Genomic DNA, 72,089 nt, shown 5'->3' on the forward strand with positions numbered 1-72,089 from the left:
ATTTCGGTGCTTCGGTTGTCGCGTGTATGTTTGATTCGTGGTGTCGGTGCCTGGGTGCGTGGCACAGTGGCACTGCACATGAAAGAGAGGGAGACAAGGAGTGTGTGTGTGTGTGTGTGTGTGTGTGTGTGTGTGTGTGTGTGTGTGTGTGTGTGTGTGTGTGTGTGTGTGTGAGAGAGAGAGAGAGAGAGAGAGAGAGAGAGAGAGAGAGAGAGAGAGGAGTCACTTTAAAGCAGTGATATGGAAAGGGAGAGAGATGGAGAGATTATTTTATTTTGTATCATACTGTATGTAATGCTTTGGCAATATAAGAATGCTTGTCATGCCAATCACTCATGGTTGATTCTTCTGCTTCACCTTTTTGGCTTGTTGGCTCCTTCTATTGTCTAAAATTAAATAATATAGACGAATGCACAGAACTCTGCCATGTAGTTGTTCATTAGGCTATTCACAGCAGTTATTGTTAGCCTATGATTTCCACTCTGAATTAATCATTGTAGTGTATGGCTGTCAATCTGTGCTAGACAAGACCCGACAATTGTGGGTCTTAGCCGTCGGACTGACCCGCTCACATTGGTCCCTGGGCCCCTGAGCCCAGGGCCCCTTTGATCTGAAAACCCATGGGGAATAAGGTCTAATTTCGCCACTGCCAAGCAACCAAACCTTACATGAGAATCTAAGCCTGCGCAGAGGCTCATAACATAAGGCATCAGCATATCTGTAATGCTGTACCAGTTGGACAATCTGAATGTAAAGAGGTAAAAGCATTAATAGATTCAGCTCACCTCTTTACGTTTCAGCAACAGGAGCTCCAGCTTTTCGTTGGCCCTCTTTCCAATGACCTTGTTCCTCTCTGCCTCATATTGTCTTTGTGTGTTGTCCATGCTAATGCTTAGGTTGAGAGCAACATTCACCAAGGCCGTCATTAACTTCATGGCTTTAAAAACAGAAAAAGGCAGTATAGCTCTTGTTATACACTTAAAAAAGACAAGCAATCAAAAAGGTAAACACTAAACAGTATACAAAAGTATCCACTGTTTTATCAATCCACAGTGACAGAAATACATAAGAAAGAAAGGAGTGTGCTTCCAAAAAACCTTCAAGTATAGACCAAAACTGACCTGCAAGTGTGCTTGTGTGTCTAAAAGCCCGGACTTGAGAGTCAGACAGGCCAGTGAGCAGTGAGATGACCGTGTCCATCATGTATTCATCGTAGATGATGCTGTATTGACACTGCCGGACCAGGACCCCAATGAAATCACTGAAGCTTGACCTGAATTTCTTCCACTGTGGCCCTGCTAGGGTTAACGGATAGTCACCGCTGTCCTATTCCAAAATTGAGGAAGGACATAAATGATTTAGATGACAATGACACATTTCAAGCAAAATTAATTCAAATTGGATCATTTTCCTAATTTCCTCAAACTAGCATTAAGTTAGTTAATTACAAACATTAGGACTATTTCACGTTTAATTTGTGCTCATACATTTCAGTCCTATTTTTATTTTTAGAATCATCTCAAGACGACATTACCTCATCAAATTCCTCTGTCATTTTCCTGATGATCTCGGAGTTCTGCATATGCCTGAACATCTCTGGACTCACAGCACCTGTGACAAGAGCATATTTTCAACCAAGTTTACTTTCGTAATTTTGCTTGGATAACATCCCACTTTTAACTGTGCCCCATGGAAGTCAATAACAATCATACCCTGAGGAAGGCTCAAAGAGCCGAAACGCGTGGGTGATCCCATTTTTAACCTTTTTTCCGATTATGATTTAGCCAATACTTATTAAAGGCTTTTTAATATTTAGAAGAGTGCCTTGGTTTTCTTTTTTCAACAATCAGATAATTACCTTTACATCCAGAGCACTGAATGAAGAAGTTGATTAAGTCCAAGACAGCAATGTCTCTCTCTTGTTTGTATGCCTCTATCCAGTCATCAACAACAGACTGGAAAACAAAACAATAGCGGGATGTTTTAAATTCAAGCTTGAAACCATCACACAGCTCTCAGTCAAATCTTATTTTGCATTAGAGAGTTATTGCAACACCCATGCTGTTCCGCTGTCAAAAACAGCAATACATATCTTTTCATACGCCAACAACCGTGCACGTACCTGTGTGGCACTCTTTCCCATTTTAACCACTTCAAACAGGGTCATGTTCTCCACCCCATTATGCTGATGATGCCCATTCACCCACCCAAGGCCAGGAACCTTTTCCCCTGCTCCACCCCTGGCCTTGTCTCCAAGGGGCTTCTTTCCCTTCTTAGCAGCCTAGTGGGGAAAAGTGACATCACTTTTATTAGTTTATTCTGTAATTAATGTAATTATCGAATCTGAAGCCGGTGGGACGAACGGTTCTCGAGATACGCGGATTACATACACATACAGTACATACACGTACACTCACAGAGATTTCTCGCATTTGTTTTAAGATTACAGAATAACTGTGAACATTTGTGAACAATATATAACTACCCCAATAATGGAAAATTTGAGGTGGAGGTTAACTATTGCGCTGGGAACAAAAGCAATTGATTAGGGATGCACTATTAGTATCGTCAGATATCAGTATCTGCAAATAAAGCTGACATTAATTGCCAGTGGTGATGTCACTGGCATCTCCAGTGGTGATGTCAGTGGTCTGCTGGCGCACAAGGCCCAAGTTGGTAACTCAACAGAGTGCAGTTCTAGCCTACCAAGCTCTAGATTTTGAACATTTATTTCTTATAATGAAGATGTATTTGTTTCCCTTCTAGATTCTGAACATTTATTTCTTATAATGAAGATGTATTTGTTTCCCTAGCAAAAAGGGGAAATAAATATAGAATTTCCATATCGGTGCATCCCTACATGATACCACAGTGTCAAATTGTTTCTTAACATGCATGAAAAGCAACACATACGAATGCTTTCCCCGTCTTTGCATTCCTTCCATCAGGATCTTCAAGGTCTGCGTCTGAAGATAAAGGTGTATCACCTTCTCTGTACATACAGTAGCACAAAAACAAGACAAGCATTCATTTTTTAATAATTTGTAGTGACATTTTCAAATACAATTCTAGCATTTGCAAGTCAATACTTGATAACAGACTATTGCTTACGGATAATGCGGATTATCTGTTTGCAAGTCCTGCGCTGCTATCATTTCTTTAACATTTTCTGGATCAGCTTCAGAAAGTGATTTGGTTGCTCTGGACTCCAAACAAGTGTTTTCCCTTCAAATAAATCTGGAATGAGAAACAAATCAAATGATGATGTTAATTGATTGTGTCCATCAGTGACATCACATGTAATAAAAAAAGATTAAATCTTATATAACTAGACCAGGTCAACCTGGTTGTGCCAGACCCCGGTTCTGCCAACCCCCTGTCTGTCATCATCATTTATGACATCATGCCTTTTGTAGGCATGTCATCATCATGTCATCATCATATATACCCTTTATATAGAAAACCCGGACAGACCGACATTTGCTTATGTAGGCCTACCCATTTCATGGGTCTGGCAAAAATCTTATATACATACATCTAACATATAATTTAGCGAATGTCTGTCTGAGTGTCTGAGTGTCTGAGTGTCTGTCTGTCTGTCTGTCACAGCGTTTCTCCTCAGTGGCTGGAGCAATTGATCTGAAATCGCATCACCATTAGCATATGAACACACCTGACACAACTGTGAAGCCCTTTTTTCACTTTCACAAATCGTTTAATTGATATTAATTTATTAGTGAATTAATTTTTCCCATTGACTTATAATGGGAATCGCAAAAACTCACATTCAATATTTTTTTTCTCGCAAACCATAGGGGCTACAGTTACAAAACTCTGAGAGGAGATTTATAATGATATCAAGGATTAAATAAAAAATAACTTTGTCAGTTGGCCTCATGGTGGCGCTATAACAGTCCACTTTACGTTTCGGCCTGTAACTCTTGAACCGTAGGTCGGAAAATTAAAATTATTTTTTCCCTGGATTCCGTGGGTCGAGACGCATCTCCCGATATAGGCCACGCCCATTTGCGCCAGGCTAGATTTTCCGCCATCTTGAATTTTCTCCAAAACACACTTTTTGCTCCTTTTCCTACATATTTTCTTCAAATGTCGCAAAAAGCGGTATACATGATCTATGAACCCATGCAATGAATATACTCAAGGGATATGTCGATAGTCTGTACCGTTCGTTCGTAACAGGCTTCCAAAGTTATTAGCAGGATGGGACCGCAAACAATAGCCGTAAAGCACAAACAAATTGTCGAGTCAACACTGAATTTTAACCAAGGGTCGCGGGTGGCATACTCAACGAATCCCCAAAAGCATTTCCACTCTGCCTCATGGTGGCGCTATAACGGCCTACTTGCCTTGTAACTCTTGAACCGTAGGTCGAAAAATTAAAATTCTTTTTTCCCTGGATTCCTTGGGTCAATACGCATCTCCCCATATAGGCCCCGCCCATTTGCGTCAGGATAGATTTTCCGCCATTTTGAATTTTCTCCAAAACACACTTTTTGCTCCTTTTCCTACATATTTTCTTCAAATGTCACGAAAATGGGTACACATGATCTCTGAACCCATGCAATGAACATAGTCAAGGGATATTTTGATAGTCCATACCGTTCGTTCGTAACGGGCTTCCAAAGTTAGCGGGAGGGGCCCGTTTTGCAAACAATAGCCATAAATCACAAACAAAACGTCGAGTCAACACTGAATTTCTGCCACAGGTTGCGGGTGGCTTACTCAACGAATCCCCAGAAGCATTTCCAATTCCACCCGTAGAGGGCGTCACAAACGCGCAAAACGTAACCGTTTCGTTCCAAAACGCGTTTTTCAGGCAGACCGACCCTCTCAAAAAGAAACACAGACTACTCTGCGGATGGTCTCACGGTCCAAACCGCTGCACACACACACACACACACACACACACACACACACACACACACACACACACACACACATAGCCATTAAACGAAACGGGTATTTCTTACATTGATGCTCCTACATATTATCATGCAAGAACCAGTTAAAGTTACTTTCCATCCCTCATATACCGTGTGCACAGTGCACATCCCATAACCCACACACTGCACATCATTTCGGAGCTCATATCTTTGAACGGGTAAGGACTAGTCTATACTATAATTTTGCGAATGTCTGAGTGAGTGTCTGTCTGTCTGTCACAGCGTTTCTCCTCAGTGGCTGGAGCAATTGATCTGAAATCGCATCACCATTAGCATATGAACACACCTGACATAACTGTGAAGCCCGTTTGTCACTTTCACAAATCATATGCTGTATATTAGCATTTTTATGGTGTAACTACTATCTATTATGCATCTAGCATGAGGCATGTCTATTCTGCATCTAGCATGGGGCAACATGTTTAACCAGCTCTGTGTGTGTGTGTGTGTGTGTGCGTGCGTGTGTGCGTGTGCGTGTGTGTGTGTGTGTGTGTGGGTGGGCGGGGGGGGGGGGGGGGGGGGGGGGTGTTGGCTGGCCCTCTTTCAGATGTTGTCATGCAGATCGGTACACAGTATCTCTGTATAACGAAACGGGTATTTCTTACATTGATGCTCCTACATATTATCATGCAAGCACCAGAAAGTTACTTTCCATCCCTCATATACTGTGTGCACAGTGCACACCCCATAACCCACACACTGCACATCATTTCGGAGCTCATATCTTTGAACGGGTAAGGATTAGTAAACATAAATCTCAGTTCTACCTCATCTACTGTAACGCTGTTAGGAACACTTGACACTAATATTAGTTGGTAGGTAGGCCCAGGGAAATACATGCTATTTGAAAGCACCAGAAACTGAATCTAGGGCTGCAACTATCGATATTCTTTTAAGTTATTAATACTCTATGATTCCTTTTTTTTCCGGCAGTCAATCGGAAGACTGCCGGAAGTAGTAGATTTGGCCTAAGGATTTAGGCCAATTTAGCGGAAGTGTTGAGCACTGCGAGGCACCGAGCAGGCGCACTAGGGTACGCAGTAGCATTAGCATACGCGTCGCACGCGCAGTAGCATTTAACTGCACTCACAGGTTTGACCACCAGGCTAAGGCTGCTTGGTGTGAGGCTCTGTGGTGACACGGCAGCTACATGGCAGCGCTCTGGAAAAAGGTCTATACACACGCCATGTCAATCGGTCAGATCATGGTTCTCAAGATATGTGGGGGACATACTATCACAAAGACATGCACTCTCTCACACACACACACACACACACACACACACACACACACACACACACACACACACACACACACACACACACACACACACACACACACACACACACACACACACTTGATGCATTTAGGACAGACTTCAGCCAATTCTCATAACAATGCCCATTGTGATCACAAGCTCCTCCGGTTATACAGTACCCACTGTACCCATCATCAGAACAGCCATTCTACTTGTCTGTCATGTGTGTCTCTTTTATGCCCATATATGCAGATCTCTGTATCTGTCTGTTCCTTTTATAGCCATAAGTGGAGATCTCTTTCTGTCTGTGTCCCTTTTATACCCATTATGTCTTTCTGTGTTAGCCATGCCCAAATATAGTACCAAAGTCATGATGTCACTTCCACTACCTGTGGGCCATTTGATAATGTCTGTGTTTGGAGAAAAGAAGATACATATAGGCTATTTTCTTTGTTTAAATAAGTATTTTTTGCTGGACTTTGTTTTCAATGCGGAAGTTTGCAGCTGCTTCTGTGTTGATTTGATGACACAAAAACAAGACAACCATATTATTTATAATTAGCCATCATCGTAATTAGCCAATCGTTTGTTTTGTTGCCGTGTTTGGTAGGTTTCAACCACTTGATACAGAATCAGACCTTATGGCTGCCAGCAACAATTTGCAGAAAGCCATTGATCTTGCCAGCGTGGCAGACCAAGAGTATAAAGCTAAGAATTATAAGGAGGCTTTGCATCTGTACAAACATACTGCTCAGTACCTCCTCCATGTGTTAAAATACGAAACCCAGGGAGACAAAGCTAAGCAGAGCATCCGGGCAAAATGTGCAGAGTACCTGAAAAGAGCAGAAATGCTGGATGAGTACCTGAAGAAGAAGGAGAAAGCTCCACCTGCCAAGCCAGTGAAAGAGTCTGGTTCTGACGACAAAGGGAATGATAGTGATGAAGGAGATGAACCAGAGAAAAAGAAGCTCCAGAATCAACTGTCAGGTGCAATTCTAATGGAAAAGCCAAACATTCAATGGAGTGATGTTGCTGGGTTAGAGGGAGCCAAAGAAGCCCTGAAAGAAGCTGTCATTCTACCCATCAAATTCCCACACCTATTCACTGGTAAGAGAACGCCATGGAGAGGGATCCTGCTATTTGGACCTCCGGGTACAGGAAAATCATATCTTGCCAAAGCTGTGGCCACAGAGGCCAACAACTCTACCTTTTTCTCCATCTCTTCTTCTGACCTTGTCTCCAAGTGGCTGGGAGAGAGCGAAAAGCTTGTGAAGAATCTCTTCACCCTGGCGAGGGAGCACAAACCCTCCATCATATTCATTGATGAGATTGACTCCCTCTGCGGTTCAAGGAGTGAGAATGACAGTGAGGCAGCTCGGCGCATCAAGACTGAGTTCCTTGTTCAGATGCAGGGAGTGGGGAACGACAACGAGGGAGTCCTGGTACTGGGAGCGACCAACGTCCCATGGACTTTGGACTCTGCCATCAGAAGACGATTTGAGAAGAGGATCTACATCCCTCTGCCAGAAGGGCATGCCCGCTCCTTCATGTTCAAACTCCACCTGGGCGCCACCCCGACCTGCCTCACTGAATCTGACTTTGTTACGCTTGGAAAGAAGACAGACGGATACTCGGGAGCAGATGTCAGCATCATTGTCAGAGATGCCCTCATGCAACCTGTCAGGAAGGTTGTGTCAGCTACCCACTTTAAACGGGTACGAGGGCCGTCAAGAGATGACCCCAATGTTCTTGTAGATGACCTCCTGACCCCGTGCTCACCTGGCGATCCCAGTGCTATTGAGATGACATGGATGGATGTTCCTAGTGAGAAGCTACTGGAACCTGTTGTTTCCATGTCCGACATGCTGAGGTCCCTGACCGACACAAAGCCGACAGTTAATGAACAAGATCTGGAAAAACTGAGAAGATTCACAGAGGACTTTGGTCAGGAAGGTTAACCAAAGTAATAATTGTAATAATGTTCTTATTCTCCTCCCTCTAACCCTCCACCGGTCCTAGGGCTCGATTGGTACTGTATATCACACGGGCATATCTCCTTGTATGGGCCGTTCGGTCTGTGACGTCAGTTACTTTATGCACGGATCTCATACATGGAGAGCCGTAATACATTTGGCTAATACATTCTGTACTAAAACACACAAAGTGAAATTTAGGACCGGTTTGCACCGCTCAAGAATTATTATTATTTATTATAATTTATATGATAAGCAGTCCACTTCCTTCTTTTGGTATAGATGCCTTCACATTGCAGTGTACCGTTCCCGAGTACGCATCAAACAAACCCCAGACTACCTCCCCAGGTACACAGCGTTCATACTATCACATCTGCCAAGTGGTCCTGGGTACGCATCTGGGACCATAGTCTGAATGAATCCGCCCCAAGTTGTGTTGGCCACACAACAAAGGGATGGAATAAATACTACATTGTTTTCTTTGATATCGTCTGTTGTTCAGGGGTTTCTCTGCAGCAATTCTGCAGTTGAACTGCTAAAATGTGGATTGATTGCTACTTACAATGGATTATTTTGGTTACTTACAGTATAATTATACTAAGGTCTAAATGCATAGCTGCTGTGCAGAATTCCCAAGCAATTTGGGACAATTCTGATGAGAAATATAAACATTGATATAAATCAATATATACCAATATATACAGCCCTTAACTAATCACAGCTAACGAGATGGCTCACCTAAACAACATCAGCTGGGGAGAAATTGGAAGTAAAGTGTCACTGCGAGAACATCTGCAGGAACACAAAAGGTAAAAATACATCAAGCCAGGACCAAGTGTGGAGAAGAGGGGTCACAGGTGCAGCGCACAACTTGGTTGGTGAGTTGGTGAGACGAAGGAGAACTCCAGGCAGGAATAACCCCACAGTACTGGAGAACTCTACGCACCTGTGTCACCTCAAGACCTCAGGAGGGACCCACCCAATACCTCCCCAGAGAAGCCCCTTGTTGGGAAAAAACAAATAGAGCATGAGAGGGGAGTTTAGCCTTGGTCAGGAGGAGGAGATGGGCAGTGATTTGGCCACCACTGCCGACCCGGCCATCAGGAGGGTGTTGTGGTTTGCGGGTCGAAACACCACCTATGATCGATGGTTACCACCTGAAGACATCAAATTTTCCTGGCCAAGGCTACATTCACCAAACGTGAATGGAGGAGAAGCATCGTTAGATGTAATTATAACTAGACCAGGTCAACCTGGTTGTGCCAGACCCCCTGTCTGTCATCATCATTTATGACATCATGCCTTTTGTAGGCATGTCATCATCATGTCATCATCATATATACCCTTTATATAGAAAACCCGGACAGACATTTGCTTATGTAGGCCTACCCATTTCATGGGTCTGGCAATCATAGAACTCTGGGCAACCAGTGACTTCCAGGAAAGTCTGGATGGAAACCGAGGAAGATTGGTGACGCTGGAGAGACAGATGACCAGGAAGAGCCTGGCGTGGGTGTATGAGGTTAGCAACCTCATGCACAGCACTCGCGAGAGGGCACCAACTCAAGCTACAGACATTTATTCAGATACCCTCAGAGTCTCCCGAGAGGGGGGGAGTATGTGAGACTCAACAATACAAACATAACGGTAACAGCCCTTAACTAATCACAGCTAACGAGATGGCTCACCTAAACAACATCAGCTGGGGAGAAATTGGAAGTAAAGTGTCACTGCGAGAACATCTGCAGGAACACAAAAGGTAAAAATACATCAAGCCAGGACCAAGTGTGGAGAAGAGGGGTCACAGGTGCAGCGCACAACTTGGTTGGTGAGTTGGTGAGACGAAGGAGAACTCCAGGCAGGAATAACCCCACAGTACTGGAGAACTCTACGCACCTGTGTCACCTCAAGACCTCAGGAGGGACCCACCCAATACCTCCCCAGAGAAGCCCCTTGTTGGGAAAAAACAAATAGAGCATGAGAGGGGAGTTTAGCCTTGGTCAGGAGGAGGAGATGGGCAGTGATTTGGCCACCACTGCCGACCCGGCCATCAGGAGGGTGTTGTGGTTTGCGGGTCGAAACACCACCTATGATCGATGGTTACCACCTGAAGACATCAAATTTTCCTGGCCAAGGCTACATTCACCAAACGTGAATGGAGGAGAAGCATCGTTAGATGTAATTATAATCAATCTGGATATACAGTATGAGATTACTGTATGTTATTTCACATCAGGATTATCCCATTGCCTTATATCGCGTTCTAAGATTTGAATACGGGAATAGTGAGTCAATTTTTTTGGACAAACGCTGATCCAACTGACTTCCCACATTACTTGGGCATGTTTTTCCGGTTTGTTATATATCTGTTTTTCTCCACTACACCAGTCATAATACTAGACAGGTGTGCAACTTTGACCCTTCTTTCAAATCATTAGTAGAACTAAGTAAACTGCATTGAAACACAAGTGGTGCAACACTTGAGTATCATCATGGCTCAATGTAAACATCACTGTGTTAAAGATGTGTACCCCTTCATGGCAGCAGTATTCTTTGTTTGATGCAGCTCAATGTGTTATTTTGTTATTTTATACAGTTATTTTTAACTGAAGATGGAGAGTATTTTAGCATCCTCAATTCCTCATACACATGTACACAGTATATGCTTTGATGGACTGCAGTTTGTAGAGTGTAGAGTCTGCACAAACCACAAAAGCCCATTCATTCCATAGCAATTCAGCTGGCATGTTGTTTATGTCATTGGTTCTCAAAGTGGGGTCCGGGGACCCACAGGGGTCCTTGAGGGAGTTCCAAGTGGTCCCCAACTAAATGATAGTTTGGAACCAAATAAACTAATTAGGGTCCTGCTTATCCTTCCCTATCAGACTCACCTCACCGCTACTCACCAATTAAGAGTGGGGTGGCTCAAAGTAGATGACAGAGTACAGCAACTTGCAATGGGCCTGGTGTACAAGATACACTACACCACTATGATACCCAAGTACCTTTCAAAATACTTTATAAACATTAAGGATGTCCATAATTACAACACCAGAGGCAGCGCCACAGATCACTTTCAACCCAGAGTCAAAACCAACAAAGGGTCAAACTCTTTTTTCTGCTATACCACCAAAATGTGGAAAGCTTTACCGAAGGCCATAAAGGAGTGTGGATCACTAGCATCCTTTAAAATTGCCCTGAAAAACCACTTACAGGCAGCAGCCGTTCGCAACTGGTAAAAAATGAACCTAGCCCAACCCTACCCTCCCCTGCCCCTTCTCTGTATATACTGTTTGTTTTAGACTTACTGTCTTTTTTTGTTTTTCTTTACATCTACTGCATAGTACTGTGTTCTATTTGTCTGTCATTCAATGTTATATGAGATACTTCAATGGTTTCCAGTGGAAATAAGCTTAGTCTTTTCATGGATCTCCTTTTAGTAGACCTTGTACCAGTGAACTGTACCGTCATGAAACTGTACCTTTTCCTATGCAAACTTCTAATAAAGTCTTCAATCAATCAATCAATCAATCAATGGACCCTTATGGGTCTGTAACTCAGAGTTGCACTCTCTCTAACATTGATTTTACAATATAAATTGGGGTCCCAGAGATAGAAATACCATTAAATGGGTGTTCGTAGACCGTAGCCTAATGCAAGTCAAAAAAGGGTTGAGAATCACTGCTTGAGCTGTACAAATCTTCTCTTATGTGAGTCCCTTGCATCATGTCTTTTCAAATGGGGGTCCGCGGGCTAATAAGTGTCAATGTGGGGGTCCTGGACATGATAAAGTTTGAGAACCACTGGTTTATGTACCCTCTTTGCTATTTACAGTGAAGTGGCTTTCTAGCTAGCTAGCTAGTTAACCCCTTAATTGTTATAGCAAGTTAACTTTAGGCTACTAATAACACTGGTCTGTTACGAACAATGTTTTCTCTTCAGATCATGATATTCAACACAACCATTTAACATGGTTATACGCATAGTATCAAGTAGTATGTCACTTCAAGGTACTTGGCTCGCGAGATGTAAAACGAGCTGTCAAGAAGATCGAGCTACCTACTGTACTTATAGCATTAGTAACAGCTTGTTAATAACAAAGTGACGCATGGTCATGGATATACAGACACAGTACATAATCTCTTAGATATTGTTGATGGAATCATGGAAGGCTCCAATTAACATGAAAATAATACCATCGACTAATAATGTTTAATTTACCACACGACCGTATTATCACTTCTCAAAAAGACGTGTTTAAAGTGAGGAAAGGGTGTTGGCGCTCCTCGCGTCGACACTTTTCCCATTTGAAAACAACGTCATTTTCAGACGAGCGGAGCGGAAAGCTCGTGCAAGTACACAACAGTCTTTTAGCCCCAACAGCGACATCAATGACAAACTCGCCGCCATTTTAGCTACAACTTACCTCGTTTAGAAAACAAATGCAGGGCTGAAACCATTCATAAATAATAAAGACGTCGTTGGCTTTGCGATGGCAACGCGCTCCTTAATTATTTTTTAATATATGAATATAAAAATACATTTAGCAGACCCACATTTTTGGTCTTCACCTAGTTGTAATTCCAAGCTAACGTTGTGAAGCATATGATTGCTAACATAGCATGGCACAATTTTTTGGTTTCGTTGCAATCTATGTATGCTGCACATGCGCCACCTATTGGTAGCATGTTGCAGTGCCGCGGGTTTGGCCCACCTCTGGTTCATGGATGCTATCTCCGCCAGGCCGAAGACAATTATGTTTTTGAAATCATGCATTGCCCATAGATAGTAGGGCAGTGGTTCTCAATCCTTTTCATGTCAATGACCCCTAAATTGACAATTACTAGCCAGGGAACCCCCATTTGAAAAGATATGCCAGACCCCGGCCCTCACCACAGAAATAGCAGTGATTCTCAACCATTAAAATGGTTGGACCCCCATATTGACATGCATATGATGCATTAGGCTAGTACGGACCCCCATTTAATGGCATTTCTATCTCTGGGAATGCAATTTATATTATAGGCTAAAATCAATGTGTAAAATCCAAAAGGACCCATTACAGACCCATAAGGGTCCATTTGGTTCCTAATTATAATTTAGCTGGTGACCCCCTGGAACTCCCTCAAGGACCCCTGGGGGACCCTATCTGGAGTGGACCCCACTTTGAGAACCAATACCATGGGATGCAGGGAAGACTAGGCTAGCTGATGAAAAAGAAATGCTGCTGGGTGATAATTATTTGATTATTTATTTTATTCAACGCATTACATGGGGGTATCAGCATGACTGTTAGACGTTCTCTGTTTCTGTTTTATTAAACAAGTTGTGTTACACTTATTATGTCAAACATCAAACATATAGAAATGCAGTCACAGTGAAATCCTCAGTGTTCTTTTTGGTTGTGTGCAAATGTTACTGTGGAATTTGGGCTCTCGCCACAGGCAAGAATTGTATTTACTGTGGGATTCCTTCTAGGAGAAAAATTGGAAGAAACTGTTGACCGTCCCTTCAGGTGTCTCCTCCAAAGGCTCACCCTCACAGAAAGAAGGCAGGGTAAGGTAGTCGGGGTCCGTAATCTCCACCTCTACATTGATGTTGCTGTGGAAAAAGTGACAGAAATATTACATTGGCCTACTGACATTGCCCCTTACAGTCCAAACAGTTTAGGCTACTAATCAACCTTTTTAATTGCAGGGATCTGAGTGTGTACAAATGGAACCAAATGGATACTTATGGGTTCACTTTGTTCCATTTGTATGCGCTCTCATGGTAACATACCTGCAAGGGGGGTCCCTTTGGAACCCCCTCAAGGAACCCTGACCCACTTTGAGAACCACATGGTTTCAGAAAACCACAAACCTGATCAAGAGTAAAGTTGAGTCTGTGCTGTATACAATACTCAGAGGCAAACATCCCATGCTTGCAGACATGATATATGGTTCTGAAATTAAATGAGAGAAAAAAAGGGGATAAAAATTCATGAATTCGTAACGCTCTCAGTGTGTCCTCAACATTAGGCTATCAAAGAGACTGAGAAATTCAGATTTGAGCCTGTCTTGCCTTTCAATCCTGGGACTGGCACAGACCATATATTGAATTGTAGACCTTCCTCTGGAACGGATGCACGTCCGAGGTGAAGTTTAGAAAGGAACAGAGCATTGGACGGAAGTTGCAGTGGATTTGAGGCTACATGCACAGATTTCTTCTTGCAGCTCTGGTTTTTGGCATCAATTTCATAGAGCACGCCCTGCCAGACACAGTCATGAGAAAAGATAATCACTCTCACACACACACACACACACAAAAATACATATACCGTAGCAATAATATTTGTCACAGAAAAATGTTTTCCTTCTCATGGTTCTCAGTTACCTCTTTGAAAAGCATCAGCACGTCCATATCCTTAGTAGAGTTATACCCGTAGTTGAAAGTCTCATTTTGAATGACTTTGAAACGTAGCCTCTTGGCCCCGCTATCATAAACATATGCTGCATCAGTGTATGTCTTCTCATTCATGTTAGACTGCAATTGAAAAAAACACAAAGCAGATCATTTATTTTGATAAAAAAAAATATATAAAAAAAAACGTAATGCATAGAAAATATTAGTGCCAACATTGGTTTTGGTTGGTTGGTTTTCACAAATATTGGTAAACTCACCACTGACAGGACCCCTGTCATATTGGGTGACTCTAAAAGAAAATCATATGAAAGAATATCAAGAGCCCTGCCAATTCTGTAAGTTAGCTATTTTAATTTAAAATAGGAAAACATATCATTAAGAGGACAATTTAAACAAAACTAACAGACAGATAGGTACTATGTTATTACATATATTATATAAATAATAAACCAAACATTCTTACGGCACGGCTGGTGATGGTCTGCTACGGCAGTGGCACACATGAATAGGAGTGTGAAAGCTGCAAACATCTTCCTTGCCCTGAGAGTACCAAGCAGAGAATTCAAAGCAGAGAGAAAAAAACGCAACTGTTACTGCATCTAGCAGTGTTGAAGTTAGCCCCCCCTTTTATAAGGCTGAATAGTGTACATTTGTGTTGTCAGGTGGTATTGCGTAAAGATTTCTATGATGGTAGACATGGACCCATGCCATGATGCCGATCCTTTAACCCCCAAAGACACTCTGACGCCCCTCGACTACAACCACCTGTACAAATATACTTCAGATTTACAAGCAAGGGATAATACATACACAATATTATTATTATTATTATTATAAACGTGCCTTTCTGTGGTTGGGTAATTGTCTTGAAACACCTAATTGGAATGTACATCTTATTGCTGTTGGGGCTGCTGTAACTTGCAACTTTTATACCATAACAGAGATTAGAATATGGTGTAGAGAGCATTTCCTCATTTTACCTTTATTTAAACTCAGTTTAGGTCATCTGGAAACTATAGTGGGTCGTAGACCACCTAAGAAAGAGTATAGCAGGACATTTGCACTAGATTTGATTTGAAGTGGACTCTGCCCTGTGTCTGTTGCCTTAACCACCCACACAACATTTTTCCCCCATGAACAACTTAACCACTTAGACCAATATGTTGTCGACCAGAGTCCCTCAGGGCTCTATACTAGTGTATTTTATGTTTGCTCTTCATCAAATGTCTTCACTGAAAATGCCGATCGATCTACAAGCTTACACTCGACGGCATGTTGTAGATAAGCTTGTAGATCTGCTACATTTCTGCCAAAGTTTCCCCCAGAATACGCATGCTAGGGTTTAAGTGGTTAAAGAGTTTCTGATAGTCTATATTTTGTTTCCCAAGGAGAGAAAATTATTGGGTTCCGGCTTGTTATGGGGGATATGTTTATGTAATATAAATCATATGTAGTGTGTGTGTGTGTGTGTGTGTGTGTGTGTGTGTGTGTGTGTGTGTGTGTGTGTGTGTGTGTGTGCGTGTGCGTGTGCGTGTTGCCAGGTGGTATAGGAGCTGAAGCAGCCGGTGGAGGGCAGTGCAGTTCCCATCATGCCAGGCGGTGATGCAGCCCATTAGATCTTGGGCCCCATGCTAAAACCTTTCAGCTGCGTAAACTGAAAGAGGCGTTGCTGTGCCTTTTTCACCCTGGGGCTTCCTGTGCTGAGGGTCAGAGGTGTTGGAGCCCGTCCTCACCACCTGGGGTCGACTCCATCCAGGATCCAGTTGCACAGGCTTGGGTGAGTCTGGGTTGGTGTCAGAGTTACTGATCTTCTCAAAAGTGTGCCTGTTTTGTTGAATTGATTTATCTGTCACTTATTCATACCCATAGGTAGAAGCAGCGAAATGTTGGTGGGACATGTTCCGCAGAGACTAAGTGCTAACACAATACAATGTAACAACAAGATAATAATAATTAAAATAAATAAAATTAAAGTAATACTGGATGTGATAGAAATAAAGTTAAAGTACAGGTATAATGATAGTATGATAAACATACAGTGCTACACTGTATAAAGTTTATTATCTATTTATCATAAAACCTTTATTTATTTTCATGTTCTAACCTAATATAGACTAAAGGCCTATCCATAGCCTACTTTGACCGAGACTGAATGAGAGTTCTTTTTTTCACCGTAATTATTATTATTATTATTATTATTTTTATTTTTCACTGTCTTTTTTTTTCTTGGCCAATGTGACCCTGGGCAACAAACGTTGAGCGCTTTGTGCCAGGATGTAGGCCAGATGTAGGCCACGGTCCAGAGCCCGGACATTTAGTGGCCGTACAACAAACTTGGGGACTGCCCCATAGGTCGTTGGGTCGGACAGCGTCGGCAAGTTAGATAATCACCCGCGACCGTCGGCAGGTTAGATAATCATCCGCGTCACGGTTACTGAGGTTAGGTTTAGGGTTAGGGTTAGAGTTAGGCATAGTTTTACTGAGGTTATGATTAGGGTTTGGGTTAGAGTTTGGTAGTCGATCCAAAGGGTGTTCGACCTAATGACATGTTATCCAAACTTTGAGTGCTTTGTGCCAAGATGTAGGCCAGATGTAGGCCAGATGTAGGCCATGCTTCACAGCCCAGACAAACCAGATGTTGGAGCTTAGCTCCTTCCAGGACCACTGCTCAAAAACTGAAAGACTTGCTTGAAACCGTGAGTCTGTGACGTCTCAATGAGATGAAACCGCGTGAGTCTGAGTGAGATGAAACCGTGATTCTGATTGTGACTGAAAATGCAATGACAGCTAGTGTCAGAGGGAAGTTTGATGTGCATGTGCAGAGGTCAGTGGAGAACGAGACTCAGAGGGAAGCCCTGTGTGTGTAGACGTCTTAGGGGTATATTGTCTGACTCATCACCCTATGTGGGCCTACGTTATAGATTGAGAGTAAAATATATATAGTATTTTAGAGAAGGAAGTATCATTCTCTATAAACCTTCTTTGACTCCCCCGCTGACCAACAGTTTACTAGCCACTTCCTTTCTCCAGTCGGTAAATTGGGATTTTCTGTATTTCAAATAAACTGACATAAAAGTTGCAAAAAGCCAATGTCTTTGTGAGAGCTTTGTGAGAGAATTGTAATTAACAATAGCAATTTGTGAGAATCTGCCATTTTACTTTGGAAGTTAAAGCAATTTATGGTGACATATCAAACATATAATTTTGCGAATGTCTGAGTGTCTTTCTGTCTGTCTGTCTGTCTGTCTGAAACAGCGTTTCTCCTCAGTGGCTGGAGCAATTGATCTGAAATCGCATCACCATTAGCATATGAACACACCTGACATAACTGTGAAGCCCGTTTGTCACTTTCACAAATCGTATGCTGTATATTAGCATTTTTATGGTGTATCTACTATCTATTCTGCATCTAGCATGAGGCATATCTATTCTGCATCTAGCTTGAGGCAACATGTTTAACCAGCTCTGTGTGTGTGTGTGTGTGTGTGTGTGTGTGTGTGTGTGTGTGTGTGTGTGTGTGTGTGTGTGTGTGTGTGTGTGTGTGTAGGCGGGGGGGGGGGGGGGGGGGGGGTTGTCTGGCCCTGTTACAGATGTTGTCCAAAAATCATGCAGATCGGTACACAGTATCTCTGTAGCCAATAGCCATTAAACGAAACGGGTATTTCTTACATTTATGGTCCTACATATTATCATGCAAGCACCAGTTAAAGTTACTTTCCATCCCTCATATACTGTGTGCAGTATATGAACGGGTAAGGACTAGTCTATATTAATTCACATAATCCCTGTATGTCTTTGTGCGCGGGCATATCTCGGGCGCTGTCTGACCGAACAGCCTCAAACTTGGTTTGTGTGTCCCATATGGCCGGGGGGGGGGGGGGGTTACTCAAAATACACTTGAAAATACACTTTGAAAAGTTTAGTTACTAGTTACATTTTAGATTCGAATTTATACTAAACATACACTAACGGACTAACCACTTAAGCTCTAAATATATTTTGGCAATTTGAAAATAGCTCTCACAATGTTTTTTCAAAAGATTTCCATACATTTTGAAAACTTGAAATGGTACATTCAACATGATGAGTACTTTTACATTTGGTACTTTAAGTACATTTTGATGCAATTACTTTTGTACTTTTACTTGTAACGGAATGTGTCTCCTTTGTGATATTGATACTTTTACTCAAGTAAAACATGTGAGTATACTTCCACCACTGGCAGTGCCGAGTGGAAATTTGGTCGGACCAATGGTTTCTGAGAACTGAAAAACCATGGAAGTCTGTATCAATCCGTCCACTTCCATGAATGGCTAACCCAACTTCACTGATTGGGCTCTGCGTCAAGTTTGCACCGCTTTGCCAAGTGGTGTGTGATGTGAGATATGATTGAGACGTCTCCAACATGTCAGACAACATGTGCAACGTCTACATCAGCTAAAGAAGTGGGTATGTATCAGAACAGGTGGGTATGTATTCCTGACTTGCATTGTTCTAGAATTACGTGGCACCCGTCTAGTAGCTGTACATTTCAATATTAATCTCCAGAAAGAGTGAAGAAATGTAACTTAGTCTGCACAACCTACTGTATGTGGGATGTATGCATGCATAACATTATTGGATTAATTGCTGTACACTCACAAGTGTATTCAGAATATTGAGGTCAGATAATTCAAGGGTCAAAATTAATATATAGTTCCCAATAGCATTCTATGTCGCTGCAATTTAGTGTACACACATCTGCAGTGCATGTGTTATAAGAACAGACTAGTAATAAACAGAATAACCTGTCATGCCCACATAGCCCTACACAGGTGTAAAAACCTCACTGAGTACCTTTGTACCCTGCTTTTTGATCACTAGTGTACTGTATGCTTAGCAACCTATGTCCCACAGAAGTACAGTAGCCTGTAACAAGGAACTTAGGACGCAAAAACAACATCAAAAGTTTGACTGAAACTGATAAGACTCCAAGCGAGGTAGGCTGAAACAGTGACACTTCTAATTGTGATGTTTTCTCGTCCAAAGGGATTTTCTCTAATGTTCCATTGTCTTGAAATGGATAGTGAATAATCCAGGCCACAATCTGATAGGCTACTATTGCTCTTTTTGGGAAGTCCCACCTTTGAATGGACAATTAGGCTACCATCAGAAATGTAGTGATTGACCTAAAGCTACATTAGAATGTAAAAAATCATTCTTTTTCTAACTCACAATAAGGATATTTTTATATGTTGTCCAAAACAAAACATGCTATGGTCAGAGTTTTGCACAAAAGGGTAATTTCATCCCAAGAGTGATCAGACTATTTCTTCTGGGGGAGCCCGGGATTGAACTAGAAACCTTGCGGTTGCCATCTGGCTGCTCTAACGGCCACTCTACCTCTGAGCCACTGCCACCCAATGCCCATATTATAATGTTTGCATGGGACACTAGGGGTAGGTATTAAGAGTGTAGCACGATGGATCTACTGTAATGACGTCCTCTAATTGGAGGACTCCAACATTAGGACCGTATTTTGATGAAGTGTGGTAAGTATTAACCCCGATGTTCCTATTTTGGACATGGCATTATAAGCAAACATTCCACTGGATCAATTTGTTTTATTTCCCATACAAATGTGCAGTGAATATTTCATGATATTGTATACTCAACTGTATACTGTATAATGTATACTGTATACTGTATGAAATGTATGACGTGAATTAACAAATGTTTGGGAATTCACCTTCAAAATCTTAACAACCACCTTCACATTCAATTAATTGGTATTTTACATATCATTCTTTATAGTCATGTCGTCAGTGCATTCTGAGGTGTGCGTCTATATTTTTACTGTCTACTACAGTGACTGTCCATGAATCATCGCTAACCACAAGAGAGAGAAAACGTGAAGAAAAACTCCAGAAACCCATATCAGAAACTGAAAGTGAGAACAAGCCCATATAAATACCGTTAGTGCCATTCTTACAACATGCAAACATCTCAGTCAGAGAGGCACACCAATTTTACAAGGTAAGACATTCAATGGCTAGAGCACCTATATACCTAACTTGCTGTAATATTGAATTGAATTAAAATAACAGGATTTTAAGACTCACAGTCCAGATGAGCAGTTGAGTTACAAAAGTGAAAATTATATTTGTATCTTATCTTTTTGAAAATCTTGCTGCATGCCCATTATTGTTGGGTGATTTGTAAACAATGAATTTGTACTGGACTGAGCCTTTCATTCTGGTGTCACTTAAAACTGTTTTAATAATTGGCAACAGACTACAACTGGTAGTAACATTTGTTAGGTAGGTGATTTATACTTAAGGGTGATTTATATTTAGTTGCACACTGGTGTTGTGCACCAAAAATACCCTTTCAACAAGCTCACAACTTTTAGCAACTGTAACTGAAAATATAGCCCATAATACCCTACTGTACTTGGCTCCAGGTCTGTATTGATACTGCATAGATATTATTTATAGGTGACCCTTCAACTAAAGGGACCAATAAGACATCATCACAATAAAACTCTCTCCCCATTTCCTTCCTGTCAGCCTACTATCCTGTCAAATAAAGCCATTAAAAAAGACCCCCCCCCCCCCAAAAAAAAAACAAAAAAAAAACAAAAAAAAAACAGTAGTGTGTTAAAGTAAAAAAGAAATTATAACAAAATGTAAGTACAGAATCTTACTTTAAAGTGATAGTTCACCTATTTTTGACATGAAGCTGTGTGAAATACTTGCCATTAAAATAGTGGTTACAAATGTATTAATCCATTACCAGAGTCCCGTGGTCAGAGTTCTGGTCAGTTTTAGATGAATATAAAGTAGTTCCGGTGATTTGGCAGGGGCTCATGGCCCAATCATTAAAAATAGATGAATCCACAAAACTAGCATCATTTGTATTGTTGACCTATTTCTACCAAATAGACCAACTTTCGTTCAACTTTGACCCCTCTGTCACATGGTACTATTTCTTGTGTCCAGTATCACTACGCCGCTGCAACGTATTTCCCCAAAACAAGGTGCTTTGCAGTCAGCTGATCAGAAACCTCGCTCTATATGGTAGAAATAGGCCAACAATACAAATGACGCTAGTTTTGTGGATTCATCTATTTTCAATGATTGGGCCACGCCAAATGGCCCCCACCCCATTGGAACTACTTAATATTCATCTAAAACTGACCAGAACTCTGACCACGGGACTCTGGTAATCAATTAATACATTTTTAACCACTGTTTTAATGGCAAATATTTCACACAGCTTTATGTCAAAATAGGTGAACTATCACTTTAACTAATGATGAATGATGAAAAGAAAAGGTGGGAACATGTTATATGGAGTGAATGGCGGCAGGTCAGCAGGATTAAATAAATGCATTACATACAGAATACTACTTAATGTCTACATTGGAATACGATTTAACCCATATGTAATGCCTGTATTTAAAAATAAATCATCAATAAAGTATTCAGTCAATCAAACTGTAAGCAGACAATATTACCAGCAGCAGAAGTGTCACTTTCTCCTGCATCCGACTCTTTCAGATGGACCCAGCAGCATGGCGTGGTGCCTTTTCTCTTTGTCTCCTCTGTCTCATCCTGAGCTGCGTGGACCTGTGTTGTTCTTCTCGTTCAGTCATCCAGAGGGCCAACTACAACACCTCCCTGAGTCTGACCAGGTTCACACGTAGCCGTGTGCAACAGCTGCTGCTGAGATATGTGAGTGAGCTCCTTCTCTATAACAGGGATCCTCAACGTGTTTCAGGCCAAGGACCCCTTAGTTGAGATTCTATATAGTTTCATTGTTTGACGGCACGATCGTCAGCGTATTTTGGATTCATGTCAATTTGTGTTTTCAGATATTTAACCACTTGAACTTAATAAACATTCACTCTGTACTTAGTCTGCTCTTTTTCTCCTCTACATCAAACCTCTTTGCCGAAAATAGCCGATCTACAAGTTCACGTTGTGAGCTTGTAGATCTGCTATTTTTGGCTAAAGTTCTCAGAATAAGGACACTAGGGTTCAAATTGTTAATAGAAAAAGGATTGGAAGATTTGGAGGACCCCCTGTAGTAACTCTGAGGACCCCCTAGGGGTCCCGGACCCCCTGTTGAAGACCCTTGCTCTATAATATTAAATAATGGGGTTATTAGTCTGAAAACACAGAAGCCATTGCTAGCCTTCCATTCTTACCACCCTACCTTTGCTCTCTCAGAAGGAGCAGCATTTGGGGGACAAACATTTTGAAGACAGGAACCTGCGATTGGAGGCCCTGCCAGTACTTTCAACAGACCTGTACATCTGGCTAAATATGAAGGTTTGTATCTGCTCTCTATATCACCAGAGAATTTGAATAAAAAACATCCTTACATTTTAATTGTTTGACGTGGGTTTTACTTGAGTCGTTAACTCAAGTTAAATACGATTCAATAACATGCCTACTTTTGTTTTTAGAGTAATAATTCGGTGAATATGAATGAAATCCCCAGTTTTAACAGCTTGAAGACTGACACGTCATCTTGTAGTTTCATCCAAATGTTTCCTCTTGGAACAACAAAGTCAATCTGGAGTCTAAATGTCAGTGCAAGGGTTGTGTGCTGTGTTATTAACCACATGGTGGCGTGGTTTTAAACGTCTGTTGTGCTGTGTTCAGGATTGGGAGCGGTTACACGCTGCGTCAAGGGACCTGCGTGCCTACTGGGAGGTCCTGGAGCAGAAGAGACGACAGCTGGAGAGAGAAGACAGACTCAGTCGTCTCACGTCTCAGCGTGGCAGGCACAGGTCCGAGCCCACTATCACAACCAGCATAAAAGACATTGAGTTAGACCTGATGGACCTCATGGTGCAAGTCAACAGTCAGGTACCGTTTAGATTTTATTCGATTTTTATTTGTGGGGGTTAAGTGTCATGCTAAGAGACACTTCGACTGGGCCTAGGGAGGTAACCTTTGGATTAACATACAGCCTCTTAACCCACTAAGCTAGGGCTGTAACCGAACACTGATATGCCATGCAGATAAGCGTGCATGTTTCCATGCACGTTTACTTATAGTATGTCAACATAGCACCCATTGTTTTGTGCCCTTATTTTGCTGACTCCAGGACAGTATAAGCGCGTGGGGGGAGTTGTAATTTTTACCTCATCCTACAAAGTATGAATTAGGTCTATGTTGAGATGAGGACAGTGTGCTGATGTTTGTTTTATTTCACTCTGCAGCTGAAGCACGTGAACAAGCCAACGAGCCAACTGTTTCCCACGGTGCCAACAGCCCCAAGTGGCCGTTCCTCGAGCCGACAGCTCCCGGCCCAGACACTGTGGGACAGCCGCCGGGAGGGCTATGTCATTCTGAGGGACTTAAACCTCTACCTCACCAAGATGGCCAGGGACTTCCTCCTGTTGGCCTCCAAACACAGGAACACCCGCAACTAAAAACTCACTGGACACTAGGACCAATGCACAGTAAAACCCACACTGTTAATTTTACTCTTGCCCCACTTAGACCCTTAAGGGTCCATACGGGTTCAGAGTTAATTTAACAGAATATTGGGATCTTATTGTGCACGCACATAAGCAGATTCAACCATGAATTAATTGGGGAAATCTTGCTATTTCTACGTCCCATTATTTTGACTACGGACATCGGCAGGTTAGCTACTCACCAGCGTCAGAGTTACTGAGGTTAGGGTTATGGGTTGGGTTAGGTTTAGGCAGAGGTTAACATTCACAAGTGTCGTCAGGTTAGCATTTCACCAGGTTAACATTCACCCGTGTCTAAATAATGGGACGTAGAACAATGTTATGTTGAAATATCGACACGCTCCCTTAATTTACATACTACTGGTAGAATATAACACAGCAGTTACTGTACATACAGTACAGTGAGATAACAGCATGCTATAAACCAGCAGGTTTGTTGTATTTAAAGCCAAACACCTTGTCTTTACCAGTGTTGCCCACATTTCACATGGTCTGTGGGGTTTTCATTGTAGTGAGATTTTGTATTTTAATTTTATCTGACAATCACCTTCTGGGTATTTCCCGGAGTTTCTATCTCTTCTTTTAATGTAACAGAAACAATATGCTACTAGACCCAGGAAAATACTTTGCAACATCCCCTTTCAACCAGGCCTAAAACTACTGGACTTTCCAAAGATACTGTACATATATACACGTATACTATTTATTTATTCATTTATTTATTTATGTATTTATTTATTTATTTATTACAAGTATGTGCTGTTCATTTCAAAGTGCTCAATGTTCGTTTTTGTTATACAGAGATATTTTATGATACAGAAATTGTTTTATATGTCATTGCATGGAAATATACTTGCATTCATTATTAAATATGAAGTGTGAGATTTGGAATTGTGCGATTCTCTGTAGTGATTTCTTGTTTATGTTGGCTAAGAATTGCAGTACAGAAAAGGATCTTGAATGAGTGTTGAAGTAGTGAATCTTCTTGTCGTTCAGTGCTGTTCAATAGACTGCGTTTGTTTGTGCTTTGATACTATCTTATGGAGAAAAAGAAATAACACTTCTGAGCTGCATACATCTGGTTAGTCAAAGCTTCAGTGGTTCCCAGAAAGACACTTCGTCATTTGCAGGTCCAGCGATCATGTGTTGCAGAGCGGGGGGGCAGTCTGCAAAGTCATTGGACACTGTCAGATTGCAGAAACCCAAGTAGAAGCTTAATATGCTGACATAACTCATGATGCATATTGTAGCGATCTACACTATTCGTTGTCACTACACGTTGTCGGGTGGAAACCTTGTATGTCCAAAACCTTCCTATTTTGTTATAATTTAAAAAATCACACCCGTGTGAAGTGGAGCTGTGTGTGTGTGTGTGTGTGTGTGTGTGTGTGTGTGTGTGTGTGTGTGTGTGTGTGTGTGTAGATCATGTGTACCGATTTTTGTGACATTTGAAGAAAATATGTAGGAAAAGGAGCAAAAAGTGTGTTTTGGAGAAAATTCAAGATGGCGGAAAATCTATCCTGGCGCAAATGGGCGTGGCCTATATGGGGAGATGCGTCTTGAGCCAAGGAATCCAGGGAAAAAAGAATTTTAATTTTCCGATCTACGGTTCAAGAGTTACGGGGCAAAACGTAAAGTGGGCCGTTATAGCGCCACCATGAGGCCGAGTGATGTAATTATTTTTCGATTCATTCTTAAAATCATTATGAATCTCCTCTCCGAGGTTTGAAACTGTAGCTCCTATGGTTTACGAGAGAAAAATACTTGAAAGTGATTTCTTGCATTGTCCCATTATAAGTCAATGGGGACAATTAAGCGTCGTTTTTTGCCGATTACGTCGGCATGGTAAGGCGGATCGGAACGAAAGGTAATAGAACACCATTCCCGGCCGAGCCGCACATTTTGATGTATATATTGCGCGAGTGGCGTAAATGGTGCGGCACTAGTTACGCGCCGAAGTCAGGCTACATACACACAGACACACAGACAGACAGACAGACAGACACACACACACACACACACACACAGACCCACACAGCCATGTATAGGGAGCTGCACACAGCTCCAAAAACGATTTAAAACTAGTGAAGATAGCCGATCTAGTTGTGTGCTTTGCGATTGTCTTTCTGCTTCGTGACTGTTTTGTGCTACAAGCTTGTATGATGAAGCTGGGCTTTACTTTATGAAAATGTGAAAATTGGAAATGTGAGGTTTCTGCCCGACAGTGGCGATATTCAGTGAACAAACTTCTCTTCTCCTCTCTAGCTGTAACTCCTACAGTTCATCCCCTTCCGTTGCATCATCACATCAAAACAGTCAATCCCAGACTCACCACTAGCAGATGTCCTTTTTTGCCTTTGGCCACCTTCAACTCGGGGCCTCCGATGAAATCAACGATCCCCTGCTTGCCTCGAGCCACAGCAAACGTAATACTGTAGACCAAAACCAGAAGAGAAAAAGGGAGCTGTGAGTTAAAAAATGATAATTACATAAAAAATATAATAATAATTAAGGCTGGGACTTTAACTGATTAATTGCGATTAATTAATTACAGAAAATTAACGCGATTAAAAAAATTAACGCATTTTAATCGCACTTAGTTTTTGCACCACAGAACCTTCAGTTTCGGGCATACCGATCAAAATGCTTCTCAGGTCAAATATCGATGTGCGATTAAAATGCGATTAATTGCGATTAATTAATCACAGAGCCTGTAATTAATTAGATTAAAAATTTTAATCGCATCCCAGCCCTAATAATAATATAATTTAGCAAACAAATCTTAAAAGGGATTTGGCTCCAAATTACACAGACAATGAAACAAGCATCACAATACACAACAGAAACATTAAAACATGGATGACACTAAAAGACACTATTAAGACATGCTGTATTCCACACTTCAGTGCGTCTCATTTAAAACTGAGGTTCAGGCTGGGATACAATATTTTAAAAGTGTGCTTTCCTGTGGGACCTTGTACTTTCTACCTAGTGGCAGCTGTTTAAGAGCCCTGGAGTGTGTGACTTTTGTTCACATCCTGTCTGACTGCTTGGAGGTAGAGGTCTGACTGCGAGTAGCATCTGTGTACTCCAAGGGATTTTGCTTGCTTTACTGTCCTGGACAGCTTTGTTTTGCTTTTCAAATTAAACACAATGTTATGAATAAGCACACTCTCAATTGGTGCCTTGTTAACTTGGGAGAGTGCCTAGCTTCGCGTGTCACAACGCCTGAGAAATTGTCTGTGTTGCACTCTTTTGTAGGCATAGTTTGCATAGAAAGACAGGTTCACCCACCTGCCCGGGCTGATGTTGACATGGTTGACCTTACCGGCCATCATGACTAGCTTTGTCACCACTTCAATGACATGTTCACACTGGAGCACCACGTCACCCTGGTGGGAGAAATAGGGGGAGGGAGGGGGTTTTAGACCACGTGGATGGACGCATGCTTGCAGTATGCAGCAGTGGGGTGCATAATCTTGTGACCCGGTGTGACCTACCTTCTGTTTGTTGTCCTCGTTGGGTATGTGCAGGACGAATATGCCATCAGTACGAGAACTCACAGAGATACCTGTGAAAACAGAAGAGTTGCCATGGTCCACCTGCAATCAACATGTCATGCTTGGTCCTATATCATCAGAGTCAGTCACTAGAAGGAACTAATGTTCTCCCTAAATCACTGGTTCTCAAAAGGGGTCCCCAGCTAAATAAGTTACTATTGCATCAGAATCAGTTAAATCACTTTAACTCTATATACGTACGTACATTGAAATAGTTTTAAATTAGCAGATCTACAAGCTTGTGCCACATTTTTGAAACATTTTAGCAATATAAATCTTGCATGGAGGTCCCCTGGCACAAAATATTTTCAAATGGGGGTCTGCTGCCAAGTACAGTACATATTCATTTTTGGGGTTAACAAGAAAATGTTTGAGAACCAGTGGCTTATATGACTCAAACAAGCCATTTTATGCGCTCCTGGTTTATACTATGACACATGTAATATACTCAGACCCTCACTTCTCAGTGTCATGTAGTCGATCCTCTGCTTAATCTTGGTCCTATCCACCAACGCAGCGAACGAGGCCGTGAGGAGGAGCTGACGAGGGCGTGGCTTGAAACCCCTCCTGTCATACTTTGTGACCAAAACGCCATACTGCAGAGAGGAGAGACAATGATGACATACAGTACAACAGTGATTTGCTGACTGTCTGTTTCAGTTTTGCTTTTTCATGCAGGGTAGTGTGGTTATGATCATTTGAACCCCACCTGGACCTTTTCTTTGCCAAGAGTCTGAACGGCTTTGAGGTTGATCTGTTCACTTTCTAGATACAGAAGAGAAACCATTGGTTATGTCTGTGCATGACTTGCTTCTTGATACACCTGCTGTAGAGCAGAGGCTGAGTGTGTGTCATATGAGTGTGAACGTGCTTATATGGGCAGTGAGCACGTGTGAATGCCTACCAAGCCTGGTGCCCAAAAACAGCTTGGCAACGCTCTGAGGGTAACTTTCTTTCTGCTCCTTGAAGATCTCACTTGCTACAACCTTCTGCTCTAACTGGAAGGAAGAGACACATTGAATCCAAGGTTAAAACAAAAGGACTCAGGAGTTCACAGCTGTATTAAACAAGAACAAAATATAGGAACACATTTAAAGGACCGCTTCACCCATTTTCAACCTTCTTCAACCTCCTCCTCATATATTTGGCCCTTAATACTGCTCATTCTAAGATGGCACAATGTAGGTCTACACCACTGGTTCCCAAAAACCGGGTCACACACAAAAGATACACTATCAATAATGAACAATAGTATACCATACAACAGTATACACTGTCAACAAAGCTAGCATTATGCAGGACAAACAAATCATAAGAATACACACAGTAAACATGTCAGATAGTGTCCTAACAGTAATGAACTGTTGTTACTTCAGAGATAATAAGTCTATTGGCCGAGCAGAGCTCAGTAAAAGGTAGAATCCTGAGAAGGAAGTGGTTGGGTTGTGTTGGCAAAACTGACACAGTTTTCTGGCCACACACATTTTATGAATTTTTTGTTTCATACATTTTGTTCTTAATTATGTGAGTAAACAGAAAATGTGGCATTTCATAATGAGCACTTGTGAGTTACCAAATATATTGTCAGTGTCGGGCAGAAACCTTGTATCTCCAAGTTTTTTTTTTTTTTTAATGTTTTTTCGTAAAGTAGGCCTAAAGCTCTGCTTCATCATGCAAAACTGTCGCACAAAACTAATGAAAATAGCAGATCTACAAGCACACAACGCCTCATGGTGCGAGGCGTTATGTGCTTGTAGATCAGCTATTTTCACTAGTTTTAAAATTATAAATACAAAGCGAACGGTTTTGGACATACAAGGTTTCCACCCGAAAACAACAATATGAAGGTAGGTTGAAAATGGGTGAAGTGGTCCTTTAGGTTTGTTATGGATGAGATCAGAGCATCGGTGGTCCAACCTGCTTTCTCCACTCTGGCTGGATCCTCTTGCAGTACTTCAATACCATGTTCTTCATGTTCAACCTCCAAAGGTGCTCAGACGCCTGTACAAGTACATCCTCACTGGGTTATTTTATTCTATTAATTGTTAAATTAGTTATGATGACTGAAGGAGCGATGATAACACGTGGGTCAGCAAAGCTTATGTCATTTGTTTCATATTAATAATTAAATAATTTTCGAGCAAATATATTTGGACTAAATATGAAATATATTATCAAAAATCTACATTGTCTGTACCTCAGTGACAGAAGGAGGGGGCGTGGGCCAGCTTTTGTCCAGCACACTGTTGGGCAGTGTTTTGCGCAAGTTCTTGAGGAAGGAGAAACGTACATGGTCCAGGAAGTAATCATTTTCTGAACAGTACTCCTGGTGACGATAGATGAAGCCTTTTATGAACCTGAGAAATGGTGAACGGAGAATGGTGAACGAAATGTAAAATTATATATAAAAAAAAAAAGATGCACAAACGCACACATACAGTACACACACACTAACAAAGTAATATAGGCCAGCACCTGCGTATTAAGTCTGCCGCCTCTCTGCGCCTCTTGGCTCTTCTACGTGCTCTGGTCCCTCGCCACGCGGATTGGATCACTATCACTACCATATGCACATGAACACAGCAGTTCAACAAACATTCACCATCATCACACTAGAACAGGGGTCTTCAACGTTTTTAGGCCAAGGACCCCTTAGCTGAGAGAGAGAGGAAGCAGGCACCCCCTCTACATATTGCCCTCTACATATTGTATAAATGTGTGATGGAGATTTTCATCGATTTCATAGATCGATTCATAGACTTGTTTGACAGCACTGTCATCTGTTTATGTTGGATCCTTTTTTTTTTTCAACTTAAGTCGTCGATACTTAGTAAACTTGACCTTTCACTCTGTGCTTGGTCTGCTCTTTCTTACCTCTACACCAAACCTATTTGCCCAAAATAGCTGATCTACAACCTCTCAATGCCTCGCGCTGCGAGTCTTTGAGAGCTTGTAGATCTGCTATTTTTTGCTAAAGTTCTCAGAATAGGGATGCAAGGATTCAAGTTGTTAATTTAAAAATAATTATCCTATCACACAAGGATTTGGCGCCCGCCCTGTGGTAACTCTGAGGACCCCCTATGGGTCCCGGACCCCCTGTTGAAGACCCCTGCACTATAATGTCAAAAGTTTGAGGATGTATTATAGACAACTATTTATGTACTGGACACTGACATCAACTAAATTCTCAATGGTTCATTTGTGAATTTCCTTGCATTACATTATTATGATGCAAAATCAATGATATGGACAGACAAATGGAATTTTGTGAATTGCCAAATTGCCATTATGTTATTATTTGAATGTTCTTATTTTGATAAAAAAAAAAAAAAAGCTATTAGACAAAACGAAAACTAGATCAAGTCAACCATGTGAGTTTCCCCTGACCTGCATTTCTGATGCGTTTGTACTTGGCTCTCTCTCTGTAGCCTCTCCAAGATGTCTGTAGAGTTAGAGCTGGCAATACAGAGAGAGAAAGAGAAAACGTGTTAGGTGGTTACTGGAAGTTACTACAGACAGTACTGTCATTACTTCACTTATCCAGATTATGAAATCCCCAACTCGGCAATAATCCCTTCTACAATTACTCACCAACAGCTGGTTTTTTGGCTTCTAGTGCATCTTCAGTGGCGAACAAAGTTTTGGGGAAACGGATGAAGATTTTGGACCTGCAGAAGACACGTGAGGTTATTTTTATGATACTGATTATTTTGTCGAAGGGCCTTTTCATAATTTAGATCTTGATATGATTTCCTATACAAATGCAATTATTATTATTATTTAAACTAAACTAACCATGAGTGTGAGAGACCCAATAATCTATCAGCTAACTGTGCCAGTTTTGCCAACACAACCCAACCTCAGGATTCTCAGGATTGTACCTTTTACTGAGCTCTGCTCGACCAATAGACTTATTATCTCTGAAGTAACAACAGTTCATTACTGTTAGGACACTATCTGACATGTTTACTGTGTGTATTCTTATGATTTGTTTTGTCACTGCATAATGCTAGCTTTGTTGATGGTGTATACTGTTGTATCCTATTGTTCATTATTGATAGTGTATCTTTTGTGTGTGATGTTTCTAACCTGCTGTATCTCTACAGTACCCTTGCCATGTAACTGTATCTTAATTTTATACGCTGTGCTGTCTCTGGCGACTGACTTTCCCTCACAGGACCAATAAAGGGCTCATCTCATCTTATCTTACCTGCCCAGTTTGTACTCTTCTGGTTTGTAGCCTAGGTGTTGGACCAGTGTGGAAACACCGTCTGCCAGAATGCCATTCCAATTGGGCCACGTCTCAGGACACAGCGGTTTGTACCTAAACAGATGGATAGCTTTACAACAAAGCTCTCAAAATAAACTCATTAGGAAAGCGTTCTCCACATACTCCTCTGTTCCCTGATCATTTCAATCTGGTAGGGTGGCTTCCGGTTGATGATGACCAAAAAAGACTTTTTTTTGTACACAGAATTACAAACGACACTGTCCCCTGGAGGTACTTGACCACTTGAACCCTATATTCTTAGCTGACCATGTTCTGTAATCTGTACTTTGTCCGTCTCACTCATAGAAATGATTTCACGAGGAAGGTAAAGAGTAGAGGGAATGTTAAAAGGTGATTTATTTTTCATAAATGTTAATGTGTATTTTAAATGAGCAAATCAATCAAAAGCAGCGTTTGTTCTGTCATTAAAATTATTGGTGTTAATTCAACTCCTATTAGTGTATAAATTAACACGAGAATTTAGGAAGTTAGGCAGACAGTCGGTCATTCAGCCACGTGATAAATGAGTCACCTCTGTAGGAAGGCTTCAAAACGGCGTCTGTAGGCAAAGCCAGCTCGTCTGACCCTGAGATTCTCCATCAGGCCCAGGTACTTCACTTGGTGTCTGACCAGAACCTCATCAAACCGCCCTGCAGGGACAGACATTATACAACATTTATAACCCCAAATCCATATCAAAACTCTCAGTGTTCATTACGAAAAAGAAGGACAGCCCCTCATCGACACCCATAAGGCCATGAAGCCACAAAAGACCCATAAGGGCATGAGAAACAAGAAGCAGTAACAAAAAACTAACAAAGAAGGATTAGTGGCCCTATGAATGAAAGTTGTTTCAAGTTATCTCAAGTTATTTTGGAGAGAGGGCGAGATCATTTAGCGACCTACAACCGGGTCGCAACGTGGTCGGTAGTTTTCAGCGACCGGGTCGCTAAAACGACCGACTGGGACGCTAAAACACCGACCGGGACGCTAAAACCACCGACCGGGACGGACGCTAAAACCACCGACCGGGTCGCTAAATCGACCGACCGGGTCGCTAAATCGACCGACCGGGACGCTAAAACCACCGACCGGGTCGCTAAATCCACCGACCGGGACGCTAAATCCACCGACCGGGACGCTAAATCCACCGACCGGGTAGGTAAATCCACCGACCGGTGGTCGCTTATCCACCGACCACCGGGCTACTAACCCTAACCCTAACCCTAACCCTAAACCTAACCTCAGTAACCTTACCTCAGTAGGCTAACCTGCCAACGCAACCTCCCGACCGGGTCGCTAAATCACCGACCGCGCCGCTAAAGCGAGCGACCGGGTCGCTAAATCGACCGACTGGGGCGCAAAATCTTCCGACCGGGTCACTAGATGTACCAACCGGGTCGCTAAATCTACCGACCTAAAACTGCAGGCAGGTCGGTAGATTTAGCGACAGGGTCGGTCGATTTAGTGGCGCGGTCGGTGATTTATCGACCCGGTCGCTCGATTTAGCGACCCGGTCGCTCGATTTAGCGACCCGGTCGCTGAAAACTACCGACCACGTTGCGACCCGGTTGTAGGTCGCTAAATGATCTCGCTCTTACTGTTATTTTGTTCACTGACAGATAGACAGATAGACAGACAGACAGACAGAGGTGATTACAGTGATTAGTGCGTCATGCACTGCAGTGGGCAGGGTCAATATTAATGAGTGTCTACTGCATGTACCTGACTGCTTGGCATCGTTTGGTTTGATGCAGCGCACGTAGGATGGCTCTTTGGACATGAGTATCTCCATCAGTTTGTTCAGACTGTTCTTAAACTGAGTGGCGGCCTGTAACAGACAGGGCAGGGCGCACATGACATTAGGATCACGTGTGTGTACAGTATGTAGGTACAGTATGAGTGGGTGTGCACGTGGGCGTTAAGAGGAAGGATACACAGATGGAAAGAGAAATAGTGCATGTGCATGTGTGCGCGCACGTGTGTGTGTGTGTGTGTGTGTGTGTGTGTGTGTGTGTGTGTGTGTGTGTGTGTGTGTGTGTGTGTGTGAGAAAGGGAGAGAGTCACCATTTCAGGACGTTTCTGGTCGTTCACTTCCTCTCTGTGGAAGCACTGACTAAGGATCTGGTTGTTTGACTGGCACATGACCTGGATAGGAAACCACAAACCCACACAAACACATGTTAACAGAGCAAATAGCTCTCTTCCTTCCCACACAAGGGGAGGTACAGTAGGCCCTACAGTAGCAGCAAACAGACACAATGGACCAGAATGGAAATAAGTTCTGGAGCTTTATCGTGTTTTAGTTACACACAGATATATATAGAGATTTTTGGTCAACAACAACTACTCTAGTCCTTGCCCGTTCGAAGATATATGCTCCGAATTATGTGCAGTTTGGGTTATGGGGTGTGCACACACTGCACAGTATATGAGGGAATTGAATGTAGGAGTCTCAGAAGTAATGATGGAGAACCCAGACGTATCAGCGATGTCGTCTCCAAATTTGGTCACTGTTTCAGCATGCGGCTGTTACCATGGTGGAGACGCATGCGCAGTACAGGCGGCGGTATCAGTGATGTCAGTTATCTCCAAATTTGGGCACTGTTTAGTATCAGTGATGTTAGCATGCATGTATATCAGACAGACATCGGACAGCCAGACATTCGTCATATAAGTAGGATGTCAATCCAGATAAAAAAATTAAAAGGAACGTTCCAAAGTCACGGTGAGTGTAAACGTTTGCTGTGTACTGGACTTTCTCTTTCACAACCCTCACCTCTTTCAGGTTCCTGTTGAGCATATCGTTGTTCTTGTCCAGAAATCCTACCAAGAGAGGAATAAAACAATTAGCGTGACACTGAGGAATCGGCAAGAGTCATTACTTCGCGTAATGGTTTGCAGTATGCTTGTCGGCAGCCTTTCATCTGGAAATATACTGAGTGCGAGGTTGGGGAATGGATAGTGAGGTGGATAGTGAGTTGGATAGTAACGTCTAGCTCACCGCTGACATTGTAGTTGACCTCTCCAGCATAGTGCAGTAGCCTAAACTCCTCTCTGCTCATTACCCGACGTGTCTTTCCATTCGCCAACTTGTGACTGAAACACACACACGTCACACACAAATGCATATCGTCGTTGTCGGGTGGAAACCTTGTATGTCCAAAATCGTTCGTTTTGTATTTATCATTTTTAAAATTATTTAAACTAGTGAAAACAGCCGATCTACAAGCACACAACGCCTCGCACCGTGAGGCGTTGTGTGCTTGTAGATCAGCTGCTTTCACTACTTTTGTGGGATGGTATCATATGATGAAGTAGTGCTTTACTTTCGTCACTCACGTGACGAAATGGGCATGACCCCCCAGAGTGTCCTCCAACTTCTCCAAGAACGAGATGTCACAGGCCTCCCCAGGTCTAAGGCACTCGTCATCCTGAAAGCCACAACCACGGTATTTACCTTTCCCTGCACACTGACAGAGGAGATTATGTAGGAATGCATGCACAAGGAGCTGTCATTCGTACCAGAATGGAAATGATTCCCTTGTGCTTCTCTTCTATCAGGTCGCAAATTATCTTGTTGTCGAAGTACTGCACCGTTTCCCACTGGAATGCAGACAGAGGTGAGTATGAAAAGAGTAGTCCTGCGTTAGTATGGGAAATACCTTGCGCCCGCTCCTCGCACGCAGCACCCTCTCGCAGGTGCGTCACAAGAGGGGGGGGGGGGGGTTACTAGGGCCCAAGGTGGAGGGGCCTTAATTATTTTATATTTTAGGTATTGAATAAATAGCAGATATACAAGCTCAAGCTGCGAGCTTGTAGATCTGCTATTTTTGAAAAGTCTTGAAAATGCGTGCAAATCTTTGAATACGGTATATGTGTATTAACGGAGGTGATCCGAACCTCCCCACCCGGCTTCGAACCCGGGTCTCCCACGTGAAAGTCCAATATCTTAACCATTACTCCAAAGGGATATCCCTATGGAACGAGGGCAGATACTAGACTTTTGAGGCTTCAGCCTGGGGCTGCGACTCTCTCTGCCACACTCAACCCCCTTTGACCTCCTCCTACGGGGAAGTCCGGATCCGGGTCACGGCACCAATGTAACGGAGGTGATCCGAAACTCCCCACCCAGCTTCGAACCCGGGTCTCCCACGTGAAAGTCCAATATCTTAACCATTACTCCAAAGGGATATCCCTATGGAACGAGGGCAGATACTAGACTTTTGAGGCTTCAGGCTGGGGCTGCGACTCTCTCCGCCACATATGTATTTTTTAAGGGAACATTTGTAACTCAAATTTGCTTCTGGTGGGTCCCTACATGAAAAGGTTAGAGCACCACTGACATAGAAACATAGGATTTTCAAAAAACCTAGACGGATTTGAAATATTCAAAGACTTGCACAAAATTTCCAGATTTTTCAAAAATAACAGATCTACAAGCTTGCAGTGCCGCGCTGTGAGCTTGTATATCTGCTATTTTTCAATAGTTAAAGCACAAAATAATGCGTAACAATGTGTTCCCAGACTAAATGGGTTAAAGGTATATTCAGTGATTGTATTTCATTAAAATAAAAATATAATTGGTACATTTTCCATTCATTCTCCTCACTAGAATGTGTGCTGACCATATAAGGACTTCCACCATGGCCCGTGTGTGCGAGCATAGCTAGATTCGGTTTTCAGAGGTTGCCAGCCAGTCCTCGACCAATCAGGGTAGAGTATGGCCGTACAGTGCCGGTTCTAGGACTCAGGTGGCCCTATGCAAGATTATTATAATCTGCAGCAACAGATCAAAATTTTCTTTTTGGAGGCATATTGACTTGCTCATGAATCAAGGCAGCCAGGCCTAGAATGAATTTGGGGATTATGGGGAAGGAGGAAGGGGGAGGGCATAGAATAATAACGCTAGTTTTTGGATAGGGGATATATGACATATAATGTAACAATATGTTTAAAAAAAAACGTCTTCCTGTGATGTGGCCCCCGCTTTGGTTGTGGCCCTAAGCGACCGCTTATATTGCTTATGCCAGGAACCGGCCCTGTGGCCGTAGTTATGTTATGATGTTTAGTTATGATGGTCAAAATAAAAGTTTTGAGAACCACAGTCGCTCTGAATTAAGAACGTCTGCTAAATGCCTAGATTGTAAACTACCGAACTCATAAAATGCCAGTCTCGTAGTAAATCAGTATCATATATATATCCTGAAGCTGGAGACGTAGGCCTACCGATATTCAGTGATTGGGTCTAATGATCAAAACGAGAATATTATAATGGTGTAAAAAATCTATAAAATACTAAACATTTAATGGCCAGAAAGATGACCACCGGCCACTTTCATTATCACTGAATACACCTTTAAACCATTGGGTTAATCCCCCTATAAAGAACATTCATGGGGGGCCCGCAGTGAATCCTTGTACCCAGGGCCCAGAATTTGGTGCGACACCTCTGCCCTCTTGTGCAACACATGCCGTTTGACCAACAGCCACCCAACTCACTGCTATGCCCTCTGTCTCGTACTCCTCCTGCTCAGACTTGAGGGTGAGCTCAATGAAGAGCTGCTGCAGCTTCTCGTTGCAGTAATTGATGCAGAACTGCTCAAAGCTGTGCAGAGAAAGAGAAGGGAAAAGCATGGAGCCATGATGATCACAATAAAACCAAGAGGCGGAAAAGCATAAAGGACCAGCGTTTTGGGTTGTTTAATCCATCGACTACAAATCATGTACGGTATACGTCATTGTGGAAGGTTTTGCACACCTTCCAGGATGCCACAAGGTACCACTAATTTCGGTATGGGATCAAATTCAACTTGCAGAGAATTGAGTATTCATCATTATTCAACACAATGAACTTTGTTACAATACATACATCATTATGGTTTGTAGTAACTGGGCTAAACACGCTAAATCACTGGCATAGTCCTATAAAATCAAAAATGAAATGAGCGGTGCCTTTGAGTAGTTAATTTCATTAAGATATTTTGAATTCTTGTGTTGTCCATTAATTTCAAGGCTGCTCAACAGCACCACTTGGTCAACCAGCGGTATTGCAGCTGTTGAGGCTGTCCTCATACACCGTCCGCATACATACATACAGGACAAACACACTCAAGTCAAGTGTTGGAGCGCTGAGGCACCGCTATTGCTGACTGGGAACAACTCAATATCTTTTCTGCACCCTATAGCTGGAAACCCCTCATTTCCACCGTCCTAACTTGATGACAGGTTTTTACAGGAAAGACTTGGGAGGAAACATTTGCCTCATTTGCTCAGTTGTAGGAAAAATATGAACTCCCTAGGCTAGGAGTAATTATTTTAGGTTTCTACAGGTTAGGAAGGAAGCACATTCGTAATCTTTCTCCTTCTTTTGAGAGAGCATAACCTTCACCCTTAGGTTCCTTATATAAAAAATATAGAACCAGCCAAGAAAGTGTCAAATTTGTATGAGTCATTACAAGCTGTAAATCCCCCTACTACTGTACATCAGTATCTTTTTCTTTTTATCTTTTTCATACTTCTCTGTAACTTTGTAAATAACCTTATACTGCTGTGCTGCCTCTGGGCAACAAATTTTCCCCCTTGGGATAATAAAGGTATCTATCTATCTATCTATCTATCTATCTTAAATAAATAAAAACAGGCTGACTAATGAAGTGGGGAGAGAAGAAAGAAAGCAAAAGGACACAACACACCTGTTATGCTGGAGGACCTCAAAGCCGTAGATATCCAGGAGACCTATGACTGATGAGCCTTTACTGCTGTGGCAGACTTCATCCTGCTTAATGTAAATATACCACATGATCACACAAATCAAACAAACATGGAATCTCCACTGTTTGTTTCTGTGCCATTGTCAGAACCGTAAGTGTACCTGAAGAGCAAGTGACTTGTTGATCTTCTCCACCAGCCAGGTGAAAGTTCGTCCGTACACAGCCTTGGCTAAGGCATCGCGAGCTGACCCTGCCTGGTCAAAGTTTAGTGGGCTGATCATCTGTATCACACAAAAAAAAACATTCCAAATGCGGTTTAGACAGAACATCACACAATGTACTGTACATGAAGCAACAGATAACTCCACAGAGATCCTCACTTCCTCTCCTTTGGCGATGAGTTTCTTGTGAGTTAGTGCCTCCCTGAGGGCCGAGCCATCAACACCCAGCAGCTGGAATACAACGACATCAACACATCTGCTGTCAGTGTTGCATTTTGGAGAGCATGTGTGCATGAGAGTACATTTAAATACCAGCGGGACAGTTCCCACCTTCGAGATATAATCCATCTGTGTCTCAGTTGTGATGTCGGTTTCTCCGTCCTGCCCTTCGCCAAACTGAGTGTTTCCCAGATGCAGAACACTGGCGATGACATTCAGCAGCTCCTGAAGTCGCAGACATTCAAGACTATTATTAACCATTTCATTCTCAGAATGTTATTTAGATTTTAAACAAGAATAATAATAGGGGTAAAGACATATATAACATATCACAACTATCATTAAATATAGATTGATATAAAATATAAATACTAGTAAGACGCCTCAGGGCGACATGCAACCTAGGTCGCGCCAATTCTCGGACCAGTTACCCATATATGGAGACCCCTGGTACCCATATATGGAGATCCATGTACTGTATATGGAGATATGCTGTGAGAGCCCAAACATGCTTACTCAGTTATTCGTTATGTGAAAGTCCTATGACGTCTATGACATCTGACACCCTTTTATGCCCATACATGGAGATCCCTGTCTGTAGAACCAGCCACACAGATATATGTCGTGGCCATATATGGATTCTGTTAGTGTGGTATTTGGCCGATGTGGTCTCCATATATGGGCATTCCCATATGAAGTCCTGTTAGATATGGGCTTAATATTGATGACATCATATATATATGGGCATAAAAGGGATTCTGTTAGTGTGACATCACAGTGAAGCCAAAGCGTGATGTCAGAGCGGCAAACCCATTCTGTTAAGAGTGGCTCCCCTGACATCACAGTGACGTCAGAGCATGATGTCAGAGCAACAAACACAGTGACAGGCGTGACAGGCAGACAGAGATACATACGGACAAGCTGTGACCATTCACATAATAACATACTAATCTGTGACCTACGGTCGCAATAAAATAGTTGCAGATATGAAATATTCATAAACTGTATGGGAATGGGATTGCATCTACACTCATACGTAAAGTGATAGTACCGATGTAAGACATGGCTCAGGGCCTATTCAGCAGCCTGGCAGCCTGCCTGGCTGTGGAAAACTGTCCCCTAGTCTGTTCGTTCCAAGGTTATTATAGTTTTGCATTTTTATTATAGTTTTTATTTGTATTTCGTTCCGCTGGCGCTGTGTAGAATATGTCTATGTCAGTGGTTCTCAACCTGTGGGTCGGGACCCCCAGGTGGGGTCCACAGATGACAATTTAAGGACCTTTTTACTACCTAAAAGAAAGAAAGAAAGAAAGAAAGAAAGAAAGAAAGAACTGGTCAAACATGGGGCAAATTATCAAATTGCGTTGCGAGGTGTTGTGAGCTTGCAGATCGGCTATTTTCAATTTATTTATTATTATTTTGGGGGGTCACGGCCTGAAAAGGCCTGAAAAGGTTGAGAACCACATGGTCTATGTGACAATAAACACTTTGAACCCTGAAACAAACCCTGCATCCAGACATCCTTGCTAGCTACTGCTACTGACCTGCACTTCTTCCTCAGCGAAGCCGATAACAGGGAGGGCCTTTGTCACAGCTTTCCAATCCTTCTTGTCATTTATGGAGCTCACTCTTGGACAGTTGCCCTAATAAAGACAGTTATAGCCATGTACAGTAGTCTACAGGAAGAAACACACACACACACACACACACACACACACACACACACACACACACACACACACACACACACACACACACACACACACACACACACACACACACACACACACACACACACACACACACACACACACAAAATACTAAACACATATGCACACATGCGCGCACGCACGCACGCACGCACACACAGTGCATACCTTGACCAGGTAGTGGTACTTCTGAGGGTTTCTTTCAAGGTGTAAACGTGTTAGCAGTTCATCGTCTGCCCCTTGCAGCAGCTGGTAGAAAATGTGGAAGTTCCTCTCTCCATGGTTTTGGTGAACCACACGGGACTTCTCCAGCAGGTAGTTGAGGATGTGACCGCCCACTGGTGCCCCCTAGGGGAGGTGAGGGGCAGATGGAAGCTGTCACAGACAGTTTCAGTGTGCATCTAACTGTAACTGTTCAAAACATTCAAGCCACACCATGACTTTGTATCTGTGCATTTATATGATCCCAGATTCCAAGAGTCTATGGAGGGCCATTTACCTTAAAGTCAAACTGGACATCCATATATTTCCCAAAGCGGCTGGAGTTGTCATTCCTCAGAGTTTTGGCATTGCCGAATGCCTGTGTACCGAAAGACAGGAAATTAGAGAGAGGAAGCTGATGTAAGAGTAACAATAGAGTGATAAAATCAAATAATCAGTGGAAAGTATTTGAAATATTTGGCAACGAATAACAAGTGTTCCGACGGTAATTACTATGATTTTGGATTAATTACACAATTGCGACGTCCACCTCATGTCAGTGAGTGAGTCACCCCCGGGCGTCCGAGGCAGGCCACAAAAAGTTGTAAATAACACATTTGGTGTAACACTCACTCACATGGGTCTGAGCCGCATTGCTGATTGGCTGTGGCTTTCACGGACAGCTCAGCTGTTTAACCGAACAGTGTCTGTGTGTGTGTGTGTGTGTGTGTGTGTGTGTGTGTGTGTGTGTGTGTGTGTGTGTTATTGTTCTTGCTACATACTGAGCTCCAGAAATAGGTTTTGACCAACAGTGTGAGGACATTTTTGGAAAGTGAGGACATTTTTGCAGTCCTCACTAAATTTAGGGTTGTGTAAAGGGTTAGGGTTAGGTTTAGGGTTAGGTTTAGGGTTAGGGTTAGGGTTAGGGTTAGGGTTAGGGTTAGGTTTAGGGTTAGGTTTAGGGTTAGTGGTTAGGGTAAGGCCACAGGAATGGAAGAAAAATCAATGTAAGTCAATGGAGGTCCTCAGTATGTAGCAAAAACAAGAATGTGTGTGTGTGTGTGTGTGTGTGTGTTGGGGGAAATTGCTGCTACTTGTGATATCCACCTGTTTCCGCGGGAGTTTACTGGAGATTATTTGGACCACACTTCCGGTTTAACAGCAGACATACAAGCTCACATCACGTCGCAGATGCAGCCCGTTGTGAGCTTGTAAATCACACTCGGCTGCGGCGCCGGAAGCTCGGTACAACGTCTGCGCAATGCACTATGGGGCGTTGGAAACCCGTGGATACAGTAATGTTAATATGTTTTTTCGTAAAGTAAAGCCCTGCTTCATCACACAAGACTGTCGCACAAAACTGAAAATAGCCGATCTACAAGGCGGCGCGAGGCGTTGTGTGCTTGTAGATCGGCGATTTTCACTAGTTTAAATCATTTTTAAAATGATAAATACAAAGCAAACGGTTTTGGACATACAAGGTTTCCACCCGACAATATGTGTGTACCTCCAGAACAGGAGTAGACTGCAGCAGGCGGTCGCCCAGGGAGGCCATGTGATCATTAGCAGTGCAGGTGACAACAGCATAGTACAGCAGGATCTTCTTGGAGGCTTCTGTCTTTCCTGCCCCGCTCTCCCCCGAGATCAGGATGCACTGGTCTCTCCTCTCAGTCTTCATGGCGCGGTAGGTGTTATCCGATACAGCGTAGCTGATAAAGCATAGCAGTGAATCCAGAGATCAGTTTTGTTATTACACAGATGAAATCAACATATCGTTAGTTGTCTCCACCAGCCGAAGGCTGAGGGAGAGTATGTTTTCCCCTCCGTCCGTCCGTCCGTCCGTCCGTCCGTCCGTCCGTGCATGCGTGCGTCCGTGCGTCCTCGCAGTTTGTGAGCAGCTAATCTCAGTCACCGTTGGCCCGATCGCTGCCAAACTGAGCACACACACTCCCTGGATGCCAATCTAGAACCTCTGCCCCACATTTTTCAAATCAGCCTCATGGTGGCGCTATAACAGGCCGATTTGTGTGGCCTGGTTGTTACCAGCTAATCTCCGGCGCCGTTGGCCCGATCGCTGCCAAACTGAGCACACACACTCCCTGGATGCTAATTCAGAACCTCTGCCCCACATTTTTTAAATCAGCCTCATGGTGGCGCTATAACAGGCCGATTTGTGTGGCCTGGTGGAGACCTGTGCTCGGAAGAGCACTGCTTCTAGTTATTTTTCTTTCTGTTAGAACTAGATTCTCAACAGGCCTGAAAATGAAGGCTGAGCCCTAACTGGGCCCTAACTGGGAAGGCCTGAGGCCCGACTAATCAGCATACATTTTAGGCCTTACCCTACCCTAAATGTCGGGTCGGTTTCGGGTATGGCAACAACTGTCACAAAGACAAATTACGGTACTTGGATGAAAGCTGTTATGCACTTGTGAAACGCCGGGTGTGAGAAGCTAAGGGTATACGTCAATGCATGAGATGAAGAAGATTGATAAAGTAGACAATGGAGTAAATAAGTATCTCATTACAAAATCAGTATTATGTTTTTGTAGTTATATTGTCTTATTAGGATGATGGCGACAAAACTGATTGGTAATAGTTAAACTGATTAAAGAGTTTTTTAGTACATCACATAGCTCCTTATTTTCTGCAGTGACTTTTCTGGTTTAATGAGTGCTTTGTGTGTGAAATTACATTGTTGGCAATGACCGCATGGGTAATTTCAAGAGGGGACAGAGCTATAATGAAATGGAAGGTAAATGGAAGTTACTCATGGTCATTTCCAGCTATGTAATTTAACACACAATACTGCAACTGAAACTGATGCCCAGAAAGATCAAATAAAAATGATTGCAATGCTGACCTCATCTCTTTGTGTTCCATTAAAGTAGCTGGAACTTATTTTCATATGATATGATGCTCCTAAGAGACCACATTCTGGAAGACGGTTGCTTCTAACCTCTCTGAGAGGTTTGAGATTACAGTGACTCACTCGCCTCTTACACACTCATCACCAATGATCTGTCCAAGTTTGACACTGATCATTTGTTCATTTCTTATAATTACAGTAATTCCGATGGTAGCCTGCCATATGAATATTAAAACAGTTACATTCCTCCTAAGATAGATGATATAGATGGTACAGTAAATTACTTTTTGAGTGAATGTGCAATAACAAATTGTAGTTGAAAATCTTTGTCAGCAGGCCTACAATGCATTGAGTTCTATGATCTTATAATAATTTGTGTACACATACAGTATGGGCTGAAAGATTACTCACATGTGAGGCGATATCTCATAGAAGCTGACACCTCTGTAACGCTCCATGTGTTGCTTGGAGTAGATCTCCAGATCTTTGTATGGATTCACCGACACCAAAACTGAGCCAATATAGGTCTGAGGCAAAACATATGGACACAGGAATAAGGTATTCACCTCAACAGAAAATATGAAAATACTGTATATGGTAATCAAGAGCAGTGGTTCTCATACTTTTCCATGTCAAGGACCCCAAATTACCCCCATCTGAAAATACATCTGAAAATATATTGTGACAGGGACCCCTACTCAAGTGTTGTGAAATGTTGTGGATCTAAAAGATTTTCAAGATTAAAATAAATCACACAAAGTGTGAAGTGAGCGGTGCCTTTGAGCAGTATTAAACTATATGAACTAGAGGTTTGCACCCCCATCACCAGCTTTTATAGTTTTATAGTAAGATATTATGTTGTCAAGTGAACCTTGACCAATGGAGACCAGGAGATCGCCTATTTATAATGCATTGGAGAGCTGAGGCACCGGTACAAAAGCTGCTTTACAAGATCGGGACACATTGTGAGCTTGTAGATTGGCCCAGGGCACTTCAGGAGAGACTAAACAAATCAAATATTTGTTTTAGACTAGCGTCTTCCTCAGTCAAACAGGTTTGACTCTGAGGAAGTCAAAACGTCAGTCAGCCCTGCAAAATAATAAACATGTGCAGACCAGTCAAGTGATCCAGTGTATATCTTAATTGGGTAGTCTTTCCTGAAGTGCCCACGTATGATTCTCTATGATTCAAGTTGTCCTTGTTGAGCACCAACAAGCCCCCTTCTACCTTCAACTGGCTGAAGCGTGCTGGACATGTAGATGTAGAGGGTTACAGGAGTTAATCTTATTTTGATTATTGACATTGGGGAGTGGGGACCCATGGAACCCCCCCAAGGACCACTGAGAACCGCTGATGACAACATTGATTAATGTTTTATAATATATTACATAGATTAGGCTCTCTTTGAAGCGCCGACGCAAGTTCTCTATGAAGGCCGCCTCGCTGGTGAAATTCTCCAACAGCACGAAGTCCTGCACACCAACCCGGTCACGTGCGGTCAGAGCACTCTCCATCACCAGACGGACTCTTCCTTCAGCACCCATAGTCTCCTACAGGACCGGAAAAAAGAACAAAAAGAGGGGTCATGGTGGTCAAAAATCATTCTATTATTCTTTGAATGCAGACAGTTACATCTAGCTGAAAAGCAGGAGGGACACATATCCTAATCCATTGCAGCCTGATAAATGCTACACAAATGACATCTGAAAGAATTAACTTACATTCAAAAGATGTGAGAGATATGTTATTTATCAAGGGTTACTTATTTCAACATGCCCTAATATTATAAACAATTACATACTGTACAATACAAAACATGAAGTAGAGCTTGAACTTGGCTCTGACGCAGGCTCGTTTCTAACCGGCAGAACCTCTGACAAATGTCTGGTGTGACTCTTTCAATACTTAGCCCGGTCTAACCCGTGGGATAATACACTGTAGAATTTAACCAGAAAAATCAGCTCAAAGTAATCACGGTTCTGACAAGCATGGCCAAGAACAACAACAATGTAGACATTTAGCAAATCCCAACCATAAACAGAGCCTAGGCTTAACTATTGTGTGATAACGAGATAGTGTTTAAGATGTATGCACAGTGTACACAGTCCTTTAATACCAGGCAGGTTCTGACCCATGCTCCCTGTGTGTGTACATGTCAACCCCATTGTGATGGCAAACATCAAAGAACAGACAGGAAGCGATTGCCAGTCTGGAGAGTGAATTCTTTCTGATAAGCACAAATGCCCAGAAGTAATAACTAAGCATATTATACACAGACAAACATATGAGGACAAATGGTCCATTCACGTGAAGCATAACTACACACACACAACAACAACAACAGGAAAATATTAATATTATTCACTACACTTACTGTGCATGTCAAAATAGGTAAATGTCCAGCTACTGTATGAGATTCAGTCCGCTCTCTCGCTGTTATCGGTGATCATTAAGAAGCAGAATCTTAGCCACTTTAATTCAAACATCCCTGAAGAAAAGTGGAACAAAGGGACTAGAATTCCACAAGGAATGTTTTACTTAATACACAAGCCTCTCAGGGGTCTCATTTGGCTGGTTAACAGCAGCAAAGGGTCATTATCTCTGAACACTAAGGGATGGAAAATCCTTGGATCAACAAGAAGACAACAGTGGAAGTGAGCCAACAAGTAAGACGAGAGGAAAGCATTGGGACATTTCCACTGCTCTACACCCTTCCTCACCTTGGAGTATTGTTCTTCCTCTATTGCAGGTGGCTTTCCTACAGTGGGTGATACAAACCCCAGTCAGACTTTCCAACGGATGGAACTAAAGAATGTCAGGGTCGGGCTTGGGACAGGGTATACCAGAAAATATGTCTATTCACACATTCTTACAGCAGTAGAACTAAAAACAACAGAGTCATACCTGCAGCCCAGAAGCCTGGGTTATACTTGGTTGCGCATCGTGCCATGCACCAAAAATACCCGATCTACAAGCTCACAAGCTTGTAGATCATCTATTTTCATTGTGCAGATTATTGGTTGACACAGATACTTGCCCTCAAACTACTTCACAGCAAGCTAGCCCAACTGTCACAAGAGATTCTTACTTGGCCCTCAGCACACTGTTGCACCATCATTTAATGATTTCAGTCTGCAAGTACTCTGGTACATGCCACATAAACTGAAAATGAACTTGTCAGCAGTTCAGAGCTGAATGTCTGATATGGAGTCTCAAAGTGAGCACTGGTAGACTCCTACTTTTCCTAAATTCCTCATCCTTAGCGTAATCATCACCATTAGTGTTGTTGCCCAACAGGGCAACACACTGTAGTCCTGGGGAAACGTTATTTATTCTAGATAAACCTTATTCTAGATAAACTTTATTTGTGAACGTGTTTTTACCTTGAATCAGATGCAATTGGAAATTGGTGGAAAAACATTTGGGAGTGGTGCTAGCAAGCTCGAGTATTGGTTGAGCTTCACATGACAGTTAGCTTGCTGCAGAATATAGTCGGCAACTACACTTGCAATTTCCAATTGCATCTTTCTAAAATCCTTCATTATTATCTCCATTTATTGTTGCCAGCTAGCTACCAAGCTGCTGGCTTACACCAGGGATGGGCAATCCTTTCAGGAACATAATCACCCAGTGCCAGACAGTGAAAATCATCATTGCTTTACACCTACCGTAATTGTAATGTACTGTAATGTAAATTCAGGGGAGAAAGGTTTTATGCATATTAAACAATAATGGATAATAATTGCTTTTTGTTCAACTCAAACCGCCTCAATAGCCAAATACCTGGTAGATATGTAGATTCCATTTGTAACAGTAATCAATGGTCCAATTGGTTACATATGCACACTCTAAGAAGGAGTTACAAATTTATAGATTAACACTGATGATTTTGTACTGTCAGGTGCCAGTGAGTACAGGCCAGACTGAAGGCCCACAATGCATCTGTTCGGTATGCAGTTCGTTTCTATTCTGGCACTTCTACCGGTAGTTAAAAAAAGGGGGGGAAGCACTTGTAAATCATCACAGTTGGTTCAAAATGAAGCTGTTAAGATTTGTAATTGGGTCCACATTATCCCACCCTTAGAATCCCAAATGATTTTAGAATGCATTTTAAGTTTTAATAATAATATTTAGTCATAGTATTAAATGGACTAGATCCAATCTATATTTCTGAACGTTTAACCCCATGATGAGTAACTAACGGGTCACCAAAGTTGTGGAATGTCTTACTATTCATACTTAATTCAGCTACATCAACATCCTCTTTTAAATGTCAGCTGCCATTGCTTTTTATTTCCTTTCATTTTATTTTATGGTTTATGTTTTCTATTTAATGTAATTGTTTGCCATTAGCACTTAATTACAAAAGGCTGGTGTTGACTAGTGCATGTGAGTGCGGTTATTGCATAATGCCTCATAACTATGTTATTAAATGTGCAGTGCTGCAATGATTTACACAAGAAAACTATTTATACTTGGGATCTGTTTTCAATATGCACACTAGGCTTATCAACGTCTTAGGCACACACACACACACACACACACACACACACACACACACACACACACACACACACACACACACACACACACACACACACACACACACACACACACACACACACACACACACACACACACACACACACACACACACACACACACACACAGCCTTGTGTGCATGCACTGCTTGTACATGATTCCTTTACCCTGTTTTAGTTGACCTTATTCTGGCTCAATGTATCCACTTTCAACCTGGGATCCCTATTTCTGTCTATCATTATAGGCAAAGAATTTCAAACAATTCAAAAGGATCTACACAACGCATGGTATCATGATGAGCTGTGAGCTTGTAGATTGACAATTTCACTATCCCACTACATAATCAGAATTGCACCAAAAGAATAGTGTGTTTGTTTGTGTGTTTGTGTGTGTTTCCATCTGTAACTCCACGTTCAGCAGTTGTTCAATTGTCTAAAAAACATAATATAAAAATCAATAACGCATGTACCTTGCCTAGGGTTGGGTATCGTTTGGATTTTTACGATTCCGGTTCCGGTTTCGGTTCTGCTAATCGGTTCCGGTTCCAAACGGTTCCTATTTCGGTTCCAAAATGGTTCGGTTTTACACAAAAACATTTTTTTTAATTTAATTTTAATGTTTAATTTACAGTTTGAATGAATCATTTAAAACATATTTTTTTAATTGAATTTGAATGTTTAATTACAGTTTTAATGAATTATGACAAATGAAATCATATTTCAATGTCTTCAGCGATACTCTTATTCTGAAGAGATTAAGAAGTCGACCACCGTCTGGAAGTATTATTGCATTAGCGCAACATATCTTATTCTGAAAAGATCGGCTACCGGAAGTGTTAGATTTGCCAGCTTAGATTTGACAAAATAACACAGCTCAGCGAGCGAGGGTCAGAGCTGAGCCAGTGAGCCCGCAGTCGCACCATAACCCAGAGACACGCGGGGGTCCGCGCAAGCACTGTTGCTGTTGCCGTACAGTCTTTCAGATGAATGCCACGCTGTCATAATGTTTCGACTCCATCTCACGTCTCTTTGTGGCTGTGCAGGGCTCAGCTGTACTGGTGGATGGGCTGCTAATTTTGCTAGCATCGCTGTTGTTGTTGACTTGAGTGGCAACGCAGTCCCCCGATTGTGTGTGTCTGCGTGTTGGAGGAATACAAGAGCCGCTTCCCAATTCAGAGTGTGCGCCCTTCGTAGTGTAGCCTGTGTAGGGCTTGTCCTGTGAAGTGCACGTAATGTAATGTAGCCTTTTTTGAACGGATCATAGCACGTCTTTTTTTTTACTGGTGCGTCTAGGAACCGATAAGCGGTACCGAAAGTAAATATTATTTTTGGGTACCCAGGAACCGTCATGTCCTTATCGGTTCTGTCCCGGTACCGAATTTCGGTACCCAACCCTAACCTTGCCCAACATCAACTTTATCACCTTCAGATGTGTCTCTACTTCTCATAATCCCAAAATGTTTAAAAAATGTTCCCACATTTTGGCCTGTAGGCGGCATATATTGCGCAATCCATAGTTGGGAGTGGAGTGTCATTATCATCACCAACGTCTCGGGTTACAAGAGGGAAGGGGGGGGGGGGGGGGGTCAGATGCACACACACACAGAGAGAGAGAGAGAGAGAGAGAGGGGGGGGGGGGTACAGTAAAGTTCAGTAAGGTAAAGTACAGTACAGTACAGTACAGTACAGCAAGGTACAGTAGAGTACAGCAAAGTACAGTACAGTAAGGTAAAGTAGATTACAGTAGAGTACAGTACAGTAAGGTACAGTAGAGTATGGTTGGATGGATGGATGTGGATGGATGGATGGATGGATGGATGGATGGATGTGGATGGATGGATGGATGGATGGATGGATGGATGGATGGATGTGGATGGATGGATGGATGGATGTATGTGGATGGATGGATGGATGGATGGATGTGGATGGATGGATGGATGGATGGATGTGGATGGATGGATGGATGTGGATGGATGTGGATGGATGGATGTGGATGGATGGATGTGGATGGATGGATGGATGTGGATGGATGGATGGATGGATGGATGGATGGATGGATGGATGTGGATGGATGGATGGATGGATGGATGGATGGATGGATGGATGTGGATGGATGGATGGATGGATGGATGGATGGATGGATGGATGGATGGATGGATGGATGTGGATGGATGGATGGATGTGGAAGGATGGATGGATGGATGTGGATGGATGTGGATGGATGGATGTGGATGGATGGATGGATGGATGGATGGATGGATGGATGGATGGATGGATGTGGATGGATGGATGTGGATGGATGGATGGATGGATGTGGATGGATGGATGGATGTGGATGGATGGATGTGGATGGATGGATGGATGGATGGATGGATGTGGATGGATGGATGGATGGATGGATGTGGATGGATGGATGGATGGATGGATGTGGATGGATGGATGTGGATGGATGTGGATGGATGGATGGATGGATGGATGTGGATGGATGGATGTGGATGGATGGATGGATGGATGGATGGATGGATGTGGATGGATGGATGGATGGATTGCCATTTACACTATTTTGCATTTTGGAAAAAAATGCATGTTGAGCTATCCTAAATTTGTATTGCTTAGCTGCCCACTGGACTGTATCCATCTCTGGGTACAGGGGACTTTCGCATAGGAAAGGGGCCAGGCCCCCGCAGGGGGCTTTTTTCTAGTCTTTGAAATAAGGCTTATAAGAGGTTGTAATATATTCACATTTTGCAATGGAATAAAACAGTAGAAGGTAAACCAAGTAGATATCATACTACTCTGTGCATGGACTGAGGGATCTGTCAACTCAACTTGTGTGAAAGTTAATATCCAAACGAATATTAGATTTTCATAATGTTATGAACTTTCCCTCGTTGAGGACAGTAGCAAATGTTCACCAGTACATTCATATTTGATTACGCACAGAGCCTGTCACATGCTTAGAAACCATAGAAACCCCACTATCATCACAAACAACATTGCCTATTCCACAAAATATAGATCAGTTTTCAAAACATTGTGTGCCCAAGACACACTAAAAGGCAAATAAAAATCTCAAGGCATATCTGTATTCATATCTGTGCACAATAATCTCTATAGCATCACTCTTATGACTCTGTAAGCATTTATTGCTATTTACTAATGCCCAGATGAATGAATGAAAAGCTTTATTTCATGTTTTGTTCATTTTCAAAACTGGCAAAAACAGCTGATTTACAAATGTGAACTTGTGGATCAGCTATAAATATGGATGTTGAAAGTGGTTAAAATATGTATATTTTTAAGGCATAGAATTCGCCTCTGTATTGGGAAATGAGTGCATACAAAGTACTGAAAGTAATATAATTCATTACTTTCTGTTTTGTTGTAACAATGCCATTGTGCCTTAGCACAAAGTTTGGGAACCACTGATCTAGACAATTAAAGGCAATATTGAACTTGTACAGAGTATGTTTGTTTTCTTGCCCTCTTTTCTTTCTCTATCTTCTTTCCTTTGATTGTGTTATAACAGAAAATTGTAACTCGGACAACATGTTAATTGTGTGATTCTTTATAATCTGTTGGCAATAAAACTTATTTGACAAAAAAAAAGAACTTGTACAGAGTATAACTCCCACAGTAATGCAGGGATAATGGGAAGCAAAAGTCTTTATAAAGTGGCTGTAGTTAAGATAACTTAAGGACTGTGAGTAAGTGAGTAAAGGTGACTCTCCACCAAGCATACTTATGTATGAATTGAGAAAAAAGGGACCCCAATTTAAACAAGCCTAAAAGCGTTCTTGTGGTCTTTATCCTTTTAGTCGACCTTGATCAGTGAACTGTACTGTCCTGTATCTTTCCTATGCAAACTTCTAATAAAGTATTCAATCAATCAAGAGACACTTTCCAACTCCAAGAGACTCTTTCATACATACAGAGCCTCAGGGTAGGTAAGCCATGCAGACTTGTTGTCATTCAACTGTTGGGGCATGTTTGTACAGTGAGTACAGTACATTTCGCTAAAAGAGAGGCTATAAGCTTTGTAGACATATCCTCAGAGTTTATTTAACTTAAGAGTGTAACAATGTACCCAAATGGGTGCTTACTGGTCCATTTGGGTCCATTCAGAGGGTTGTTCCCACTCTGAGAGTTATATGAACACTAAGGGTTTTACTGTGCAGATGACTAAAAGGGAACCTCCGGGGGTTGTGTTTACAGAGGTAGTGGCAACCAGCCGAGAGTCTAACCTAACAGTGGGGCTTGGCTCTGAGCCCCATGACTAACCTCTCTGGACCGTCTACATTCACTTTGTCTTCCTTATAAGGCGTGGTCCACCACTCTGTCCCCAGATGAGCTTTCTACAGAACCACATCTGACTCGTCTTCTCCACCATACTGTAGATGTGTGAGTGGATATGGTGGAAAAACACCACGCCTCGGTTTGCCTCGTGCATAAGCCAATATGCACATTGAGGTTCAAGACATGCATAAAAACATATGCACATTAGGCCTATACGTTATTCCTTGGCGTCTCTATGAATGGAGATTTCGATTCAATTTGGTGATAATAAGTTAGACGTCTGCAATTAGACTTACTTTTACTATACACTAACAATACTCCAGTCCATGAATCTACTGTAGGAGATGTTGACCGGTATCTTACCCTGCCTTGGTACCTCATCCTGTCCCTTTCCTCCTGGGCGTAGGGGGAGTCGAGCAGGCCGTTCCCTCTTGACTCTTCAGCCGCTATCTCCTCATCAACCTCTGTCCACGAGCAACACAATCAGATGACTTATCTTTTCCACCTCCTCTCGTTGACGTGCTGTGCTTCTGTCTTTCTCTACACCTCCCTCTCTCCCTCTCTGTGAGTCTGCCTGGTGTCCCTGTGTGGAGAAAGTGCACTAACTCAAGCAAGGCAGGAGCTCCCCTTGTTTATACCTTCACTTCATCTTCCCATTGACAGGTCACATGAACTATTGCCTCTCTCACCATTGCTCTTTCTCTCTCTCTCTCTCTCTTTCCTTCTGTCTGAATCACTGCAAGAAACAAGGGCAGCAACTCCGCTCACACGTCACACACTTGGATTTGAGAGGGAGAGGGAGAGAGACAGAGGGAGAGGGGGAGAGGGAGAGGAAAAAAGAGTAAAGGGAAAGTATGCTGAATGCAAAAACAAATAAGTGCCATAGAAATGGGGGGGAGTTGAAAGGGTTTGGAAACATTTGCTAAGAGCCTAAAATTGCTATCATGTAATCAGCAATACAAAAAAAAGAGTACATTCTTTCTTTTTGCTTCCTCCCTTCGTCCTTAGAGAGGAGGTCCCTCCTGCTTTTTTTTTCCTCCCACAAGCTGAGACAGATTCATATTTGGATGAGAGTTAATACGTTAAGTTCCTTGCCAACTAAATGAATATGTCTCTCGTCTGAGGCATGTCTCTCTGCTGTTGAAATAACTCTTCCTCATCACCATTATCATTACCATATCAGTTCACGGCACAAACGCATCAAAACTGAATTACCTCCAATTGGAGCAAAGCTTTGAATAGACCCCCTGTAATTGTCTTAGTGCTTTCTGTCACGTCAAGTCATGTCACACTTTTGGCCCTACTCTTATCTCCGGCACCGTTGCCCCTATCCATGCCAAACTTTGCACACACATTCCTTGGCTGGCAAACCACAACCTCTGCCACTGATTTCTCACATGCCCCTCTTCTAGCGCCACCATGAGGTTGCTTTTAGCAGAAAACATTAATGGACCTGACGGTCGCTTATCTCCTGATTAGGGAGTCTTACTGGTACTGTACTGTTTAGATCAGAGCAGTATTCTCTATATTCCATGTTCTATAATCTATACCCTCCCATTCTAGTTAAAGGTCCTACACCATGCATTTAAAAATAATTCATATAACATTGTTTGTGTCCCAAAAACTTTTTTCAAAAGGTTTGAGACTAAATTACCACCCTAAATTACCACTCCTGAATACAGAGCCCCTGTAATTTCTGCCTGGCTTTCAGAGCATTTTCAGCTGCAGTACCACCTTGTCCTGAGTGGGAGGACTGCGGTATTGAGCCAGTTTTGGCCCCACACTCCTCCCCACCTCCTGCTCAGCAGGCCTGCCTACCCCTCCCCTACCCTCTCCCAGCTCCTCCTGCCTCCTTCTCAGGCCTGCCCACCCCTCCCCAACCCCCACTCAGCACAGCAGTAGGTCCCGATTGTGACATCACAATCCCATAAACTGAGAAAGACACAATGGTCAGAAATAGGACTTTGTGAGGATAGAACTTGCTGGTGGGACAAAAACAAAACACATAAAAATTGGAAAAATGAAAATTCATGGTGTAGCCCCTTTAAGGCTATAAACTGTATACTGTATATTCAAGGGCACAGTGGCAGCTGACAATCTGGTATTTTCAGCAAGTGATGTGGTTGTACTAGAAAGTATACTGTAAATTAGCAATCCTAAGGTCAAGGTCACGTCACGTCTGTGAGAGGGCAGCGCCCTCCTCTGGTTTCCTCTACTTTAAAGTTACTCTTACTCCTTCAGTAATACCTATACACTCTCTCTCTCCCTCTCCTGCTCTTTGCCTCAAATGCCTTTCCCTTGCCAATATCATCACATATCCAAGGAATCTGAATAATGTTACCCAGATGGAGAGAGTCTCCTCCCCCTCTCGTTCTCTCACTCACCCTCCTACTTGCCTGTGCCCAGAACAGGGAGAACAAATCTCCACCCAGTCTCACTTTATACCCATGGTGTTCACTCTGTCCACAGTATACAGTCAATGTGCAGTCCGTAACCACACGTCTAGGCAATAGATGAATAGACATGGTACATATGAAAGTATGATAATAAGCTTTTGACAGCATTGTGAGTTGCCTCTTTTACCTGCACTATAACTGTACAGTTAACAGTAAATTATTAACCAGTATGCTCTATGCTCATTAATTACTTGATGTCCCTTCACCTTCTCTAGCTTCTAATTACACTTCCCCAAGCATTCCTTTACTGCATTTCATTGCACTGAACAGCCATTTGATCCATAGATGGCAGAGATACAAGGTTAAAGAGAACCACACTATTGAGCAGCTTTGTGGAATGTCATAATGCTGTACATGCCTACTAGACACAGAAAGCTTTTCATTATTGCAGCTTGAAGGTTTGTTATTGTTTACATGGCAGTGTTAGCTCCCTTTCGTATTAAGCACCATTTATGCCTACTACTACTGTAGTGTGTGCCTCCAACTCCGACAATAATTATCCACTGAGGTTCCTTGATCGAATTCCCAGGGGCTTCCACAAGAAAACCAAGCTGTGTTTGGAGAAACCAAGAAAACTACTGTAACAACAACAGCTGGCATACTTTACTGGCTTTCCAAAATCAATATATCGGTCAGGCCAATTTTTTGATGAGGCCTTTTTGATGAGATCGGTGTTGACAATTAGCCCTATTCACGGCCCGCCCACTCAGCAAATTTCTCAGCAACTTCCTGGTGCTGACGTCAGTTTAGAAGGGGAAACTATAACAGAAATAGCTTGACTTAAAGCCAACAAATCATTATTTCGAACGGTAAAGTAAATTATAATGCTTTGTACCTTTTACCATCTTGTGTTCTTGATCATGCTAGCCGTATTTTATACTTTACTATTCGGAAATTGCATAAAATTTTGCGATTTCTGTGTTAACTCTATAGGCTTATAGTAGGGTTTTCCCCTTCAAAACGTGACTTCAGCACCAGGGGGATGCTAAGTGGGCGGGCCGTGAATAGGGCTAATAATGCAGCCGATGTGTCCCAATTTTTAACCACTTTCAACTTGGTGCCCACATTTTGGCCATGTCATTATAGGCAAAGATTTTCAAAAGTTTTCAAAGATAGCTTATAACAGTTACCAGGGCAGGAATTTCAGGGAGGACATGAAGGCCATGGCCGTCGTTGCCCCTCAGTTTGGCCTTGTGCCCCTCCAAAAAATGGCATGCCCTGAGGACACAGTGGCCTTAATGCCCCAGCTGACTGTACCACTTTCTCCTCTGTCTCTCTCTTGCCAACATGTGGACATCATTGTATCTTTCTTGTCATGTAGACCAGTGTCTTTTGTTGAGTCCCCATTTTTATACCAATCCAGTATCTTTGATTGGTGCAGAGCATGGATCAGATTGTAAATACCAATTTATTTTCACAGCAGATAGTCTACATATAATATTTTTAATCTTAACCCTTAAATTCAATTAATTCTTTCAATGGACTAAAATCTTGTTTTATTTGATGGCCTTCCTGCCCCAGCATTTGGCCTTTGTGCTCTCAAACAATGGACAACACTAAAGGCCTTGCCCCTAAAATGACGAAGTTTCAGGCCTGACAGTTACATAGAATAAAGCTCAATTTATGTGTTTCTAATCACCCAGTGCTGTGAAGTGAGCGGTGCCTTTGAGCAGTCCATTTCATTATATGATCTATTTCCCAGTGTGAAGTGAGTGGTGCCCTTGTTGCACTTTTTTCTCACAGTGGTCTTGGTCAGACTCCCCGGAATCTGAATCAGCATCGGACCAGACAATCGGGCATATGGTCCTCAAGAGAATCAAGGTTAGGTGGACATCCAATCAGCCCATCACCCTTTACTGAACAAATGCTTTATCATCTTGTTTTTTCCAGTTGTTTTTTTTTTCTTCCCATCCAGTCTTCCTATCTTTGTTTTGCAGTTCCCTTTCTTTGAGCTGTAGAAGTCCTTCCTTCCTTGCTCTTTCCTGGTGTTCACCATCTTCCGTTGTGATCATTTCCTTAAGTTCAATTTTAGCATGTTCCAATTTGTCGACGCGTTACTATGTATATCAAGTTGTGAATCCTTTTGGCCATACTCAACTACAAATTTATATGTGGTATTGTGGACTATTTTCATTTTGTTGTGACTTAGAACTGTTGCAATGTGTCTTATCTACTTTAATTCATCTGTCTGTCTGTCTGTCTGTCTGTCTGTCTGTCTGTCTGTCTGTCTGTCTGTCTGCCTGACTTTTCTGTCTGTCATATCCCTGGATGATGAAATGTCCTAGTTTATCTTACTATAAATGCGACAAATCTCTGTGAGCGTGCGTGTATGTTTTTATTAATGGATCAAAATAACTTTATCTCATATGTTATATTCTATTACAAACAAACAAACAAACAAACAAAAAAGTTAAACCAAGACATATTTTGATCAAAGAAGGACCAAAGTCACCAAACACTCTCTCTATCAGTGTAATTGTAACACAATTATGAAGAATTGGGGAGATAAAATGAGAATAAACCGCTACAACACACTCTGCTCAGCTTTCACTGCTCCACTGCCTCCTACTCTGCTGCACAAAGAACAGAATGAAAGAAATGTACAGAGCAATGAAACAGTGCACAATAAATTGCAGCATCTCTGTCCATTACAAATGGCATATACACTTTTAAAAAACTACATTCCCTCTCGTCCTCTCGCTTCAGGGTCACTCTGGTATTTTCTCATGATGCAAAATTAAATCTGCACATGACTTGCAGTTCCAATAATGATAGGTAAATCACGTTACCAGCTCAACAACATCTGAACATATAACTTCCTGAAGACGATCTCAAAACCATGGTGTTGTATTCTAATCTTTCCTTTTGGTTTATTGTCTCCACCAGCCGAAGGCATGGGGGAGAGTATGTTTTCCCCTCCGTCCGTCCGTCCATCCGTCCGTCCGTGCGTGCGTGCGTGCGTGCGTCCGTCCGTGCGTGCGTCCGTCCGTGCATGCGTGCGTGCGTCCTCGCAGTTTGTTACCACCTAAACTCAGTCGCCATTGGCCCGGTCGCTGCCAAAATGAGCACACACTCCCTGGATGCCAATTCAGAACCTCTGCCCCACAATTTTCAAATGGGCCTGTTCTAGTGCCACCATGTGGCCGATGTTTGCAAAACACATTTCTGTACACTACTTTTAGAGATTTTGTCCACAAATCCTACAAATCGGTAGGCAGTATCTCGACAGTCATGTGATCGACATATTGCATATTCCATCCTGATTGGCTAAGATTGGCTTCCAAAGTTTGTAGGTTTGAGCCGTTTTGAACAAAATGCATCAAATCCCAAACGCAAAGTGCAATTATCATGAAATCGCGCACACATGTTCCCACTAGGCCGAGGAAGAAATGCCACTTCAAATTTTTGAAATCAGCCTCATGGTGGCGATATAACAGGCCGATTTGTGGTTTTACCTATAACTCCAGCGATCAGTTTCAAACTTTGTAAGCACACTCCCTAGAGGCCAAGGAAAAACCCTTTCCTTGCATTTTTCACATCAGCCTTTTATAGCGCCACCAGGAGGCCAACTTATGAAGACACATTTTTGGATCCTTCAGAATTTACACAAAATTAAACGTGTATTCAGTGATTGTATTTCATTCAAATAAAAATATAATTGGTACATTTTCCATTCATTCTCCTCACTAGAATGTGTGCTGACCATATAAGGACTTCCACCATGGCCTGTGTTTAGGGTTAGGGTTAGGTTCCGTTTTCAGAGGTGGCCAGCCAGTCCTCGACCAATCAGGGTAGAGTATGGCTGTAGTTATGTTATGATGTTTAGTTATGACGGTCAAAATTAAAATTTTGAGAACCACAGTCGCTCTGAATTAAGAACGTCTGCTAAATGCCTAGATTGTAAACTACTGAACTCATAAAATGCCACAGTCTGGTAGTAAATCAGTATCATACATATGCTGAAGCTGGAGACGTAGGCCTACCGATATTCAGTGATTGGGTCTAATGATCAAAACGAGAACATTATAATGGTGTAGAAAATCTATAAAAAACTAAACATTTCCACGTTGTGACAAAATGACCCCCGGCCACTTTCATTATCACTGAATACACCTTTAACAAACATCAGTACACGGTATCTCTACAGTCATATGATCAAGACGGATCTGACCCATATTAAATATTCCATCCTGATTGGCTAAGATTGGCCTCCAAACTTTGTTTTGAACAAAATGCCTCAAATCATGAACACAGCGTGCAATTGTAATGAAATTGGCAGTATCTCAACAGTCATGTGATCGTCACCGTTAAAGGCCAAAGAAGACATGGCACCCTTTTCACATGTAGCGCCACCAGGAGGCCACAATAATTAATACCTGACCTGGTGGAGACCTGTGCTCGAAAGAGCACTGCTTCTAGTTGTTATTGTAATTAAGTAGTCTGCATTTTGGTCTTATTGCCTATGGAAAGAATTATGATATCCCATGGTTTTCCCCACTTCTTGTGGTTTTACTAAAATGGCTTTCAGATACAACAATGATTCAATGGAATGATGAATCATAGAGGAATTATGGGTGGGGTCAAACTTTTACTTTTCTCCCTTGCAAAACAGACTCTGTCTCGCACGCACGCACGCACGCGCACACACACACACACACACACACACACACACACACACACACACACACACACACACACACACACACACACACACACACACACACACACACACACACACACACACACACACACACACACACACACACACACACACACACACACACAGGGTGAGCCAGAAAGTGTGCATTGAAGAAATAAGATAGCAGCCTGGGTATCAGGTATAATCCCTGGCACTGACTGAGTATTTATCTCACCATCCCTCCAATTTGTCAACTACCCTATATAAAATTCACAAATAGTGTTATTAAGTTAGGGCTGCAATATCCTCCCTGCCTGTCTTTTCTGTTTAGGCATCATCACCCACACATTGTCCATCAGTGGTGCGTTCCTACAGCACCCATCTGTTCTTTGTTGTTCTCACCCTATTTATAACATCTCAACCCTACATTCCAGTCAAACTACATCTTACAAACAAGTTGATAATATAGCCGTTTAGGAATGCAATAGGCTTTCTGGCTATTATAGGCTACATAGATGGTAATTAATCAATGGTTGCATGTGAGTTGTATGTGATGTAAAATGGTTTATTTTAATAACCACAACCAGTTGACATTGGCGAATCAATCCTGCTCGCTGGTTCAGCATTATTTTACATGTGTGACGCTTGCTCAATAGTTGGAGGGCTTATAGCACTGTCTAGTGGTAGTAAGACAAACTACTGTCTCTTGTGCCTCTCTGTCTCCATCTCCTCCCCACCCCCCCCCCCCCCCCCCCCACACACACACACACACACACACACACACACACACACACACACACACACACACACACACACACACACACACACACACACACACACACACACAGGCCTATGCATTCAAATCTCATACATTATCAGTTAAGGCGATTGGTCAAATGCTCATACAACACAGTATAGGCTACTATATAATTTAATTCTATATAACTAACTATATAATAATATTCCGTGGTATTTGAAATCATGCTTTTTTGTGATGTATATAAGAGTGGGCACTATAAGGAAGAGTAGGTACCTCCTCTATGTAAAATTGGTAACCAGGTCTTCCAAAATGTAAAAAAATAAGAAAATAAATCTTATGCCAGTGCTACCAAACCTGGTTATCCAATCATTGTGGTCATAAACAAGTTTAAGGATAACTTTTAGTATGTAAAATGATGCATGGTGTATGTTCAAAACATGCATAGCCTACTTTACATTAAGACCATTTCCTAAATATTATGTCTTGTGTCTGTATTTTTCTGTGTTTTTAAATGCTGACCCTGGGATGTGCTCCAAGAATTCCTATATGCACTTGTACAATGGCATGAATAAAGTCATATAAATTTTATTTTTTACATTTTGGGAAAACTAACCAATTTTGCATCTAGGTGCTCATCCTCCTTTAAAATGCCCACTCTTCCTGTTACCGTTGACCTAGAATGACCCAGAAAGAAAAGTGTGATTGGACCTATATGTGCAGGACTAACATGTGTGACTGTGCCTCCTGCTGTTTGCATTTATGTCTAATAAGTATTCAGTCAATCAACCAACTAACCGACCGACCAATTAATCAATCAATCAATCAATTACCCTAATCAAATGGCAATTGAAATAGCCCATTTCAATTTGAAATATCAGAATGCCAATCGAGAAACATGCTCAAGTGAGCTCAGCATGCATTCAACTACAGAGATGCCTATCTACCACGTTAGCCCAAGGAGGCGACGAGTAAAGCAAGAAATGAAAATGCATACTTATCGCCTGTCTTCTTGGGTCACTCAATGTAATGTTCTGGACGCATGGTGTGAAACTTCATGCAGCAGCAGGCCTATACCAGCAGTGCACGATGTCGATGTCTCCCATTCTGACTCTCCAGAAAAACACTCCCAACGGCGTCCCTTCGCACTAAAGCCACTCTAGTGGTCTGCATTCTGCACTGGACTTTATTCCGGGCGAATTTAGGGAGTATGAACTTCTACATCAAGACAAAGTAGTCATGCTACAGCTACATAATATTATTCCATCAACACCACAAATCAAACAGAGCATGTTTCATTCTGTTTCAGTCAAACTGTGTTAAAGACAAGTTGACAGAGGTTATCAGACAAAAATAAAAGGTTCTTTGTGAACGAATGATAGGTCTGCCTACATTAATAGTTGCAGTGGCACTGTTGACATCTGATAGCCTGCCATACAGCCTATACGCCAGGGGGCACTGATGTAACTGATGTTGTATTTCGAAATGAGCAAACAATCATACATCAGGATCAATATTTGATAAAGACATAAACATACAGTCAGCATGCATCTAAGATAGATATCTGAATCAATTAACCACTGTTTGCACACTTCTATTCACATCGAAGCAATCCCAGAAGCCAAATGACTGTGCCATAATAATCTGGAAAGCAGGCCTACCTATAGAAACCGGTAGAAAGCCTGGTTTCTATTTCTTGTTAGGTCTAAATGCCAATATCCGTTAAAGAGCCCGCCTACTGCATCCTGTAATGACACAAACATGCACAGTCACACACATACCGTTTCAGTATCTTTTTTTTAAGACCGGATCTGCAGCCTGCAAAGGTGGAATAGAACAGATATAACATAGGTCTACTATGCAGTAGATATTATCAGACAAAAGTGCAAAAACAATATACAGTAGATATTTACAATAGAAAATAACAGATCTGCAAGCTTACCACGCGTGGGCAACAAAACCAACTGGGCACGTAGAGATATCTGGGCACTAGAGACATGTGATGTGGGCACTAGGGACATGTGGGCACCTGGATAACTGGTTACCAGACACATGGGCACCAACTGGGCACTATAGGAACATGTGGGCACCAAAAACATCTGGGCACTAGAGTCATGTGGCTGGGTAACTGGGCACCAGAGAAATGTGGGCACTTGGACGAGTGGGCAGTGGGCACCAAAAGCAACTGCTGCAGTTGTGTGAGTGCGCCGCTGGGTGAGTCTCTCCGCCGCCTCTGTCTCCACGGCTCCCTTTTTCCCAAAGAAAAGAAGATGAGAATTGGGTCCTGGGAGGAGGGACGAGGGAGGGCCGCCCGCCGCCATTATTGGAAAGCTGAAAAACACTTTCTCGTACACACACACACACGCAACATATCGATCAATTGATAACACCATGAGCGATTTTAGTTACATATTTTTGGGGGTATTTCGGGCGGAACACTGCCGCTATTGCAACCAACTTGCCGCTGCCCTGTGCACGAGCCACGCCGTATTATTGTAGAGGCACATTAACAATGGACTGAATATAATGACTGAAAAGCAACGTGGTGGTGGACCTAAGGAGGAGACGCTTCTGAACTGAACCACATCTCTGTACTGTGTGAGGAAATCTGGCAAGAAACGATATTGGATTGACCCGTGAAGCTGCTTATTTCTGGCTAATAACGCAGTGATTCATCACAAAGGAGAAGGGGGGGAGAAACGACTTTTATACAAGAAAATACGGACAAAGCCCCAGGATTAGCAGTAGCTTTTATTAAATACACCCCAGCAAAAATAATCGTATAATTTGGCTAACAAGGGGAAGAGCCACAGAGTATTCTGCGTCTCTTTTCATGCACATCAGGCGGCGAGGAGGGCTGCGGCAAGGCAACACCGGCCTGACAGACAGATGCAAGGAGAGACAAGAAGAGAATATGCCATGGGTATGTGAACACTTTTAACACTTAATCTACGTTCTCTTGGAACATCGAACAGCACCCAGACATATCTGAATTGAAAAGTAAGCGAGCGTTCTAGTCCATCATTCATGGCGAGAAGAATGCATGCATGGGGCGAGGTGGATGGATCATAGAATGAATTCTGTAGACAGCAGAGAGGCCTGGCGTGGTGGTGGTGGTGGTGGTCAGCCAACATCCACTCATAAAAGCCTGCGTGGATCCTTAGCGAATTTGAAGTAAAACGCACGATTTACACACAGCTAGCTTGGTTGTAAACGAATAAATGATTGAAGTGAGTGTTGGATATCACGTCGACGTTTACGAACAGATTGGAGAATTAGCCTTTCGTAAAGAACTTGTTAATGTGGTTATCAGGCCTATAGCTCAGCTGAGCTGAGCGGTATGGGCAAACCCATGGTGGTTTTGACCGTGACATTATAGACACAATAAAGCTGCGTATCTCATTTAATGCACTGCATGGTTCTCAAACGTTCACGTCAAGGACCCCCACATTGACTCTTATTAGCCCGCGGACCCCCATTTGAAAAGATATGCCAAGGACCGCCATATAAAAAGATTATATTTTGCAGTGTTTCTCAACCATTTTTAACCCCAGTTTAACATGCATTTAATATGGCTACGGACCCCCGTTTAATGGCATTTTTATCTCTGGGACCCCAATTTATATTGTGAAATCAATGTTGAGTGTACACAAAAAGTGTACATTTGTACACTCTGAGTTACAGACCCAGTGTCCATTTGCTTCCTAACTATCATTTAGCTGGGGACCCCCTGGAACTCCCTCAATGACCACTGGGGGTCCCCGGACCCCACTTTGAGAACCAATGATTATATTCATGCCATTATTCGCCGCCTGATACACACAATTTTGAGCAAGATGAATCCACACTCTGTCTGTTGGTCATCATATCTGCTCATTGCTCATTCTTCTATGAGCTAATTGTTGAATGAAATGCACAACTAAACGCTGAAAGTGGACACTGCCTGCCCAAGGAGTTAATTTGTTGGCCGTTAACCTGGGCATAGATTCTACAAGTGTCTCTAGAACCACATTTAAGACTGACCTTGTTATATGATTTGACATTTTGTCCATTCTGGAATACAATAATACAATCATACAATCATAGATCCTGATTGATTTGTGTTAAAACTGGTCGACTGAGACTGATGGCGTTTGGTTTTCATAATGTTTTCATGTTCACCAGCCCATTCAGTGACCAGTCCTACCCTTCAGATGGGAACATTGCCATCTGGAAAAAACACCACTCCCTTTATATTTCACGATAGGAAACCTTGTTTATCTTGGAATTGAGTGGACTTGAAGTAGGAAACTCAGTCCATACTAAAAGCTTTAAGAATCTGCTATAATTCTAAAGGTGTGCCCTTTATATTTTCATATATGTGTGTATGTGTACACATACTAGTACATACAGTAAATACACAAATCTTAAACATGTTTGTTTTTTATAAAAAGCCATAGCTGAATATTCTTCTATTATAGGTGGCAACCAACATTTCCAGAGCATCAGTCTTTTGATTCTGTTTCTGCCTCATTTAGAGATGTTTATCAGACTGTGATGCATAATCAGATCCACAGTCAAAAGCAAACATGATTGTCAAGTTGTGTCTGGAAGTCATCCACAGCCTGTAGCCTCATTCACAGTGGAAGGATAGAAAAAGTCTGTTTTCTCTCTCTTCCTCGTATTCCTAAATCATATGCCCTAATGAAGAAAGAAAAAAAACTAAAGTCAAAGTGACAGAGCAGTAACCAGCGATTGTTTCCCTGACATGATTCATGAAGTCACGTTTTTAAATACACAGTCACTGATCAAGGGTGGTTGTACCAAAGAACCACTTGGATATTTGTTTGTTAGTGTGTTCCTCTTTTATGTTGTCAGTGCACATGTTATAAGTCAAAATAAGTCTGTGTTGCACGGATCCACAGTGGACTGCTATTAAGCACTACTCTCTTCATGGCTCTGTAAGATATTATTTTGAGCCCATTATGGACTATAATTATATGGCTTTTTAACTAAATCAATAATAAATCAATAAATAATGTGCTTTTTAGTCAAGGTGTGGGTATTAGTTGATTTCTGTTTCCACAGGAAAATTATTTGCATTTCAACTATTTCATTTAGAACACATTCTAATATCTTGTTTTTGTTCTTTGCTTGTATTTGACAGGGTCAGATCTGCATAACGAGTGACTGCACACATTCCTCTGCTCATTAAAGTTGGAGGCCGATACCGAAGACGCTTACATCTCAAACTAAGACGCTCTTTAATTAATTCTGTGCATCAGCTACTTATGGACAAACTTTCATGTTTATTCCAACGCATGCCTGTATGTAGCAGGATGAATGTCAGCAAACGGTGATGATGGCAAAAAAGGGAGATGCCCGATTTCCCATTTACAACCTTCTTGTGGTTGGTTTGTCAGGCACAGAGAAGGAGAAGGGTCAGTGTGGGGTTGGAAAGTCCTGCTTGTGTAATCGCTATGTTCGGCCGAGTGCTGATGACTTCTACTTGGACCACACGTCAGTGTTGAGCACCAGTGACTTTGGGGGGCGGGTGGTTAACAATGACCACTTTCTGTTCTGGGGAGAAGTCTCCCGGGTCCTGGAGGACGGGCAGGAGTGTCGAATGCATGTCGTGGAGCAAACTGAATTCATTGATGACCAGACATTTCAGCCACATCGTAGCACCGCTATGCAGCCCTATATCAAGCGGGCCGCATCCACTAAGCTGGCTTCAGCGGAGAAGCTCATGTACTTCTGCACTGACCAGTTGGGCCTGGAGCAAGACTTTGAGCAGAAGCAGATGCCCGAGGGTAAGCTTCAGGGGGATGGATTCCTGCTCTGTGTTGACGTCAGTCGCGGCATGAATCGCAACTTTGATGATCAGATGAAATTTGTCACTAACCTATATGGGCAGCTTGCCAAAACGAAGAAACCTGTTGTGTTGGTCCTCACCAAGTGTGATGAGGGAGTTGAACGCTATATCAAAGATTCACATACATTTGCTATTACTAAAAAGAGTCTTCCAGTGGTGGAGACATCCGCACGCTCCAATATCAATGTTGACCTTGCCTTCCTCACTCTAGTGCAACTAATTGATAAGAGTAGAGGCAAGCCCAAGATCATTCCTTACTTTGAAGCCCTCAAAATCCAGAGTCAGCAGATAGCTTCGGCCAAGGATCGCTATGAATGGCTAATAAACCGTATTGTGAAAAATCACAATGAAACCTGGTTAAACACCAGTCGACGCATGAACACCTCTGCAGAGTACAAAGAATATGTCTTTTTGGAGGGCACAGCAAAATGCAAGAAGCTTTTTCAACAGCATGTCTACCGCCTGAAGCAAGAACATATTGAGAGGCGCCGTAAAATATACTTAAGCACCCTTCCTTTAGCTCTTAGTTCTTTGGTGCCTGACCTGGATGAAATTGACCAGCTGAGCTGGTCTGGAGTACAGAAGGTCCTGGAGTCTAAACCGCACTTTGCCCACTGGTTTGTAGTTCTGGAGGATTCACCTTGGGAGGACACCTCTCACATTGACAACATGGAGGATGAGCGTATTCCCTCAGACCTGCTCGAGACCTGTCCGGCAGAAGCTATATTTGATGCCCACCTGGAGCATTTGCGTAATGAGTGCAGGCGGGCAGAGATGCGCCAGGAGTTTAAACACAAGCTGGCATCCTCACCGTTTGTCACACCCGGTAAGCCCTGGGAGGAGGCCCGCAGCTTTATCATGAATGAAGAATTCTACCAGTGGCTGGAGGAACAAGAGTACTTGGACCTCTACAACCGCCACCAGAAAGAGATCATCGACCATGCTAAAGAGGACTTCCAGGAACTGTTGCTGGAATACTCTGAGCTCTTCTATGAGCTTGAGGTGGATGCCAAGCCAAGTAAGGAGAAGATGGGTGCCATCCAAGAGGTTTTGGGGGAAGAGCAACGGTTCAAAGCCCTCCAGAAGCTTCCAGCCGAGAGAGATGCTCTCGTATTAAAGCATATCCATTTTGTCTATCACCCTACCAAGGAGACTTGCCCCAGCTGTCCTCAGTGTGGAGACTTTAAGATCGAACAGCTCTTAGCTTTGCATTACCCCACATGCTACCCCTTTTTTGAAATGAAAACTCATTTTGGGGACACAAAGGCTGATAGAATTAACCTTGTGATACTGGGAAAGGATGGACTGGCCAGGGAATTTGCTAATGAGATTAGGGCACTCTGCACAAATGACGACCGCTATGTTCTAGATGGGAAGATGTACGAGCTGACACTGCGGCCCATCGAGGGCAACGTGCGACTGCCTGTAAATTCCTTCTACACTCCCACCTTTACCCCTCATGGATGTCTTTGTCTGTATAATTCAAAGGAGTCCCTAGCCTACGTGGTCGACAGCCTCGAGAGGCTTAGGGAGTCGACGTTGGGTAGAAGGGACAGCCAGTTGGCTCAGCTATCGACCTCTTTGCTTTTAGTCACTAAACGGGGAGTGGGGTCATACACAGATATTGGTGGAGAAACCGCCTTAAACCTGATAACACAGGGTCAGCAGATCGCAAGGAGATTGCAATGTAGCTTCTTAGACCCAGCCTCCCCTGGCGTGGGCTACGGCCATAATGTTAATGAAATGCAAATCAATCAGGTGTTGAGGGGCCTTCTGGACATCAGGAGGAGCACATCTTTCTGTAGCAGCTCCCCGCCCTTGCCTCCTGAACCTCCGTGTCTCAGAGACTCTCCTCACCAGCCCAGTGCAGAGGCCGATATCCGCATTGTCATGTGCATAATGTGTGGAGATCCCTACGACAGTGAACAGCTCCTCTCCCCCTTCATAATGACTCAGCATTGCAGGCCGATATCCAACAGCGGCACCTCTGTCATGCTTGAGCATACGGTCGGAGGACACAAGTTGCTCATAGAGCTCTCTCTGCTGTCTTACCATGCCTCCTTCTCTTTGAGGAAGAGCAGGTTGGTGCACGGCTACATCGCCACGTACTCGGTCTGCCGAAAAGCCTCCCTAGAAACCCTGTGTGCATTCCTCTGTGAGGTTCAAGACATCATCCCTGTGCAGCTGCTGGCTGTAGGAGATAGCCAGGCAGAGCTGACCGACAGCGACTACGCCCGCGAGCAGCTGATCCAGGGGGAGGAGCTCGCCCACGAGATTGAGGGTCGTTTCAACAGTGTTGTTTGTGGATCTGGGGGAGTGGTGGGTGGCCTGCACAGGCTCGAAATGTTCCAGCCTTTCCTGAACGAGGTGGTCGAGAAACGCAACATCGTGGAGGCCACGCACATGTACGACAACGTGGCTGAGGCCTGCACCACTGAAAACGTGTATTCCCCTCGCTGCAGCTCTCCCAGTCCTGTCACACTGTTCCTGGATTCTGAGGATGACGTGGAGCCGTCTCCGCCGTATTACGACGGCGCACTCACCTCCCACAGCGGAGGCTTCACCCTGCCTGATCTAGACTCCAGTGACATTTCTGTCATCTCTGACATCAGCTCCTTTGAGAACAAGCTCAACAACAAAATGCTCCCCCAGGTCAGACATAAACCCACCGTCACCTTTGACTTCCGCAAGTCCAGCCGTAGCCCCTACACTGACACAATGGGCCATCGTCGGTCCCTGCCCTCTGCTGTTACTTGGGTGCCTGGTGGGGACGGAGGCTATGACCCCTCGGACTACGCAGAGCCCCTGGATGCTGTTTCAAAACCACGCCAGAGCAACGAAGAGATCATCTACTCGGTGCCACACGATAGCACACAAGGCAAGATCATCACCATTCGCAACGCTAACAGGATGAACTCCAACGGCAATGGCTCAGATAGTGAAGCGGACAGCAGCTCCCTGGAGCGAAGGAGGAAGTTTTCAGCTGCGGGAGTAAAGCCTCGTCTTTACCGCGACCGGTCCAAGCGCCTGGGCAAGTTCAGCAGCTTCCGTAGCAGCTTCATAGGCAGTGATGACGAAATGGGAGCTCTTCCAAAGTCCAAGGATGACGACTATGGAACCTTGAAAGGAGAGAGCCTTGTCGCTGAAGAGATCGAGGACCCCAAAAAGAGGAACATCCTGAAAAGCCTGCGGAGAACAGCTAAGGTATGTAGTATGTCTATGCCTCCTAGAACTGCTAATGATAAACAATTTTGTGTTGATGAAGAGACTCTTTGTTTATGTGTAATAGTTGTACCTCATACCGAGTCAAAGTTGAGAGAAGGGACTTAGTCTTGCAGAGGGTTGATGAATTTGGCATGCCTCAGTGCTGCCAGAAATGGTAACCGCAGAAACGAATTCACTCCAAGAGGAGCTAATGAGTGCCACTCAAAACCAACTTAATTTACATTCACAACTGTATCATTTATCTTCTGACAGAAAACAAGAACAAAGCCCCGTCCAGCTATACCCAAGCCCTTGGAGAGCAGCTACTTTGGGGTCCCACTTGCGAACGTTGTGTCCCCAGACAGACCCATCCCACTATTTATTGAGAAGTGTGTCCGCTATATTGAGACAACAGGTAAGATGTTGCATTGTTCATTTGTACATTCATTCATACATACAAGGATACATAATTGAACATAATTCTCATAGTAAACAAATGTATCAATGTTGCATGATCACAGTTCTGTAACTGTAATGGGTGATTGTCCTATATAATGGATGTTTTTCTTCTCTCTCCCCTTTTTTTAAAGTATTTTTTTTAATTTTACCTTTTGTGACAAAAGACAAGAGACAGTACAGTGTATAACAGACAACACCAAAACGCAACACCACCACACAGACAAAACATTACAATATACTAATAATGGGAATGAAACCAGTAACGAAGCATTGCTAGGTTTTATAGAAGCAGTTGCTTTTCTAACGCTTTCTAGGGTCTTGTCCTCACATCAGTCCATCTGAGAATGTGTATCTCCCCTTTCTGTCAGGTCTCAATACAGAAGGTTTGTACCGGGTAAGCGGAAACAAGTCAGAGATGGAGAGCATGCAGCGACAGTTTGACCAAGGTGAGACGCGTCATGTAATTCTGTTTGGCCGACAGGGGCGTCACAAGGGAGGGAAAAGTGGGACTGAGTTACTAGGGCCCAAGGTGGAGGGGGCCTTAATTATGTTATACTTTAGCTATTGAAAAATAGCAGAAATACAAGCTCACAGCCTTAGAAGGATTTGAAATATTCAAAGACTTGCACAAATTATCGTGATTTTTCAAACAGTTAAAGTACCCAGGGCCCAGAATTTGCTGCGACACCCCTGTTGGCCGATCAATAATATATGGACAGGAAGGAGACTGGAATTTGTAACCTTATCTTTTCTCTCCTTTCACCACCCCATCCCTCCTTCTCCCTCTGCAGACCATGGATTGGACCTGGTGGAGAAGGACTTTGCCATCAACACTGTGGCTGGAGCGCTGAAGAGCTTCTTCTCGGAGCTGCCTGAGCCACTGGTGCCTTGTGCCCTGCAGGTTGATCTACTGGATGCATTCAGTAAGCAACCCCCCCCCAATGGGCTTGAAGAACATTTAAAACACTGTTGATTCTTTAGGGGGAGTAGAGTAGAGGGTAGTGGAGGATTGCTGATCTCCTGCTCGATGCAGTTTGTAGATGCTTTAGATCAGGGGTTCCCAAACTCTTTTGTCTCAGGGCATCCCGTGAATATTTTTTAAATCCGAGGCACCCCTACATTATAATTTTCACTCCCAGCACCTTATATTTATAGTAAATCGTCGTCGTTGGGTGGAAACCTTGTATGTCCAAAACCGTTCGTTTTGTATTTATCATCTATAAAATGTACTAAACTAGTGAAAACAGCAGATCTACAAGCACTGTGCTTGTAGATCAACTGTTTTCACTAGTTTTGTGCGACAGTCTTGTATGATGAAGCAGGGCTTTGCTTTACCAAAAGACGTACACATTTGAAACTTGGAGATACAAGGTTTCTGCCCGACAGTGACGATATTTTAGTGATTATGTTGCGAGGAAAATGATGAGATAATAGCCATTTTGGTTAGAACTGACTGAAAATAACTTTTTCAGTCGGATACTAAATATTTTTTCAAGTGTCCAAATAAATTCCATATGTTATCAAATTATCTTGCGGCACCCCTGGACTGCCGTCACAGCACCCCAGGGTGCCCCGTCACCCACTTTGAAAACCCCTGCTTTAGATACATGGACCTTTATTGATCCCAAAGGAAATTCAGGTGTCATAGCAGCACCGCAGTAGACATGACACACAGATACAGGTACGTTTAGAGATGCAAGGTGAAGTAACAATAATGAAAAATAACGTAAAAATAGAAAACTTAATGTCTTGCTTAGCAGGCCTCTCATTGTGATGCTAGTGTTAACCGCTGTTAGACCCTCCAGAAAAATGCGATTATGTGATCACATCTTTTCCCGCATTATGCGGGGGTCACATATTTTCAAAAAGGCTGCATAATCGCATATTTCCGCCTGCATATTTCGGAACTACTCACATATTTCACAGCATAAAATCACATAAACCCGCATATTTTGCATCTTTTTGCATATTTCGCGTAATTCAGAACTTTTCGCATTTTTGCAACTTACTGCATATTTTGCATGTCACATATTCCGCAACTTTCCGCAA

The 72,089-nt window shown here is 42.7% G+C and overlaps 4 protein-coding genes and 1 long non-coding RNA gene across 5 annotated transcripts in view; 2 read left to right on the top strand and 3 right to left on the bottom strand.

The window, feature by feature from the left end:
• LOC308305186 (cohesin subunit SA-2-like) overlaps window positions 1-12,774 on the bottom strand; it is a 37,331-nt gene extending 24,557 nt beyond the window's left edge. The window contains exons 1-8 of the mRNA XM_080749898.1: window positions 12,622-12,774; window positions 3,112-3,237; window positions 2,914-2,992; window positions 2,123-2,281; window positions 1,859-1,955; window positions 1,535-1,611; window positions 1,122-1,326; window positions 786-937 (exon numbers count right to left, since the gene is read on the bottom strand). Of these exons, the coding sequence (XP_080606024.1) occupies window positions 786-937; window positions 1,122-1,326; window positions 1,535-1,611; window positions 1,859-1,955; window positions 2,123-2,281; window positions 2,914-2,992; window positions 3,112-3,155 (813 nt within the window). The 5' untranslated portion in view covers window positions 3,156-3,237; window positions 12,622-12,774. The remainder of the gene's footprint in view (window positions 1-785; window positions 938-1,121; window positions 1,327-1,534; window positions 1,612-1,858; window positions 1,956-2,122; window positions 2,282-2,913; window positions 2,993-3,111; window positions 3,238-12,621) is intronic.
• On the top strand, window positions 6,864-8,180 carry LOC308304271 (vacuolar protein sorting-associated protein 4B-like; the record flags this gene model as incomplete). The annotated part of the gene is made up of 1 exon (XM_080748838.1): window positions 6,864-8,180. The coding sequence occupies one exon, from the start codon at window positions 6,864-6,866 to the stop codon at window positions 8,178-8,180; it is 1,317 nt and encodes a 438-aa protein (XP_080604964.1).
• Window positions 12,775-14,277: 1,503 nt separating the features above from the next.
• LOC308304370 lies at window positions 14,278-15,159 on the bottom strand. Its single transcript, XR_013963057.1, has 4 exons — window positions 15,064-15,159; window positions 14,858-14,889; window positions 14,571-14,720; window positions 14,278-14,445 (listed from the first exon to the last, which is right to left on the bottom strand). It is a non-coding gene; the product is annotated as an uncharacterized lncRNA (long non-coding RNA).
• Window positions 15,160-24,856: 9,697 nt separating this feature from the next.
• LOC308303955 (unconventional myosin-Ic-like) lies at window positions 24,857-53,053 on the bottom strand. The gene is made up of 32 exons (XM_080748500.1): window positions 53,035-53,053; window positions 45,223-45,384; window positions 44,246-44,361; window positions 42,476-42,677; window positions 41,267-41,347; window positions 40,936-41,115; window positions 40,603-40,701; window positions 39,170-39,283; window positions 38,999-39,070; window positions 38,780-38,899; window positions 38,601-38,683; window positions 37,408-37,513; window positions 35,431-35,511; window positions 35,248-35,339; window positions 34,910-35,004; window positions 34,685-34,731; window positions 33,973-34,053; window positions 33,631-33,736; window positions 32,438-32,555; window positions 31,846-31,959; window positions 31,227-31,303; window positions 31,023-31,091; window positions 30,111-30,195; window positions 29,833-29,992; window positions 29,553-29,636; window positions 28,540-28,633; window positions 28,345-28,400; window positions 28,096-28,231; window positions 27,576-27,646; window positions 27,370-27,467; window positions 26,408-26,507; window positions 24,857-25,241 (listed from the first exon to the last, which is right to left on the bottom strand). Exons 1-32 carry the CDS (start codon window positions 53,050-53,052, stop codon window positions 25,215-25,217), a joined length of 3,144 nt encoding a protein of 1,047 aa, XP_080604626.1. The 5' UTR covers window position 53,053; the 3' UTR covers window positions 24,857-25,214.
• Window positions 53,054-65,855: 12,802 nt separating this feature from the next.
• Window positions 65,856-72,089, top strand: part of arhgap35b (Rho GTPase activating protein 35b) — an 8,381-nt gene continuing 2,147 nt past the window's right edge. Inside the window, exons 1-4 of the mRNA XM_080749605.1 lie at window positions 65,856-69,581; window positions 69,855-69,996; window positions 70,409-70,486; window positions 70,832-70,963. Coding sequence (XP_080605731.1) covers window positions 65,862-69,581; window positions 69,855-69,996; window positions 70,409-70,486; window positions 70,832-70,963 — 4,072 coding nt within the window. The 5' untranslated portion in view covers window positions 65,856-65,861. The remainder of the gene's footprint in view (window positions 69,582-69,854; window positions 69,997-70,408; window positions 70,487-70,831; window positions 70,964-72,089) is intronic.

Source organism: Nannobrachium achirus (genome assembly GCF_963921795.1).
Source record: "Nannobrachium achirus genome assembly, chromosome: 19".
Classification (NCBI taxonomy): Eukaryota; Metazoa; Chordata; class Actinopteri; order Myctophiformes; family Myctophidae; genus Nannobrachium; species Nannobrachium achirus.

Excerpts from the sequence above, each read along its gene's own strand:
- LOC308303955 (XM_080748500.1), bottom strand. Across the intron at positions 38,900-38,998 it reads TCATCGCCAAAGGAGAGGAA|ATGATCAGCCCACTAAACTT; the intron begins GTGAGGATCTCT and ends TGTGTGATACAG. Across the intron at positions 28,401-28,539 it reads GTTTTTGGGCACCAGGCTTG|AAAGTGAACAGATCAACCTC; the intron begins GTAGGCATTCAC and ends TTCTGTATCTAG.